Source organism: Mobula hypostoma, chromosome 4, assembly GCF_963921235.1.
Source record: "Mobula hypostoma chromosome 4, sMobHyp1.1, whole genome shotgun sequence".
NCBI lineage: Eukaryota > Metazoa > Chordata > Chondrichthyes > Myliobatiformes > Myliobatidae > Mobula > Mobula hypostoma.
In genome coordinates this window covers 143,218,820-143,290,908 of record NC_086100.1, presented here as the reverse complement: position 1 = coordinate 143,290,908, position 72,089 = coordinate 143,218,820, and positions in this window count along the sequence as shown.

Sequence of the window (72,089 nt, the reverse complement as noted above, 5' to 3'; positions counted from 1 at the left end):
AAAGCCAGTATATCCTTCCTCAAGTATGGAGACCAGAACTGCACACAGTACTCCAGGTGCAGCCTCACCAGTACCCGGTCTAGTTGCAGTATGACCTCCCTACTCTTGAATTCAATCCCTCTAGCAATGAAGACCAACATTTTTTTGCCTTCTTAATAACCTGTGGTACCTGCAAGCCAACTTTTTGCAATTCATGCACACGTACTCCCAAGTCCCTCTGCACAAAAGCATGCTGCAATCTTTCACCATTTAAATAATAATCTGCTCTTCTATTATTCCTTCCAAAGTGCATGATCTCACATTTACCAAAATTGTATTCCATCTGCCAGACCTAGGCCCACTCACTTAACCTATCTATATCCCTCTGAAGGCTCTCCACATCCTCTGTACAACTTGCTTTTCCACTCAGTTTAGTGTCATCAGCAAATTTTGCTACGCAACACTTAGTGCCCTCTTCCAAATCATCAATGTAAATGGTAAACAGCTGCGGGCTTAGCACCGACCCCTGTGGCACCCACTTACCACAGACTGCCAAGAGGAGAACCACCCATTTATACCAATTCTCTGTCTTCTTTTCTTTCTTTTTAAATCTTTTTATTGAGTAAGTATACAAAAAAGGTAAGCCATATAAACATTAATACAATGTTAAAGTACAATAAAATTCCAAAAGATAACAATACCAAAAAGAAAATACTACAAACAATGTAATTTAAGCATAAGAAACCAAGATAACATAATAGTATACTAGATTTTATATATATCAATGGAAAAAAAAGAAAAAAAAACCCCCCAAAAAAAAACCCACCGTGCAACTACCTAAAAGCAAAGCAAAGCAATGGGCTAACTTGAAACCAAACAGAGTTAAACTTAAAATCACGTCCTCAATCCCGACCTCCATTAAAACAGTGAAAAAAAAACAAGAAGGGTAAATATTACATTAAATGAAAATATCGAATAAAAGGTCCCCAAATCTGTTCAAATTTAAATGAAGAATCATAAAGGTTACTTCTAATTTTCTCCAGATTCAAACATAAAATCGTCTGAGAAAACCAAAAAAAGGTAGTTGGAGCATTAAGCTCTTTCCAATGTTGTAAAATACATCTTTTCGCCATTAAAGTAAGAAATGCAATCATTCTACGGGCTGAAGGGGAAAGATTACTAGAAATTTTAGGTAGTCCAAAGATAGCAGTAATAGGGTGAGGAGAGATATCTATATTTAATACCTTAGAAATAATATTGAAAATATCTCTCCAAAAAGTTTCCAAAGTAGGGCAAGACCAAAACATATGAGTTAAAGAGGCTATCTGCCCCGAACATCTATCACAGAAAGGATTAATATGCGAGTAAAAACGCGCTAACTTATCTTTGGACATATGTGCTCTATGAACCACTTTAAATTGAATTAGGGAATGTTTAGCACAAATAGAGGAAGTATTAACTAATTGTAAAATCTGCCCCCAATCATCCACAGAAATGGTAAGCCCCAATTCCTGTTCCCAATCTACCCTAATCTTATCAAATGGAGCTTTCCTAAGTTTCATAATAATATTATAAATCATAGCCGATGCACCTTTCTGACATGGATTAAGGTTAATTATCGAATCTAAAATATATATAGGAGGAAGCATTGGAAAGGAAGAAAGTATAGTACTTAGGAAATTTCTAACTTGTAAATATCTAAAAAAATGTATTCTTGATAAGTTATATTTATTAGATAATTGTTCAAAAGACATAAGGGAACCATCTAAAAATAAATCCAAAAACCGTAAAATACCCTTAGTCTTCCAAGTTTGAAAAGCGCGATCCGTAAAAGAGGGAGGAAAAAATATGTTGCCTAAAATAGGAATCGCTAACCCGAATTGATTAAGATCAAAAAATTTTCTGAATTGAAACCAAATGCGCAAAGCATATTTAACTATCGGGTTAGAGACCTGCTTAAGGCGTTTCGAATCAAAAGGAAGAGAGGAACCTAAAATAGAACCAAGTGTATAACCCTGAACAGATTGTAATTCCAATGCTACCCATTTAGGAATAGATAGTATGTCCCGGTCAAGTAACCAAAATTTCATATGTCGAATATTAATAGCCCAATAATAAAATCTAAAGTTAGGTAATGCTAAACCTCCATCTCTCTTAGCTTTCTGTAAATGTATTTTACCCAGTCTCGGATTCTTATTCTGCCAAATAAATGAAGAAATTTTAGAGTCAACTTTATCAAAAAAAGATTTAGGAACGAAAATTGGTAATGCCTGAAACACATATAAAAATTTTGGCAAAAAAAACATCTTAACTGCATTAATACGACCAATCAAAGTTAAATATAAGGGAAACCATTTAGATGAAAGTTGAGTAATATGGTCTATTAATGGTAAAAAGTTAGTCTTAAATAAATCTTTATGTTTACAAGTAATTTTAATCCCAAGATATGAAAAGTAATTATTAATCAATTTAAATGGAAATTTATAATATAAGGGAAGATGTTTATTAATCGGAAAAAGTTCACTCTTACTAAGATTTAATTTATAACCTGAGAAAAGACCAAATTGTGCTAATAACTCTAAAACAGCAGGAATGGATCTCTCAGGATTAGAAATATATAAAAGTAAATCATCAGCATAGAGTGATAATTTATGGGACTTTAATCCCCGAGTTATCCCAGTAATATTTGAAGATTCTCGAATAGCAATTGCAAGAGGTTCTAATGCAATATCAAATAATAGGGGACTAAGAGGACAGCCTTGTCGAGTACCACGAAAGAGAGGAAAAAAAGGTGAGTTTAAGGAGTTAGTACGAACCGAGGCTACAGGGGAGTGATATAACAGTTTAATCCAGGATATAAATTTCAAGCTAAAATTAAACATTTCAAGCACCTTAAATAAATAAGGCCATTCTACTCTATCAAAAGCTTTCTCGGCATCTAAAGAAATAACACACTCAGGAACATTTTGTGAGGGAGTATAAACGATATTTAACAATGTACGAATATTATAAAAAGAGTAACGACCTTTAATAAAACCCGTTTGGTCTTCCAAAATAATAGAAGGAAGTACTTTTTCTAGTCTATTTGCTAATAACTTAGAAAAAACTTTAGAATCAACATTTAATAAAGATATTGGTCTATAAGATGCACATTGAGCAGGGTCTTTATCCTTCTTTAGTATTAAAGAAATTGATGCTCTATTAAAAGATTCCGGAAGTTTACCAAGTTTCAAAGAAGCCTCAAAAACCTTATAGAGCCAAGGAATCAATAAAGAAGCAAAACATTTATAAAATTCAACGGTAAACCCATCAGGGCCAGGAGCTTTCCCCAGATTCATAGAAAAAATAACATTCTTAATCTCATCCATTGTAATGGAAGTATCTAATAAAGAAGACATATCCTGTGAAATCTGAGGGAAGTCTAACTTATCTAAAAAATCATTCATATATTTAGAATCTCGAGGAGACTCTGATTGATATAAAGAAGAATAAAAATCACAAAAGGTTTGATTAATCCCCACATGATCCAATATCAATCGATCATTTTGGTTATAAATCTGATTGATTTGAGATTTAACATAATTAGATTTCAATTGATTAGCCAGCAGCTTGCCAATTTTATCACTGTGAACATAAAAATCACTTCTTGTTTTCTTTAATTGGTTTACAATCGAGGACGAGAGTAGTAAACTGTGTTCCATTTGAAGTTCAGTTCTTTGTTTGTATAGCTCCTCAGAAGGAGCCATAACATATTTCTTATCAATTTCTTTAATCTTGTCCACAATTGCCATCTCCTCCTGCTTCTGTTTCTTCCTCAAAGCAACGGAATACGAAATAATCTGACCCCGAATATAGGCTTTAAAAGTGTCCCAAAGAGTGTTAACCGAAATATCTTCTGTATGGTTAATTGTAAAAAAAAGCTCAATCTGTTCATTCATAAAATTAACAAAGTCCGAGTCCTGAAGCAACAGCGAATTAAAACGCCATTGTCTATTGTTTGGTATATTGGCCATAATTTTAATAGAAAGCTTAAGTGGAGCATGATCCGAAATGGTTATAGAATCATAATCACATTTAATCACTGAAGGAATGAGACGAGAATCAATGAAAAAATAATCAATTCTTGAATAGGAATGATGAACATGTGAAAAGAAGGAAAAATCTTTTTCCTGAGGATGCAGAAAACGCCAAATGTCCGTCGACCCAGAATCAGAAAGGAAAAAATTAATCAAATTTGCAGATTTATTAGGTAAAGTCCGTAAAGGAGCCGAACGGTCCAAAGCTGGAGATAAACAGGTATTAAGATCTCCGCCCCAAATCAATGAAAACTCGTTCAAATTCGGAAACTGATCAAACAATGATTTATAAAATTCCGGACAATCCATATTAGGAGCATAAACATTAACCAAAACTACTTTTTTATTAAATAGTAAACCACTAACCAGTAAAAATCTACCATTCGGATCAGAGATAATATCCTGTTGTATAAAAGTAACTGAGAAGTCTATAAAAATAGAGACGCCTCGAATCTTAGCATTGGAGTTCGAATGAAATTGTTGTCCCTTCCAGAATTTGAAAAAACGTAGTCTGTCCCCCCTCCGTACATGGGTCTCTTGTAAAAATAAAATTTGTGCTTTAAGTCTCCGGAACACTTTAAAAACTTTTTTCCTTTTAATAGGATGATTAAGACCATTAGTATTCCAGGAGACAAAATTAATAATAGACTCCATAAATCCTAAAGTCAACCCATAACAAGGAGGATTGACAATAGGCGCGACCCACAAACCCGGAGAGGAAACAGAACATACAAAAGATACCGGGGAAAAGGACGCAACCAATACTTCAATAATGTATATAGCCCAAAGAGAAACAAACTAAAACGTGAAGCCCCTCCCACCACCCCCCACCCCAAGACCCCAAGGCGAAATCTAAAGCAGACCCGCCAGAAAGAAGCAAGCGCTAAAACTACCCCCATGACTTCCGGTATACGCTCCCTAAAAAAAAGGTATAAATATGAAAAGGGTCAGCTAATTGTAAAACAGTAAAAAAATAAGTAAAAAAAAGTTAGCTCAATTAAAATACACACAGAACAGAACAAAAGCCGGAAAGTATATATTAAAAAAAAACCACAATAAACCTCAAACTCATGAATAGACACAGCAACAAAAAAAAATAGGATTATTAACATAAAATGATTATAAAAAGCAAAACAGAATAAAATTTAAAAAAAACTACAAAATTTAAGGCCGCACAGGAAATACGTAAGATGACAAAAGGGAAGTAACCACTCAGAATCCCCTGGGAAAAGAAAGAAATGACGCAGTTAAAAAGAAAGTTTAGCAGCCATATTAAGAAATCGAAAGTAAACTTTTCTGCCCAAATAGGGCACAGAAAAGTTAAAACCAACCAATTCACAGCCTCCGATCAACGGAGAAAATTTAAAAAAAGGCAATTAAGATGTTGAAGATGAAAGTTGATCCAGATAACTCTGGGCATCCGATGGAGAATCAAAAAAACGAAGGGCTCCATCTAACATGCGAATCCTTAGACGTGCAGGGTACAGCACGCTCGTCTTAAATCCATCTTATAGAATTCCGACATCACGGATCTGTAACGGACCCGTTGGTCCCAGATTGGTTTACTGAAATCTTCCACGAATCGGAACTTAAGATCCGAAAAATCAATGAAACCTTTAGATCGAGCGAATCGAAACAGTCTCTCCTTGTCTTGAAAGTAATGAAAACGTAAGATAACATGCCTCGGTCTATCTGACCTAGACGAGTATGATGGGATTCTGTGAACACGATCCAGTAGCGGTGGTTGGTCAGGAAATACAGTAGGGAATGCATCTTTTAAAAGTTGGGAGAAATATTTCATAGGGTTGTTAGCTTCCACGGCTTCCCTGACGCCAATCATTCGTAAATTCTGCCGTCGCATTCTAGATTCCAAGTCAGAGTTTTTAAAAGTCAAAAAGTCAAGTTTCTTCTTCATTACATTAATTGTTTCTTCGACTTTCCCCATCTTAAGCTCACTTTGTTGCGCGGATTTTTGAAGATCAGATATAGCCGACTGATGTTCCGCAATACATGTTTGCATCTTATCAATTAAATCGGCAATTTTCTGGAACTTAGTTGAGATTTCCGTATGAATCAGGTCTTTAACAAAGCCCATAATTTCTGTACGAATCATCTCCCTAACAGAGGTTGAAATTTCCCTCTGAATTAACTCCGATATCGCTTTCAAAGTCACCGGTGATTCAGTCGGAGGGAGATCCGTAGCTTTCGGTTTAACCGGAGGTTTACCATCCTTGCCGTCTTTCCCGTTCTTAGACATAGCCGATCTCAGTATCATCCAATTGTCAGAGAATTCAGTTTAATTCAAAGTATTGTAAAAATTGATGCCTTAATAGTTAATTAAAGTATAGCTGACCATAGAGAGAAAAAACTCAGAGGTAATGGAGCGAGTCAAGAACGCGACTTCACTCCATGAGCGCTACCGGAAGTCTCCAATTCTCTGTCTTCAATCAGTTAACCAATCCACTATCCATGCCAATACACTTCCTCCGAATCCATACGTCCATATCTTATGTAGCCCCCCTTGGCCACCCTCAGGGTCGCTCAGCTCACTGTCGTCTAGGGAAACAGCCCTCGATCCCACCAAACTGGGTAATAGTTTGTGTGGATGCTGTGTGAGGTACCCCACCCCGCCCAAATAACAGACAATACACCAGATACAATTAAATGATTTGCAGTTTATAGATATTACTGGAACTATATAATTAAGAGAGAATAAAATATAAAAGGAAAATAAAAGGCGCCACACTTATCAAAGTTCAATCTCTTTGTACACAAAACAGCTGGAGCTCAAGGACCTTCTTCTTCACCCTGCGACCCATTGGACGACCTCGACTGGCCGCCTGGGACCACCAACTGTGGTCAACCAGACGCTCCACATGAGTCCGTCTCCTCGCCGAACACCCTCCTCGGTGTCCGACCCCGTTAGCGGACTCACAGCACCTCGTCCATCCTCTGTCTCACTCTCCCGCCTTCTGCCCCAAAACCCCGCGCATACAGTATCTTCAAATACACCAAAACCATAACAACTATCCCAATTGGTTAATATCATCCTCTTATCACACTCTAAACAAAAACAAGCTGCTAGCGCAAACTTTCTCAGCGTTTAACACAACAAAACCCCATACCCCAGATTAACATAACAAAGAGGCCATTTTAATTAGCCTCCGCAATAACATAAAAGTCAAAACCCCCTTACACTTACTTATAAGTCTCTTGCGCGGCACCTTATCGAATGCCTTCTGGAAATCCAAGTATATGACATCGACCTGTTCCCCTCTATCCACTGCACTCATTATGTCCTCAAAGAACTCCAGCAAGTTTGTCAAACAGAACCTGCCTTTTCTGAATCCATGCTGCATCAGTTAAAGGATGAAAACATTTCTGAATACATTGCAGAACTGCTCAAGCTTTCCTAATACTCTGACTTTAGAGAAGGACTTTCTGATACTTTAAGGGACAGGCTTGTATGTGGTATGCATAGTCAAAGCACTCATAGGAGGCTACAGTGAGAAAGAGACCTAACCTTAGTAAGGGCCTTGATCTTTGCAATATTATTAAAGTCTGCAGCAAATGCAGCAGAACTACAGAAAAAAGAATTTAGAATTTGAAATACACAAAATGTCCCTGAATGGTGCAAAAAGCCAAAGATGTAATCCACATGGCAAAGGATGTTGAGAGCTTAGGAGGACGATGATGCCTAACAGCGATTCCTTTGCTTGCATCTTTGGAAATAGCTCTATTTCTATCTTTGATATCTCTTTTTTTCTCCCTTCTCAAGGTTCTTTTGAAGACCCTGATATGGAGTTACATGCTGACTTCAGTTATTTACAGAAAGGGGACCCACTTTCGGGGCCTCACGAACGGTCACTTTTCGACATGCCAAGGATGCCGCCTGGAAGACTGGTGAGCCTTCAGAGTGCCGGATTTTCATGGCTCTGGAGGTGGGTGGATTCAGTGTCGGTGCAGTGGCCTGATGCATCAGGAGAGACAGAAGATCGTAAGCAGCAAGCTGGCTGCTGGCTGTGTGCCCAGAGACTCGAGTTCTTTGGGCACAGAGCTCGAAAAAAGCAACACAACAGAGTTTTAACACCATAAATCTGTGAGCTGCTCTGTTATGTCTCCCCTCTCGCTGTGAAATGGGTATGCCTCTTTTTCCCTTATTAGGGAGAAAGAGGGAACCTGTGGTATGTTGAATTACCAGGTGAACGAGTAGTCTTTGGGATACTGCAAGTCTATGTCTTTACTGATGCTTTGCTGCACACTTGAGTGCTCGTTGGGGAGTGCCGATGCTTTTTTGCTGGTGGGGAAGAGGGGTCATTGCTTTGGTACTGATTATGTGTGGGATAGAGGAGTTGGGGGGAGGCTTTTTGGTTCTAATACTTAACTGTCATTCATTCCTTAGGGCAGTCTTCTGTTTTTGTGGATGTTTGTGAAGAAGAATTTCAGGATGTATATTGTATACATTTCTCTGACATTAAATGTACTTATTGATCTAATTAAATCCTCCCATGATACAAATGACTGTTGGTTCAAAGGAAAAGTTTGCAGAAAGTCTCAGACAAGGTCACACATAGAGAGTGTGCAAGTCAGGAATAAAAGCACAATGCGAAGAGAAAAAACAGAGTGAAAAGTTTCAAACACAAAACTAAACAAATGCGTGAGGAGACCGAAAGCAAAACAGAATCAGACAACACAGAGTCTGACGAAAGTGTGTTGTCATGCTCAGAACTGCATAGCATTACTGAAGCAGATTACAGAGTCATATGGATTACAACAGATTTGTCTGGTGTAAAACTGAAAATGGAGCTGGATACAGGGTCAGCTTTCTCTATGATGTTAGAGGCTGTCTACAACAGACTGTTTTCTAAGCTACCATTAGAACACACATCAGAGATGCTAAAGATCAGTGAAAAAATGTCTCTCAACAGCACCTGAAAGTGAATATGATATATAGATGCCAAACACAGCAGTTAGAACTTTGTGTTTTATAAAGTGGAGGGCCAGCACTTTTCGGGTGTGAATGGTTGAGAAAACTCCAACTAGACTGGCACTCAATCAAAGCTGTCAGTGTGGCATCAACAGCCCAAATAGTAGCACTAACCAGAGACTGGCACATCCGCTTAATCCTAATGAGAAGGTGTTTGAGAAGGGAAACTCAAAAGCATGAAGGCCAGAATTGAACAGGGTGAAGCAACAGCACCAAGATCCATAAAGCGCATACACATTACATCCTAAAGTGAATGCTGAAATTCAGAGATTGGAGGGGTCTTGCATACTTTCCAAGGCTGAGTGGAATGACTGGGCCATACTCACTGTCGCAGTGATCAAGAAAGGGAAGGCTGGACCTGTTCGCATATGTGGGGACTTCAAAGTGAGCATCATCCTGGTCCTGTGTACTGTGCAGTATTCATCACCAGGAATAGAAGATATTCTTGTATCTTTGGCAGGTGGGGAAAGATTTTCAAAGATGGACTTGTCACAAGCCTACCTGCAAATGGAGGCTGAGGAGTCAAGAAGGAAGTTCTGTACAATCAACATTCACAAGGGTCTGTTCCAGTATAATCGTCTCGTCTTTAGTGTCACATCAGCTCCGGCAATTTATCAAAGAGCAATGCGCTAAGTACTCCAAGATATTCCAGGAACATAATGTTACCTTGGTGACATCAACATGATGGGCAATGATGATGAAGAGTGCTTCCAGAACCTTGGTAAAGTGCTTACCAGGCTGAGCGTGTATGATCTGCATGCAAAGAGAAAAATGTGAGTTTTTCAAGAATGAAGTCTCTTATTACTTAGATTAGATTAGATTCAACTTTACTGTCATTGTGCCGAGTACAGATACAAAGCCAATGAAATGCATTTAGCATCTGACCAAAAATGCAAAGAATAGAGTTATTTACAAAATAACTGCGAATAAGAGAAGTGCTACAGCACACAAATATAAAAGTACTGAGACAGTACAATACAGATGCAATAATGCTTAGCGCTGTGAAGAGAGGTTCAGCAGTGTCACGGCCTCAGGGAAGAAGCTCTTCCTGTGCCTGCTGGTGCAGGAGCGGAGGCTCCTGTAGCGCCTACCGGATGGGAGGAGAGTAAAAAGTCCATGGTTAGGGTGAGATGCATCCCTGATAATGCTTTTTGCCCTGCCCAGCAGTGTTTATGGTAGATACTTATACTGTATACTTTATTGTCGTCAAACAATTGGTACTGGAGCGTACAATCATCATAGCGATATCTGATTCTGTGCTTCACATTCCCTGGATTACAAATATTAAATATTAAAAATATTTAAAATAGGTAAATTAGTAAATATTAAAAATTTAAATTATAAATCAAAATTAGAAAATAGAAAAATGGGAAGTAAGGTAGTGCAAAAAAACTGAGAGGCAGGTCCAGATATTTAGAGGGTATGGCCCAGATCCGGGTCAGGATCCGTTCAACAGTCTTATCACAGTTGGAAAGAAGCTGTTCCCAAATCTGGCCGTACAAGTCTTCAAGCTCCTGAAACTTCTCCCGGAGGGAAGAGGGACGAAAAGTGTGTTGGCTGGGTGGGTCGTGCCCTTGATTATCCTGGGAGCACTGCTTCAACAGCGTGCGGTGTAAAGTGAGTCCAAGGATGGAAGATTGGTTTGTGTGATGTCCTGCGCCATGTTCACGATCTTCTGCAGCTTCTTTCGGTCTTGGACAGGACAACTTCAATACCAGGTTGTGATGCACCCGAGAAGAATGCTTTCTACGGTGCATCTATAAAAATTAGTGAGGGTTTTAGGGGACAGGCCAAATTTCTTTAGTTTTCTCAGGAAGTAAAGGCGCTGGTGGGCCTTCTTGGTAGTGAACTCTGCTTGGTTGGACCAAGCTTGGATCAGGACTACAGAGCGGTGTGGGAGCTGAATTCTGAAGGAAGGCAGTTTTTTAAAACACTTCTTCGAGTGCAAGAAGAACAAGACTGTGCAGGCGCATGACATAACAGGACAGCGCGGAGAGTTTAAAAAGGAGACCACCCTATACAGCGGGCAGTGGAGTGAGCGGTATCAGAGTTTAGGGCATTGGCGTCAACGGGCTTCGGTGGTAAACGGGAAGAGGCGAGAGCAAAGCACCAACTCTTTTTTTCTCCCCCCACCAACCCGTTTCGCTAATCGGCCTGGACAGACAGGAACAGCATGTCTCACACAGCTAACGGTATGAGCTAACGGTTTAAAAAGTTTGTTTGTTTGGCGAGGTAAGTGGGTGAGTAGACTAATTTTTCCTGTTTCAGTCCTGTAGAATTAGATAGCATGCCTGCAGGGTTAGTGCTTTGTTCAGGGTGTCAGATGTGGGAATCCTGGGAGACCTCCAGCCTCCGATGGCCACATCTGCACCAGATGCACCCAGATGCAGCTCCTCAGAGACCGTGTTAGGGATCTGGAGCTGCAGCTTGATGACCTACTGTTTATCAGGGAAAGGGAAGAGGTGACAGACAGGAGGTAGTCATCCCTAGGTTACAGGGGTCAGAAAATTGGGTGACTGTCAGGAGAGAGAAAGGAAATGCCCAGATAGTGGAAAGCACACCTGTGGCTGTCCCCCTCAGCAACAAATATCTTGTTCTATATGCTGTTGAGGGGGATGACCTGACAGGGGACACCCACGGTGACCGGGTGTCTGTCTCTGAGCCTGGCGCTGTTGTGCAGGAGAGAAGGAGGGAGAAGAGGAATGCGGTAGTCATAGGGGATTCCATAGTCAGGGGAATGGACAGGAGATTCTGTGAGCCTGATAGAGATACCTGCATGGTGTGTTGCCTCCCAAATGCCAGGGTAAGGGATGTCTCGGATCGGGTCCAGAATACTCTGAAGGCGGAGGATGAGCAGCCAGTTGTCTTGGTACATGTTGGTACCAATCACATAGATAGGCCAAAGGAGGAGGTCCTGAACAGAGATTTCTGGGAGTAAGGAAGGAAGCTGAGAAGCAGGACCTCCAGCGTAGTAATCTCGGGATTGCTACCTGTGCCACGTGCTAGCAAGGGCAAGAATAGTAGGATCAGGTAGAGGAATGCATGGCTGAGAGACTGGTGCAGGGGGCAGGGCTTCAGATTCTTGGATAATTGGGAACTCTTCTGGGGGAAGTATGACCTGTTCAAAATGGACAGGTTACACCTGAACCCGAAGGGGACCAATATCCTGGCGGGAATGTTTAATAGAGCAGTTAGGGAGGGTTTAAACTAATTTGGCAGGGGGATGGGAACTGGAATGATAGAGCGGAGGAAGGGGAAAACAGAAATAAATCTAAGATAGTGAGCTGTAAAGATGTCAGGAAAGACAGGCAAGTGATGGGGCAAATTTGTAGCCATTGGGATGAGTTGCAGTGCAATAAAGTTGCAGTGAAATCAAAGTAAAAAGTAGCAAATACTGGCCTTAAGGTGTTATACTTAAATGCACGCAGCAAAAGGAATAAGGTGGATGATCTTGTCGTACAGATACAAATTGGCAGGTATGATATTGTGGCCATGACTGAGACGTGGCTGAAGGATGCATGTCTCTGGGAGCTGAACATCCAAGGATACACAGTGTATTGGAAGGATAGGAAGGTAGAGGGGGAGGCATGGCTTTATTGGTAAGAAATGATATTATATCACTAGAAATAGGTGATATAGGATCAGAAGGTGCAGAAACTTTATTGGTTGAGCTAAGAAATTGTAGGGGTAAAAGGACCGTGATGGCAGATATTTACAGGCCTCCCAACAGTTGAAGTGATGCGGACTACAAATTACAACAGGAAATAGAAAAGGCTTGTCAGAAGGGTAGTGTTATGATCATTGTGGGGGATTTTAACATGCCAGTGGATTGGGAAAATCAGGTCGGCCCTGGATCTCGAGAGAGAGAATTTGTAGAATGTCTGCGAGATGGCCTTTTAGAACAGCTTGTTGTTGAGCCCACTAGGGGATCGGCTGTACTGGATTGGGTATTGTGTAATGAACCAGAGGTGATTAGAGATTGAGGTGAAGGAACCCTTAGGAGTCAGTGATCATAACATGTTTGAATTCACGGTGAAATTTGAAAAAGAGAAGCCGAAATCTGATGTGTTGGTATTTCAGTGGAGTAAAGGAAATTACAGTGGCATGAGAGAGGAACTGGCCAAAGTTGACTGGAAAGGGACACTGGCAGGAAAGATGGCAGAGCAGCAGTGGCTGGAGTTTATGCGAGAAGTGAGGAAGGGGCAAGACAGGTATACTCCAAAAAAGAAGAAATTTTCAAATGAAAAAAGGATGCAACCGTGGTTGACAGGAGAAGTCAGAGCCAAAGTTAAAGCAATGGACAGGGCATACAAGGAAGCAAAAATTAGTGGGAAGACAGAGGATTGGGAAGTTTTAAAAAGCTTACAAAAGGAAACTAAGAGGGTCATTAAGAGGGAAAAGATTAACTATGAAAGGAAGCTAGCAAATAATATCAAAGAGGATACTAAAAGCTTCTTCAAGTGTATAAAGAGTAAAAGACAGGTGAGAGTAGATATAGGACCAATAGAAAATGATGCTGGAGAAATTGTAGTGGGAGATAAGGAGTTGGCGGAGGAACTGAACGAGTATTTTGCATCAGTCTTCACTGAGGAAGACATCAGCAGTATACCGGACACTCAAGTGGCAGGGAAGAGAAGTGTGCGCAGTCACAATTACGACAGAGAAAGAACTCAGGAAGCTGAATAGTCTAAAGATAGATAAATCTCCCGGACCAGATGGAATGCACCCTCGTGTTCTGAAGGAAGTAGCTGTGGAGATTGCGGAGGCATTAGCGATGATCTTTCAAAAGTCGATAGATTCTGGCATGGTTCAGGACAACTGGAAGATTGCAAGTGTCACTCCACTATTTAAGAAGGAGGCAAGGAAGCAAAAAGGAAATTATAGACCTGTTAGCTTGACAATGGTGGTTGGGAGTTGTTGGAGTCGATTGTCAAGGATGAGGTTACAGAGTACCTGGAGGCAAATGACAAGATAGGCAGAACTCAGCATGGATTTCTTAAAGGAAAATCCTGCATGACAAATCTATTACAATTTTTTGAGGAAATTACAAGTAGGCTAGACAAGGGAGATGTAGTAGATGTTGTATATTTGGATTTTCAGAAGGCCTTTGACAGGGTGCCACATATGAGGCTGCTTAACAAGATAAGAGCCCATGGAATTACGGGAATGTTACATATGTGGATAGAGCATTGGCTGATTGACAGGAAACATGGTGCGGGAATAAAAGGATCCTATTCTGGATAGCTGCCGGTTACCAGTGGATTTCCACAGGGGTCCGTGTTGGGGCCGCTTCTTTTTACATTGTACATCAACGATATGGATTATGGAATAGATGGCTTTGTAGCTAAGTTTGCTGACGATACGAAGATAGGTGGAGGGGCTGGTAGTGCTGAGGAAATGGAGAGTCTGCAGAGAGACTTGGATAGATTGGAAGAACAAGCAAAGAAGTGGCAAATGAAATACAATGTTGGAAAGTGTAAAGTTATGCACTTTGGCCGAAGTAATAAACAGGGAGACTATTATTTAAATGGGGAAAGAATTCAAAGTTCTGAGATGCAATGGGACTTGGGAGTCCTTGTACAGGATACCCTCAAGGTTAACTTCCAGCTTGAGTCGGTGGTGAAGAAGGCTAATGCAATGTTGGCATTCATCTCTAGAGGAATAGAGTACAGGAGCAGGGATGTGATGTTGAGGCTCTATGAGGCACTGGTGAGGCCTCATTTGGAGTACTGTGGGCAATTTTGGTCTCCTTATTTAAGAAAGGATGTGCTGACGTTGGAGAGGGTACAGAGAAGATTCACTAGAATGATTCCAGTAATGAGAGGGTTAACATATGAGGAACGTTTGTCCGCTTTTGGACTGTATTCCTTGGAGTTTAGAAGATTGAGGGGAGACCTCATAGAAACATTTCGAATGTTGAAAGGCATGGACAGAGTGGATGTGGCAAAGTTGTTTCCCATGATGGGGAGTCTAGTACGAGAGGGCATGACTTAAGGATTGAAGGGCGCCCATTCAGACCAGAAATGCGAAGACATTTTTTTAGTCAGAGGGTGGTGAATTTATGGAATTTGTTGCCCCGGGCAGCAGTGGAGGCCAAGTCGTTGGGTGTATTTAAGGCAGAGATTGATAGGTATCTGAGTAGCCAGGGCATCAAAGGTTATGGTGAGAATGCTGGGGACTAAATGGGAGAATGGATCAGCTCATGATAAAATGGCAGAGCAGATTCGATGGGCCGAATGGCCAACTTCTGCTCCTTTGTCTTATGGTCTTATGGTCTTGTGGTCTTAAGTCAGGTCATTTGTGATATTGACCTCGAGGAACTTAAAACTTTTGACCTGTTCCACTTGCGCACCACCGATGTAAATTGGATCGTGCGGTCCGCTGCTCCTTCTGAAGTCAACAACCAATTCCTTCGTCTTGTTGACATTGAGGGATAGGTTATTGTCTTCGCACTATGCCACCAGGTTCTTAATTTCCTCTCTGTACTCAAACTCATCATTACCCGAGATACCACCTACAATTGTTGTGTCATCAGCAAACTTATATATTGAGTTTGATGCAAACTTGGCTGTACAATCATGGGTGTACAGTGAGTACAGCAGGGGGCTGAGTACACAGCCTTGTGGGGCACCGGTGCTCAGAGTGATTGTAGAGGAGAGCTTGTCCCCTATTTTTACAGCCTGGGTCCTGTCTGGGAGGAAGTTGAAGATCCAGCTGCAGATCTGAGTGCTAAGGCCCAGGTTCTGGAGCTTAAGAATCAGTTTATTTGGAATGATGGTATTAAAGGCAGAGCTGTAGTCAATGAAAAGGAGCCTTACATATGCGCCTTTATTCTCCAGGTGTTCTAAGGAGGAATGTAGGGCCAGAGAGATGGCATCTGCCATTGACCTGTTGTTCCGGTAGGCGAATTGCAAAGCGTCAAGGTTGACCGGTAGGCCGAGGTTGATGTGTGCCATAACCAATCTCTTGAAGCACTTCATAGCAATTGATGTCCGAGCCACAGGTCGATAGTCATTCAGGCATGCCACCTTGCTCTTCTTCAGCACTGGGATTATCGTTGCCTTCTTAAAACACGAGGGGATCCTAGACTGAAGCAAGGAGCAGTTGAAGATGTCAGCAAACACTCCAGCTAGCTCGCTTGCACAGGCCTGGAGAACCCGTCCTGGGACGCCATCTGGGCCCGTCGCCTTCCTTGGATTTATCTTCAGGAAGGCCCTTCTAACGTCCTCCTCGGTGACAGTGAATCTCGATGCCACTAGGTCCGGTTCATCCGGAGGGAGCGGAACGCTCCTCTTTGTTTGAATCTTGCGTAGAATACGTTAAGTTCATCAGGAAGAGAAACGCCACAGTTATTGATATTCACAGTTTTTTCTTTGTGCCCAGTGATCTCATTTAGACCCTGCCATAGTCTACTGGCATCCCTTTGGTTAGCCTGGGCTTCCAACTTGGCTCGATATTGCCTCTTGGCGCCCTTAATGGCTTTCCAGAGTTCACGTCTGGAATCTGTGTAGTGACTGGTATCCTCAGACCTAAAAGCTGCAGCTCTAGTCTTTAAAAGGGACTTGACCTCATAATTCATCCAAGGTTTCCAGTTAGGGAATACTCGGATCGTCTTGCAAGACACACAGTCCTCTGTGCATTTCCAAATAATGCCCATGACAGCTGAGGCATACTCATCGAGGTTAGCTGCCAAGTCCTTGAATACTAACCAGTCCACCGATTCAAAGCAGTCACGGAGGACCTCATCCATTTCCTCCGTCCAACGCGACATTACTTTTGACACCGTGACTTCCCGCTTCAGCTTCTGTTTGTAAGCCGGGAGGAGGAGTACGGCCTGATGGTCTGATTTTCTGAAGTGAGGTCATGGGACGGAACGGTAGGCATCTTTGACCGCTGTGTAGCAGTGGTCAAGTATAGTCGGGCCTCTAGTGGGGCAGGAGACATGTTGGTATAACTTTGGCAGCACCTTTCTGAGGTTGGTCTGGTTATAGTCCCCGGCTGTAATGAGCAAAGCCTCCGGATACCTGGTCTCAAGTTCACTGATGTTGGCACACAGTATGTTCAGAGCACACTCCACGTCCGCCTGCGGGGGCGGGGGGAATGTAGACCGCTGTCAGTGTGACCGAGGTGAATTCCCGTGGCAGATAGTAGGGACGACACTTCACCGACAAGTGTTCCAGGTCCGGGCTGCAGGAGCTTGTCAGTGCCACTGTGTCCGAGCACCACACAGTGCTGATCAGTAGGCAGACACCATCTCCCCTCGTCTTGCCCGAAAACGCTGTGCAGTCCATCCGATGCATCGAAAATCCCTCCAGTTGGATGAAACAGAATACACAGCAGTTCTGCATCTCCCAGCAGTAGGTGAGTCTCCATTTAAGATCATCCACCTTGTTCTCTATGGCTTGCACATTAGCTAGTAGGATGGTGGGCATAGGGACCCTGAAGCCCCTCAGCTTCAACCTGACCAGCAGCCCAGCTCTTTTCCCACGCTTCCTCGGTAAGTAGTGCATCTTTCCAGGTCTCCATCGATGCAGTGTGTTGTTGTCAGCTCTTTGAGGTTGGTGGACGAGTCCCGCGGGAATCGATCAGCCGGTCACGTCGTTGTGCACTCCGGGTCGGGCCGAGTAACGGGGGAGGCTCCGCTGCCACTTCCAGCTGCTGGGGGCCCGGGCTGTTGATTAGGTCGGGCCCCGAAGCCGAAACTTAATCCCAGATGGTCGGGCTCCTTGCTGAAACAAGTCCATATACCAAGCCACGGTCGCGGAGGCCTCTGCTTTAGCCGAGCCTCAGGCTTGATTTCCGAGGTCAGCGGCGGAGGCCTCACTTCCAGCATCTGTAGATGGCCACCAACAGGGCTTTACGGTGGTCGCTCCGGGGAAACGTCTGGGGCACCTTGAGGTCTCCGCTGTCACTTCTCTGTGGTCGTCTGCTCCGGAGAGGTGCTAGTCGGAATGGGCCGTGTCTCCAAGCGCTCCGGCTCAGTAGCAGACCACGGGTGTCCGGGAACGTGGTGGGCCTCAGTGGTCGGGTCCAGGTGCGGTCCGGAGTTTAAGAAGCAATTCTGGTGCGGTGGTCTCCAGCTGGGTCAGTAGCTTCACCAGGGTGTTGTTAATCTTTATCTTTCTAAATTGGAGGTTTAGAAGGGTTACTCGGGTATAGGATAGCGGAGAGGGCAGTTTGCTCAGGAGAGCACACGCAAAGTCGCCAGTTACCGGCGCCATGTTTAACGGAAAAATTATTCTCAATGGTGGGCAACTGGGTGCCGATAATCCGCTGGGCAGTTTTAACCACATGCTGGAGTGCTTCATGGTCCGATACAGGACAATTGCCATACCACACTGACATGCAGTTGGTGAGTATGCTCTTAGTGGTACAGTAGTAAAAGTCCGTCAGTATCCTGGGACAGAAGTGAGCTTTCTTGATGCTCTGCAGGAAATAAAGGTGCTGTTGTGCCTTTTTGATCAGGATGGAGGAGTTCAGGGACCAGATGAGATCCTCGGAAATGTGGACACCAAGGAATTTGAAGCTTGATACACGCTCCACTACAGTTCTGTTGGTGTAGATGGGGACGTGAGTGTGACTCCTGGCATGCCTGAAGTCCACAATGATCTCTTTGGTCTTCTGGGTGTTAAGGGCCAGATTGTTGTTGGCACTCCATGCAGCCAGGTGCTGGACCTCGTCCCTGTAGGCCGTCTCGGACATGTCATTGACAAATATGGCTTACATCAGTCACAAGAGAAGACTGAAGTAGCCTGCAGGCACCCAAACAGGAAAATGTGTCACAACCTAGGTCATTCCTGGGCCTGGTGAACTATGAAGATTTGTTTGTTACAAACGTTGCGACAGTACTGCAGCCATTGAACGCAGTGTTACAGACAGGAGCAAAGTGGGAATTGTCATAAAGATGTGAAAGAGTATTCAAGGGAACGAAGGGACTAATAACCTCACGTGAACCGCTCACCCATTATGACCCACTTCTGCCCATCTGACTGGCATGAACTGTGTCGCCGTTTTGTCACACACTTATAAAAGTTGAATCTGAACACCCGATTGCATTTGCTTCAAGATCACTAACGTTTTCAGAATGCAACTACGCACAGATCAACCCAGAAACCTTTGGTCTAGTATGGGGAATAAAGAAGTTACATCAGTACCTCTAAGGACTAAAGTTTACTCTAGTGACAGATCACCAGCCCCTTGTGTGCATTTTCAATCCCAAGAAGGGAATCCCAGTGATGACTACTATACAGTTACAATGTTGGGCACTGTTCCTAGGAGCCCAGTCTTATGACATAGAGTTCAAGGTTACCAAACAACATAATAACATTGCTGGCTTTCTATGTCTTCCACTGCTGGCAAATGAAGAAGAAAATTCTTTATACTGTGACCCAGCAGAAGTGTTCCACACTGCATTAGTTGAAGAGTTGCCGGTATCAAATTCTGAAATATAAAGAGAAACAAGGAATGACTCAACATTGTCAAAAGTCTATGATATCACCATGCAAGGATGGCCAGCTCATGGTAATCCTATGTTTCCAGAGTTCTCAGTGTGACGAGACCAACTGTTTGTATGTTAAAGAACACTGACGTGCCGATCTCGTGTTGTAGCTTCCAATAAGCTGCACACCAGAGTTTTACAGAATCTGTACGACTGACACCTGGGGACAGTCAAGATGAAGAATCTATGTGTGATGGCTGGGAATAGATAGACAGGTTGAAGATTTGATGCCAAAAAGTTCAAAATGCACCCCTGCTGGCACCGGTGCACCAGTGTGAGTGGCTGTATCACCATGGCAAAGAGTGCATATTCACTTTGCAAGGCCATTTGTGTTCTCCATGTTTCTGATTGCTGCGGATGCTCATTCAAAGTGCTGGAGGTCATACAATAATGTCAACAACCTCAGAAAAGACTGTTTCCACTTTGAGGACTATCTTCTCCGGAACCAATTGTGAGTGACAATGAACCACAATACATGTCAGAAGAGTTCAGACTATTCATAAAGAAAAATGGGATCAATATTTCAAATCAGCTCCTCACCACCAGCAATGAATGGGTTAACAGAAAGGCTTATCCAAACCTTCAAGAAGTGCATTAAAACTATGGACAAAAAGGACATTTCTCTACAGCACAAGGTGGACAATTTCCTTTTCGTGTATCAGAACCCTGTTCATGCAATGACAAATCAAACACCTGCAATGCTGTTCATGAGCAGGAATCTGAGATCTCACATAGATCTCCTAAAACCAGATCTATGGAGGGAAGTGCAGAATAAACAGTTCAGCCAGTTGCCAAGTGAATCAGAAAGGAGGTTCGGGGTTGGATAGGAAATCCTAATATGTGATTACTGAGAAGGCAAGTGGACACGCAGTAGGTTAGCTACAAGAATGGTATCATTGATGTACACAGTGAATGTTGGAGATTATATATGAAGATTTCATGTGGACCAATACTGGATGCTCAACTGAAGAACACACCTGAGTTGACTGGATCCAACAAGAAAGGTATGTCATAGCCACTAGACCTGCCTCTCAATGATAACCATGTCACTAACAGCAACACGACACCTCAACAGAAAAAAACTGTATTTGACAAAACGCCGGTCGCCACTTCACAGGTCCAAAGGTGTTAACCTGAAAGAAACAGGGTGCCACCTGAAAGACTGAATCTTTAGAATAGTGAAGTTAGTTGTGGCCTGTTATTGTGAACACACTTTTATTTGAATATAATTTGTTAAAGGGAAGTTGAACTTTTTGTTACATATACAGTTTTATGGTACATTAATCTAAAAGGGGAAGAATTGTAACATATGGACCTATTTCTTTTAGACAAATGACTCCGTTCAGTATAACTCATGGACTGACAACTCACCTATGTGCATTGATCTGTTGTCTACGCATGCACATTGAACTGTGTTCTCTCTCTCACCCCGCCCCCGCTCCAATGTGAACACACCAGTTAAAGCTGTCCCATATGAGTGCTTTTATTTTAATTGTTATGCAGTTGCATAGACATAACAGCAATAATGATGCTATTGATTATGGAAGGCGACATCTGGCAGGAAAGCTTGAGAGGAGCAGCTTAGATTTTCATCAACATTTGAGAAGGTACATTAAATGTTCGCTGTGTGGAAGACTCACACCAGCTTACATTGAGGCTGCAATGGTCATGTATTCCAGTATGCATAGCATTCAGAGTGCTCTGTGTGTTAGGAGTACAATCAATGTGACATATTCTCTTTTCAAATATACACTGTTGTGAAGGATGGGTGGGGAAGGAATCAGTGTTAAAAATATTGAAGAGGAAATAAATCAGTGTAGTGGAGAGAAAAGAAGTGGAAGACAAAGATAGGCAGATGATAATGTGCTGTTTAAGTGTTTATGTTTGGATGAGCATATGGGTTGAGGTAGACAAGATGGTAAGGTGATAACTGGGATTGGGGCAGGAGATGTCATAAGGAATGATTAAAGAAGAGATGATGGGAAGATTGTCATATTGTTGTGAGTGTTATATGGGAGGTAATGTTTGGGACAAAAATAGGAAACAAGATTGTAGGATACAGTGAGAAAATTTAAGTTAGAAAACCATATTCTGAGGGAGAAAATTGTGAAGCTGCCATAGGATAGGACAATTGGAAGGAAAATCAGTGATACTTTGGAAAGATTGGGATGGGTTACAGAGGAGATTTGTTTGAAAGTTGAGATTGGGGAAGGAAAAGGATACCTATGAAGCCATAGTAGCCATGGAATGAAATGGAATGTATACAGTCATGGGTGGTATGGGAGATAATAGCATTTAGGGATAACTTCTGAAGATGTTAGTAATTGCAACTTAAAAAATCTTACCACCAGGAAGAAAACCCTAACCTATGTAAAATTTTAATATCAGTCACACAACACTGACCTTGGTATGTTCAGGTCTTTGCATAATATAGACCAGCTTGCTCTTAAAGCATCACTCACAAACTGTAAAGACAGGGATAAAATTTCCCAAAGTACAAAACATACATGAAACTTATCTGATTGATTATAATTCATTAATAGCAGTGTGAATGGAGTTCTTCGATAATTTTTTTATGCAGCAGTTTATTGGAGAAATGAATAGTTGAGACAAAGATTATTGCACATATTAAATGGAAAAGTGTATAGGTAATTGAATCAAATAAAGATAATATCTCAGGAGAGAAGGCAATGCATAAGATTTCTTCTAAATTGCCCCAGCAACTGCCTGAATGATGTCCTCTGTGCAGTAAATCCATATGTTCTCTGGTTGCATGTTTCTTAGTAGTGAAAACACATTAGAGATGTTACAAAGGAAAACCGAAACCAGGAAATGAAATTTTAATTATATTTCAGGACTATTGTAGCTATTAATGCAAAAAGGTTGAAATAGTCATTAAATCTTCTCGCTTTCACTGCAGGGTCCTAAATAAGATTTAAATGAGATTTTCTGTAAATTAGTTGCAAGTGCAAATTGTCTCAAGGCAATAGCTTGCCCTTGCTGTTCATTCATTGCCACAAGGTGTACAACGCTGTAATGTTCTATGCCAATTGGTGCTAGGATTTGTGTTAGAAATAGAAATGGCACCCCAATTTTTGAACAGATATCTTCAAGTCAGTAAGGACTATGTCTTTGTTTTATTTCACCAAATGTGAAGAAATTAACACCATTAGAGTATTAAACACCACTTTGTTTATGAAGACAGACATAAGAATGTGGACATCCCCACTAAGCATTGGATGCCTAGGACCTCTTCTGCTTCCCACCCAGATCCATTCAGGGGCTTTCTCTCTTTTTCTATCCAACTTGTACTCCTACACTCTGGCAAACTTCCTTCTTCTCTCTTAGGATGCAGGATTCTTCTCTCATGCAGGATCTTTATTGAAAATGTTAACTTTGGGCACTTTATCAGACATACTCTTCTACCTAATATTGAGTGCATGTTTGTGGTTTTCTGCTGCTGTTGTTCATTCTCTTCAAGGTCTGATGTGCTGTGTAGTCAGAGATGCTTTTCTGCATACCACTGTTGTAATGAATGCTTATTTGAATTACTGTCACCTTCCTGTCACCTTAAACCAGTTTGACCATTCTCCTCTGTCCCCTCTCATTAACAAGTCATTTTCACTCACAGATCTGCTGCTCATTGGATTTTTTTTTTGTTTTTCACACTATTCTTTGAAAATTCTGGAGACTGTTGTGTGGGAAACTCCCATAAGATCAGCAAATTCTGCGATGCTTAATCCACTCCTTCTGACACCAACAATCATTTTACAATCAAATTCACTTAGATCACCTTTCTTCCCATTCCAATGTTTGGTCTGAACAACATCTGAAGCTCTTGACCATCTCTACATGGTTTTATACATTGAGTTGTTGCTACATGATTGGCTAATTAGTTATTTGCATTAACAAGCAGGTGTACAGATGTATCTAATTACCCTACAAATGCTGATTGACACTGAGTCTTCACAGCATTTTGTGCTTTTTTTCTGTTCCAGATTCCTACATCTGTAGTCTCTTTCATCTTGTTATTGATCTTATTTTATTAAGCCAAAGTATAACAAATGCATGTCTTCAAAAGCTTTGAGGTTAATTATAATGGTAAGAATTTTTTTTGCACTCTATTTTCGTCATAGACTTGTATTAGTCTTGGAAAGTCAGGCTTATGTTCTGGCTGAACTTCCACTAATCACTGCCAAAACACTACAATAGCAACAGAAATTTGAGAAATGATATGGTAGCTAAATGCCGTAGGCCCAAAATATATGCTGACTAAAAGGATGAATCTTGTATGGATCATCCAGGAGTGAGTACATTTGGGACCAAACTTAGCTCTACCAAAGTTCTAATTTCAAGAGTGATTTTAAATCGGATGTGAACACAAGTAAGGTTTTTGGCCATGGTCAAAAACTATAAAAGCTTTTGGTTCAACACTACAGAGCAGCGTGGGAGCTGAATTCTGAAGTTTTTTTTTAAAACTTCTTCGAGTGCAAGAAGGATGAGACTGCACAGGCGTGTGACGTAACAGGACAGCACAGAGAGTTTAAAAAGAAGACGACCCTATACAGCGGGCAGCCGTCAAAGCGGGCAGTGGAGTGAGCGGTAGCAGAGTGTAGGGCTTTGGCTTCAATGGGCTTTGGTAGTAAACGGGAAGAGGCGAGAGCAAAGCACCAACTTTTTTTTTCCTCCCCCCCCCCCCCCTTTCGCGAATCAGCCCGGAGAGACAGGAACAGCAGAGCTCTTACAGCTAATGGTACAAGCTAATGGTTTAAACAGTTCTTCTGTTTGGCGAGCTAAGTGGATGAGTAGACTTATTTTTCCTGTTTCATTCCTGTAGAATTAAATAGCATGCCTGCAGGGTTAGCGCTTTGTTCAGGGTGTCAGATGTGGGAATCCTGGGAGACCTCCAGACTCCTTGATGGCCACATCTGCGCCAGGTGCACCGAGATGCAGCTCCTCAGAGACCGTGTTAGGGATCTGGAGCTACAGCTTGATAACCTACTGCTTATCAGAGAAAGTAAAGAGGTGACAGACAGGAGCTACAGGGAGGTAGTCATGCCTAGGCTACAGGGGTCAGAAAACTGGGTCACTGTCGAGAGAGGGAAGGGAAATACCCAGATAGTGGAGAGCACTCCTGTGGCTGTCCCCCTCAGCAACAAATATCTTGTTCTAGATGCTGTTGAGGGGCATGACCTGACAAGGATGCCCACGGTGACTGGGTCTCTGGCACTGAACCTGGCGCTGTTGTGCAGGAGGGAAGGAGGGAGATGAGGCATGCAGTAGTCATAGGGGATTCCATAGTCAGGGGAACAGACAGGAGATTCTGTGAGCCTGATAGAGATACCTGCATGGTGTGTTGCCTCCCAGGTGCCAGGGTACGGGATGTCTCAGATCAGGTCCAGAATATTCTGAAGGGGGAGGGTGAGCAGCCAGTTGTCTTGGTACATGTTGGTACCAATGACATAGATAGGACAAAGGAGGATGTCCTGAAGAGAAATTTCTGGGAGTTAGGAAGGAAGCTGAGAAGCAGGACCTCCAGGGTAGTAATCTCAGGATTGCTACCTGTGCCACGTGCTAGCGAGGGCAAGAATAATAGGATCAGGTAGATGAATGCATGGCTGAGAGACTGGTGCAGGGGGCAGGGCTTCAGATTCTTGGATAATTGGGAACTCCTCTGGGGGAAATATGACCTGTTCAAAATGGACAGGTTACACCTGAACCCGAAGGGGACCAATATCCTGGCGGGAATGTTTAATAGAGCAGTTAGGGAGGGTTTAAACTAATTTGGCAGGGGGATGGGAACTGGAATGATAGAGTGGAGGAAGGGGAAAACAGAAATTAATCTAAGATAGTGAGCAGTAAAGATGTCAGGAAAGACAAGCAGGTGATGGGGCAAATTTGCAGCCATTGGGATGAGTTGCAGTGCAAAGCAAAATGTACCAAATACTGGTCTTAAGGTGTTATACTTAAATGCACGCAGCATAAGGAATAAGGTGGATGATCTTGTTGTACAGCTACAGATTGGCAGGTATGATATTGTGGCCATCACTGAGACGTGGCTAAAGGATGCATGCCTCTGGGAGCTGAACGTCCAAGGATACACGGTGTATGTCTGCAAGATGGCTTTTTAGAACAGCTTGTTGTTGAGCCTGTAATATTCATGTGACTCGGACACCGCTGTAGATTGAACAACCTCGTTTATTCATCAGACTTCCATTTTCAAAACCCCTTTTCCACGTCCTGACGTCATATGCACTCACGCTACGAATACTCACACAATACATTACATCCCCCTTCTCAAGATTTTTTTTTACAACACAATGCCTCTAGGTATGCCCTTCTTACAGCGCAACAACTATGATACAAACTAAAAAAAATCTTACCTTCCTGTACTGTATTCTGCATTGTATTTTACAATACTAACAGCAGTGTATTTTCTTTTACTAACATAGACTAATAAACCTTTCATTAGTCTCTGAATCTAGCTGGAAGTTTGACTTGTCTCCCAGACTGTGTGTGATACAACTGTGACTGTGCTTGTCCTTCATCCGTGTCAGTCTCTCGAGTGACCTCTGTGTCCCTGCGGTCTGCATCACTCTTGGTGTCGTTTGTTTCCATGTCTGTATATGTGGAAATGTCCTGTGCATCTGTACATGGAAACTCCCTCTCGCCTGTCTTCAGCAGATGCTTCCTGTTCCTCCTGTAGACTCTTCCATCCGGCGTGTGATCTATGAAGGATCTTGGTTGCTGGTGTCTGTTCACAACCACAGCTGGTTGCCAAGTGTCTCCTCTCTGTATTCTGACATTTTCACCCGTATGCAGAGCTGGCAACTGTCTTGTACGTCTGTCATAGTAGCTCTTTGCTTTATTTGCTTGTACTTTTGCTTGTCATGTACTTGAGCATTACCTTCAGAAGTCAGTAGAGTTGTGGATGTTGGCAGTTTGGATTTCAGACGACGTCCCATCAACAGGAGCGCAGGAGAGAACCCCACACCCTCAATCGGTGTGTTGCGGTATTCAAGCAGAGCAATGTAAGGGTCACCATTTCTGCTATGTGCCCTCTTGAGCATGTTCTTGACAGTTTGTACAGTTCTCTGCTTGTCCATTAGACTGAGCGTGCCCTGGACTGGAAGTAACATGTTGAAATTCCCAGCTTTCTGAGAACCCTCTGAACCCACCATTGGCATATTGTGGACCATTGTCAATAACAACAATATCTGGAATACCATGTCTTGTGAATGTCGACTTCATTGCGGTAATAACACCTCGACTGGACGTGTCACTTAACTTAGTGATCTCTGGATATTTTGAATAGTAGTCCACACAAAGCAGATATTCTGCACCTTTGTAGTGAAAGCGATCTGGGCCAATCTTCTCCCATGGTCTTCCTGGTAGTGGGTGGGGAAGCAGAGGCTCTTGGATTGCTGTTTTTGTTTTCATTACAGACATTACACTGAGACACAATGTCTTCTATCTGAGTTGACATGCCTGGCCAATAGAGAATGTCCCTTGCTCTTTCTTTACATTTCACTATCCCCAGGTGTGACTCATGAACTCTGTTGAGCATTTCCTGTCTCATTTGGTTTGGTACGATGAGTTTTGCCGTTTTGAACATTAGTCCTGATGCATAGCTGATTTCCTCTTTAAATGTCCAGTATTTCTGCATTTCCTTTGGAGCATCTTTTCTTTCTGCTGGCCATCCATTCATTGTAATGTCTCTTAGCGTTTGCATTTCAGGATCATCTGCAGTCGTTTTCCTGAACGTGTTCAACTTCTCCTCAGAGATGGGTAGCTGAGGTGTAACCCAGTTAACCTCCAGCTCTCTTCCTAGCAACTCTTCCTTTTGCTCTTTGAGGTAAGCACGGCTCAAAGCATCAGTGATGTGCAGTTCTTTTCCTGGCTCATAGGTGGCTGTGAGAGCGTACCTCTGTAGCCTGAGAAGCATCCTTTGCAGCCTCATAGGAGCTTGGTGGAGTGGCTTTTTGAAGATGCTCTCAAGTGGTTTGTGATCAATCTCAACCTGGATTTCTTTGCCATATACATATTGGTGGAACTTCTCACACCCATAACCTATGGCGAGTAATTCCTTCTCAATTTGAGCATATCGGCGTTGGCAGTCCGTAAGTGCTCGTGATCCATACTCCACAGGCCTCCCATCCTGCAGTATAACAGCTCCTATTCCCTCTGAACTGGCATCCACAGACATTGTCACCGGTTTATTGACATCATAGAACTTGAGTACTGGTGCATTGGTAACCAACTGCTTCAATGTGTCAAAACTTTTCTTTTGTTTTTCTTCCTAATGCCATTTAGTGTTGCTCTCTAGTAGCTTTCGGAGTGGAGCGCTGACCTCTGATAAGTTGGGAATGAATTTGGCAAGATACTGTATCATGCCCATGAACCTCAATAGTTCTTGCTTGTCTTTGTATGGTGGTAGCTGTACCACAGCTCTGACCTTTTCATCATCTGGTTTTAGCCCATCAACACTGAGCACATGACCTATGTATTTGATCTCTGTAGTTCTGATCTTACATTTACTTTTGTTCAGTTTTACATTGTACTCACGTGCTCTCTCCAGGAGCTTCCTCAGTCTCTGATCATGTTCCTCAATTGTGTCACCTCATATCAGCAAATCATCAACGATGTTGACCACCCCGTCCAGGTCTTCAATCATTTGTGCCACGGATCTCTGGAATACCTCTGATGCAGAAGAAATCCCAAAGGGTGGACGCAGGAAATGATATCTCCCTATGGGCGTGTTGAAAGTGCATAATTTGGAACTTTCTTCATCCAGCTTGATCTGCCTGAAGCCTTGATGTGCATCTAATACGGAAAAGTATTTTGCATTAGGCATACGGGAGAGGCAGTGGATAGTGCTCTCTTTTGATGGCTTGGTTGAGATCTTGTGGGTCGATGCAAATCCTCGTCTTTTTTTCTGTGACCACTGTCACTATACTATTCACCCAGTCGGTCTTGTTATGACTCCCATCTGTTCCATTCTGTGTAGCTCTTCCACTACTCGATCCATGAGAGCTACTGGAATCTTTCTCGGGGCATGCACGACTGGTGTAATAGTTGGATCAATCTGGATATGGTGTTTCCCTGGTAAACATCCTAATCCAGAAAACAAGTCATCAAAGTCTTTGAGAATGTCATTTTCTTTTTCAACACCATAGATTCGCTTCACCAGGCCTAACTTTGTGCATGTTGCTTTGCCCAGTATTGCTGAAACATGTTGTTGTACTTTTTCAAACTCGATCTTGTATTTTTGACCTTTGTATACACAGGTGAGTGCTTTTTTGTCCAGTGGCGCCGTCTTGTGGCTGAAATATGCAACAAGCTTGCAGGTGCATTTTTCCAGTCTTCCTCTGATGTCCAGTGAGTTGAATGTTTCTGCCGACATTACATTGCACTTTGCCCCAGTGTCAAGCTTAAATGTCACTTTCCTCCTGTATATTATCAGATCTTGGGTCCAATCATCTTCATCCTCCATCTCTGCATAGTCAATATTCTTGATGCATACCTCCTGTTCCACTTCAACTGTGCCAATGAATGTGTCACTGTTGCCCTCACTCTGTTCCACAGCATGCATTTTCCTTGCGTGCTCCTTCGATTTGCACACCTTTGCAAAGTGATTTCTTTTCTGGCATAACTTGCATGTCTGACCAACGGCTGGACATTTTCTGTATCCATGTTTATAACCACATCTGTTGCAATTAACTTCCTTTTGATCATCCTGTGGAGCTGGCTTTGTCCTACTCTTGTCAGTTTTCACGGTTTTTATTTTGTGCACTTCAATCTCTTCATTGAGCACTTTAACCAGACTTGACGTGATCTCGCTGGCACGGCAAACGTCAATCGCCTTTTCTAATGTAAGTTCTGCCTCTCTCAATAGCCTGCCTCTCACTTGATCATCTCGTAAGGCGCATACAATCCTGTCACATATTAAAGAATCATGCAGTTGTCCGAACTCACAGTCTTTTGCCTTGCTCTTCAAAACTGTTACGTAGGCATCTATGGTCTCCATTGGTCCTTGAACCCTTGTGAAAAACGTGTCGGATGTACGGAAGGTTTTTTCTCGGTTCGCAGTAATCTTGAAACTTTTTTTCAACGCTTGAATTTTATCTCGCTCATCATCTTGGAAGACAAACGTGTTGCAAACTTTTGTTGCCTCTTCTCCCGCCACATGCAGAAACGTAGCACATTGCATTTTCTCTGTCTTTTCAGCTATGCCGCTAGCGGTGCAAAACAGCTCAGACTTCTGGGTCCATATTTTCCAGTTCTCAGCAAGATTACCTTGTAGGCTTAAACTTGACGCTGGCTGTAACTGTGACATCTTTTACCTGTCTTCTCTTCCTTTTTATTTTTCACGTTTTCTTCTGACACCATGTAATATTGATGTGACTCAGACACCGCTATAGATTGAACAACCTCGTTTATTCACCAGACTTCTATTCTTAAAACCCCTTTTCCACGTCCTGACATCATACGCACTCTGACGCTACGAATACTCACACAATACATTACAGAGCCCACTAGGGGATCGGCTGTACTGGATTGGGTATTGTGAAATGAACCGGTGGTGATTAGAGAGATTGAGGTGAAGGAACCCTTAGGAGGCAGTGATCATAACATGATTGAATTCACTGTGAAATTTGAAAAAAGAGAAGCCGAAATCTGATGTGTCGGTATTTCAGTGGAGTAAAGGAAATTATAGTGGCATGAGAGAAGAACTGGCCAAAGTTGACTGGAAAGGGACACTGGCGGGAAGGATGGCAGAGCAGCAGTGGCTGGAGTTTATGCGAGAAGTGAGGAAGGTGCAAGACAGGTATATTCCAAAAAAGAAGAAATTTTCGAATGGAAAAAGGATGCAACCGTGGTTGACAAGAGAAGTCAACGCCAAAGTTAAAGCAATGGACAGGGCATACAAGGAAGCAAAAATTAGTGGGAAGACAGAGGATTGGGAAGTTTTTAAAAGCTTACAAAAAAAAACTAAGGTCATTAAGAGGGAAAAGATTAACTATGAAAGGAAGCTAGCAAATAATATCAAAGAGGATACTAAAAGCTTTTTCAAGTATATAAAGAGTAAAAGACAGGTAAGAGTAGATATAGGACCAATAGAAAATGATGCAGGAGAAATTGTAATGGGAGATAAGGAGTTGGCGGAGGAACTGAATGAGTATTTTGCATCAGTCTTCACTGAGGAAGACATCAGCAGTATACCGGACACTCAAGGGTGGCAGGGAAGAGAAGTGTGTGCAGTCGCAATTACGACAGAGAAAGTACTCAGGAAGCTGAATAGTCTAAAGGTAGATAAATCTCCCGGACCAGATGGAATGCACCCTTGTGTTCTGAAGGAAGTAGCTGTGGAGATTGCGGAGGCATTAGCGATGATCTTTAAGAAGTGGATAGATTCTGGCATGGATCCGGAGGACTGGAAGATTGCAAATAGTCGCTCCGCTATTTAAGAAGGGGGCAAGGAAGCAAAAAGGAAATTATAGACCTGTTAGCTTAACATCGGTGGTTGGGAGTTGTTGGAGTCGATTGTCAAGGATGAGGTTACAGAGTACCTGGAGGCATATGACAAGATAGGCAGAAGTCAGCATGGATTTCTTAAAGGAAAATCCTGCCTGACAAACCTATTACAATTTTTTGAGGAAATTACAAGTAGGCTAGACAAGGGAGATGCAGTAGATGTTGTACATTTGGATTTTCCGAAGGCCTTTGACAAGGTGCTACACATGAGGCTGCTTAACAAGATAAGAGCCCATGGAATTACGGAAAAGTTACATAAGTGGATAGAGCATTGGCTGATTGGCAGGAAACAGAGACTGGGAATAAAGGGATCCTATTCTGGTTGGCTGCCGGTTACCAGTGGGGTTCCACACGGGTCCGTGTTGGGGCCGCTCCTTTTTACATTGTACATCAATGATTTGGATTATGGAATAGGTCGCTTTGTGGCTAAGTTTGCTGACGATACGAAGATAGGTGGAGGGGCCAGTAGTGCTGAGGAAACAGAGAGTCTGCAGAGAGACTTGGATAGATTGGAAGAATGGGCAAAGAAGTGGCAAATGAAATACAATGTTGGAAAGTGTATGGTTATGCACTTTGGCAGAAGAAATAAACGGCAGACTATTATTTAAATGGGGAAAGATTTCAAAGTTCTGAGATGCAACGGGACATGGGAGTCCTCGTACAGGATACCCCTAAGTTTAACCTCCAGGTTGAGTCGGTAGTGAAGAAGGCGAATGCAATGTTGGCATTCATTTCGAGAGGAATAGAATATAGGAGCAGGGATGTGATGTTGAGGCTCTACAAGGCACTGGTGAGACCTCACTTGGAGTACTGTGGACAGTTTTGGTCTCCTTATTCAAGAAAGGATGTGCTGACGTTGGAGAGGGTACAGAGAAGATTCACTAGAATGATTCCGGGAATGAGAGGGTTAACATATAGAGGAACGTTTGTCCGCTCTTGGACTGTATTCCTTGGAGTTTAGAAGAATGAGGGGAGACCTTATAGAAACATTTCGAATGTCGAAAGGCATGGACAGAGTGGATGTGGCAAAGTTGTTTCCCATGATGGGGGAGTCTAGTACGAGAGGGCATGACTTAAGGATTGAAGGGCACCCATTCAGAACAGAAATGCGAAGAAATTTTTTTAGTCTGAGAGTGGTGAATCTATGGAATTTGTTGCCCCGGGCAGCAGTGGAGGCCAAGTCACTGGGTGTATTTAAGGCAGAGATTGACAGGTATCTGAGTAGCCAGGGCATCAAAGGTTATGGTGAGAAGGCAGAGGAGCAGGACTCATCAGCTCATGATAAAATGGCGGAGCAGACTCGATGGGCCGAATGGCCGACTTCTGCTCCTTTGTCTCTTTGTCTTATGGTCTTATAATAGAATTACATAGAACATAGAAGAGTACAGCACAGGATCAGGCCATTCAGCACACAAGGTTGAGGTGAACCAGCTGAAAAGCAAATCAAAAGCATCCAAACACAAATCTCTCCATCTTCCCCTTACATATGTCTATCCAAACATCTCTTAAATACCTCTAATGTATTTGCCACTACCACCATACCAGACAGCGCATTCAAGACATCCATGACTCTGAGTAAAAATTTTCCCCTTGTACCTACTCGCTTTCACTTTTAATGCATGCCCTCTGGTATTAGACATTTCAACCCTGGGAAGCAGATACTCTCTGTTCACGGTATCTATGCCTCTCGTAATCTTGTAAACCTCTATCAGACCTCTCCTCAGCCTCCGAAACCCCAGAAAAAAACAACCCAAGTTTATCCAATCTCTCGTGATAGCACATGCCCTCAAAATCAGGCAGCATCCTGGTAAACCTGTTCTATACCTTCTCCAAAGCCTCAACATCCTTCCTATAGTGAAGCAACCAAAACGCCATGCAATTTTCTAGCTGGGGCCTAACCAGAGTTTTATAACTTTGCAACATAACCATCTGACTTTTGAACTCATTGCTTTGACTAATAAAAGCAAGGTTTCCATAAGCCTTCTTACTGACCTGTGTAGCCACTTTCAACGAGCTATGAACGTGGATTCCAAGATCTCTCTGCTCAGCAACACTGTTAAGAATGTTGTCCTTAACAGTGTACTATCTCCTTGCATTTGCTCTACCAAAGTGTAACATCTCACATTTATCTGGGTCAAACACCATCTACAATTTCTCAGCCCATATCTGCAACTGGTCTATATTGTGCTATATTTTTTTACCAGTCTTCTACACTATTGACAACTCCAACAATCTTCATGTCATCCACAAGTGTACTAACCGACCCATCTACATTTTCATCCAGGTAATTTATATACATTACAAACAGAAGTCCCAGAACAGATTCCTACAGAACTCCACTAATTACAGACCTCCCTTCCTTCAATATCATCTGTCTTCTATGCCCAAGCCAATTCACCACAGATCCCATGCACCTTAATCTTATGAATAATCCTCCTATCACAAAAAACTGTGGGTCAATTGTTTAGGAAAAATAACAAGATGGCTTGAGTTGCAAAAAACAAGAAAAACACTGGAAAAAAATAATATATATATAGATATAAAACCACCCTCAGACTAAACAAAGGAAAAAAAACCCAAAGCCTAGGTAACCTGAGGCTTATAACTGCTGAGCCCCTCCCCCTAGACCAACCAAAAGCTAATTAACTCAATTATCCAATTAAAGATGGTATCCTCCACCATCAGCACACCTTGTGCAGGTTGCTGCTGCCTCTATATGAGACAGCTCTAGGCAGCAGCTCTGTTTCAGACCCAGTGATTATTACAGCTGGGGATGAGTGCTTTACGGTGTGTTATGTGCCATCTGTAATCAGTGATGAGCCTTCGTCACATTACCACCCTCCTCTCCTGCAGCGGCAATGTTTGGCAGTCTTGACAGGAAGTCCGCAGTGACGTTTTTCTTGCCTGCTTTGTGCCGCACACAGAACCTGATAGGTTGAAGTTCCAGGTACCACCTAGTCACCCTGGCATTCCAGTCCTTCGTTGTCTGGATCCAGGTCAGGGCTCTGTGGTCCGTCTGGAGGTCAAACTCCCTCCGAAGAAGATAATACCTGAGGCTGTCCAATGCCCACTCGATTGTGGAGTACCGGGTTTCACGGGGCAGAAGTTTCCTGCTGAGATATAACACAGGACGTTCCTCACCTGGCTCTCCCAGAGCCAGTACTGCCCCGATGCCTACACCTGAGCCATCCACCTACACCAGGAAGCGGCGTTCAAAGTCAGGACTCTGCAACACAGGGGAAGAGCATAATTTCTCCTTCAGGCCCTGGAAAGCACTTTCACACTCCTCACTCCATCCCACAGGATTACAGGCCAACTTGCAGGTGAGTTTGGTCAATGGGGCTGCCAGGGTTGAAAAGTGAGGGATGAACCGTCGGTACCAGCCCACTAGGCCAAGAAAAGACCAGACCTGGGTCTTGGTATGGGGCCTTGGGCTGTACAGAATGGCCTCAACTTTATCCACCTGAGGCCAGACTTCATCTCTCCCCAACTGATACCCCAGGTACTGGGTTTCCTGCCTGGCCCACTCACATTTCTGCAGGTTGAGTGCAAGTCCTGCCGCATTGATTGCACCTAGGACTCAACGAAGGTGCTCCAGATGTTCCTCCCAGGTCAGGCTAAAAATGACCACATCATCCAGATAGGCGGCACTGCAGTCCTCACAACCTTGCAGAACTCTGTCCATAAGCCTCTGGAATGTGGCTGGGGCACCATGTAAGCCAAAGGGCATCACCGTGAACTGAAAGAGGCCTAGAGGGGTCCTGAACGCAGTGAGGGGCCAGGACTGGCTCTCCAGGGAGACCTGCCAATACCCCTTGCAGAGGTCCAAGGTGGTGATGTAGTTGGCTTTCCCAATCCTCTCCAGCAGGTCCTCAATCCGGGGCATTGGGTAGGCATCGAAAAATGAGATGGCATTCAGTTTCCTGAAGTCAATGCAAATGCGAAGAGTTCCATCCTTCTTCGGCACAATGACAATAGGGCTACTCCACTCACTTTCAGATGGTTTGATGACTCCCAGTTCCAATATTAAGTGGACCTCCTCCTTCAACGCCTTCACCAGATGTTCTGGTACTCAGTAGCATGCCTGCCGTATTGGACTCTGACTTGGTTTGACTCGGATGGCATGCTGCAACTCATCTGTATGGCCTGGTTTCTGTGTGACTTGCAATTCAACTGGCTTCTTACCATCCAGGTGAGAGAGAGATCTAACTTGGCAGGTTATTTCCAGACCTCCACTACACCTTCAGGGTCATCTTCCTCAATCACCTGGCGTGCCAGTAGTGAGGTGATGGAAGGATGGCTGCTTCTTTCCTCCCAAGCTTTCAAAAGGTTCACATGGTAAGTTTGTTTTTGTTTCCCCTTCTCCGGATGCAGGATCTCATATGTTGTAGGTCCCATCCTCCTTAAAACCTCAAAAGGTCCCTGCCACTTGGCCAGCAGCTTGCTGGATGAGGAGGGCAGGAGCAACAAGACCTTTTGACCTGGTTTGAACTCATGTTGGCGTGCCTGCTGGTCATACCACCGCTTCTGAGTCTTCTGGGCCTCCAGGAGTTTGAGCCTGGCCTCCTCCTCACTCCAACCGGTCCCTCATCTGGAGGGCATATTGTACAACACCTTGCCCCTCTACAGGATTAGTTGCCACCTTCTCCTCCCAGTTCCGTTTCAGCAGATCCAGGGGCCCCTGGCCAACCATAGAGCAGCTCGAAAGGGGAGAATCTGGTAGATGCCTGAGGCACTTCCCTGTGGGCAAAGAGCAGAAAGGGTAACCACTTATCCCAATCCTTCCCTGTATCAGATAGAAACTTTCTGAGCATCCTCTTGAGGTAAACCTCTCCACAAGGCCATCTGTCTCTGGGTGATAAGGAGATGTCCTGATAGCAGTTATGCCCAACTCCTTATGCAGCTGGCTCATCAGACGAGATGTAAAGTTGGTTCCCTGGTTGGTCAGGATTTCCTCCGGAATGCCTACACAAGAAAAGAGCTGGACAAGAGCACTGATCAGTTTTGCAGTGGTTACTGACCGGAGAGGAAAAGCTTCAGGGAATCATGTGGCATAATCACATACAACAAGAATGCACTGATATCCTGCTGAGCTTTTTTACAGGGGCCCCACAATGTCCATTGCAATCCGGTTAAATGGGGTGGTAATCACTGGCATGGATTGGAGGGTTGCTCGGTCTGATTTACGGACAGCACTGGTTTTTTGACACTCTGGGCACATTTTGCAATATGTCTGCACATCAGTGGACATTGAAGGCCAAAAGAACCGAGAGGCCAGCCTGAGACATGTCTTATGGTGACCCAAGTGTCCTGTCCAGGGAATGGTAGGTGCAAGGTGTAGTATAAGTGACCTGCAACTACTTGGCACCACTAACCTCCTGTTGCCTGGCTCCTCTCCCTGATAACGGATGCCGTTGTGAAGGACATACACTGAACCATCTACCTGGGCGGTGTAATTAGCAGAGGTTAAGACCTTGGTTAACAGAGACTTTAACAAAGGATCAGACTGTTGTAACATGATGTTTTCTGGCACTTCCCATGTAACATCTGACACAGCATATTCAGGCATTTCACATGATGATGGTGTACCAGCATGTTTCTGTAACCGCCGTTGCCGTCGTGCCTTTCTGGGTTCTTTGGTTCCAGCATTGCACAGACTACCACACAAGTCTGGCAACGGCTGTATTCCAGACTGAGCTTGGGTTTTTGCCTGGGACCATGTCATGACAAAACAAGAGACATGCATTTTCGGTTCCGACACAGGTTCATGAGCATTACAGAGACTTTTACCCCTGCTTAGGAGATCATATAGAACAGGCAAATCCCACCCCAAAAACATCTCCACTGGTAAATTCTCCACCACCCCCACTGTCATCAGATACTTTTGTCCATCTACCTCCACTAAGTTCTACCTGTGGCTCCGGCTTATAGTCACCGTGTACACATAGAACCACTGTTTGCTGGCTGTAGTCAATAGCATAGGGCACACAACTTTTTCTTATGAATGACATGGGACTACCAGAATCAAGGAGAGCAGTAAGGGGTTTACCATTAACTTTTACTAGAACAGATCTAGACTCTCCCCACCCCCCCTCCTGACAGTCACTCTGCTCACCTTGTCTAGGCACATAACACGGTCCAGTCAGTTTTGGTCTCTTCAGGGGGCAAACAGATGCTTTATGTCCCTACTGCTGACAATGATAGCATACCAAAGTCTTAGTAAATGACTGAGCAGTGTGTTCCTTGTCATTTGCCTCCCAATTACCTTCAAGGTTCTTCGTAAAGCTGTCCCTGGGGCAGTTGTAGTCCCTGGAATCCACCCATGTTGGTCGTGACGGAGCCCCCTTTCTGGCGTTCAGGTACTGCATGGCCAACTTCGCTGCCGTCAGTCCATCCTCCGGTTCATGTTCTCTCACCCACATCCTGATGTCTGGAGGAAGCACCTGCAGCAGTTGCTCCAGGATGATGGTCTCTCCCAGCTGATCCTTACTCCTCTGCCCTGGCCGCATCCAGTGATGATAGAGGCCCTTCAGCCAGTAATATGTCTCTGTCGGTGTTCCCCCAGATGGTGTTGAGGTGGCCCGGAACCATTAACGGTAGGTCTCTGAAGAGATGTCAAATTTGGCCAACAGCGCCTCCCTCAGGTCCGTATAACAGTTGGATTTGTCTTCATCCATGGCCGTGTAGGCCTCCAGGGCTTTCCCAGTCAGCAGGGGAATTAGTCGACAGGGCCACTGCCATGTTTTTGCCATGCGTTCAAAATGTAGAAGATAATTTTCAATGTCCTCACCTTGTTGATACACTGGTATCTTGGGTTCCTTACACTGGACTGCTGGAGGGTGAACAGAAGGATTATCCAGTCTGCCAGGGGAAGACACCAACGATTGCCTGAAGTCGGAGGTGTCAGGTGGGCCTCCCCTTCTGGTCGCTGCAGTTGGAAGTTCCAGTCTAAGGCTCCCACTTTCTGCTGTGATGGACTGCCCTGCTGGGGATGGCTGTAGGACAGGCTGTCGGGAGGCCTCCAGTGAGATCCGCAGGCCCTGGAGCTCTTCTTGGAGAGTATCACCTCTCTTCTGCTGGGCGGCTAAAAGCTCCCAAAAGAGATTTATCACCTCTAGGGTTGAGGGACCCCCTTCCGGTGATGGCCCAGGCTGCAGCTGGCGGGTTTAGGATCTTGCCCCTTGTGCCTCTTCCTCTGACGTCACCTCTGTCTCCCACTCATTCTTATTCTTCATCTAAAGTTGCTGGTTTTGAGACCGTAGCCCAGTTCATTTTTTAAAAACACACTTAGTTTTGCAACTGGCCATCCCACCACTGCCACCATATGTCACAAAAAACTGTGGATCAATTGTTTAAGAAAAATAACAAGATCGCTTCAGTCACAAAACTAGATTGAGGTGCTTTTATTTACCTCAAAACAAGAAAAACACTGGAAAAAAAGAACATCTCTTTTATATATATATATATATATATATATATATATATATAAAACCCAAAAGCCTCTCTCTGTATCTTGTTTTACAGCAGTTGGCATCTAGCTTAATGGTGCATTACCATCACCAACCCAAAAGCCTTGGTAACCTGATGCTTATAACTGCTAAGCCCCTCCCCCTAGACCAACCAAAAGCTAATTAACTCAATTATCCAATTAAAGATGGTAACCTCCACCATCAGCACACCTTCTGCAGCTTGCTGCTGCCTCTATATGAGACAGCTCTATGCAGCAGCTCTGTTTCAGACCCAGTGACTATTACAGCTGGGGATGAGTATTTTACCGAGTGTGCTATGTGCCGTCTGTAATCAGCGATGGGCCTTCGTCACACCTCGCATGACTAATTTTGTCAAACTCCTTACTAAAATTCATATAGACAACATCCGCTACTCTACCTACATCAATCTCTCAATGTAATAATTTACATTAATTTCATACACATGAGAAAATCTGCAGATGCTGGGAATCCAAGCAAAATGCTGAAGGAATTCAGCAGGCCAGGCAGCATCTATGGAATAGAGTACAGTCAAAGTTTTGGACTAAGAACTTTCATCAGGACTGGAGAAAAAAAGATAAGTCAGAGTAAGAAGGTTGGGGAAAGGGAGGAAGAAATACAAGGTAGTAAGTGATCGGTGAAACCGGGGAGGTGGGGGGAGTGGTGAAGTAAATAGTTGGGAAGTAATTGGTGAAAGAGCTAAAGGGCAGGAGAAGGGGAAATCTAATAGGGGAGGACAGAAGGCCATGGAAGAAGGAAAATGGGATGAGTACCAAAGGGTGATGATGGGCAAATAAGGAGAGAGAGAAAGAGAGAAATGGGAATAGGGAATGGTGATCGGGGGGGGGGGGGGGGATGGTTAATCACCAGAAATTTGAGAACTTGATGTTCATGCCATCAGGATGAAGGCTACCCAGATGGAATATAAGATGTTGCTCCTGCACTAGGAGTATGGCTTCATCATGGCAGTAGTGGAGGCCATGGATTGACATTTCAGAATGGGACTGGGAAGTCGAATTAAAATGGGAGACCATTCAGAGATCCTGGATTTTCTGGCAGACGGAGCATAGAAGCTTGATGAAGCAGTCTCCCAATCTACCTCCAGTCACACTGATATACAGGAGGCCAGCACCAGATAGAGTAGACGACCCCAACAGACTCACAGGTGAAGTGTTGCCTCACCGGGAAGAACTGTACATAAATTTATTTATTTTTCCTCATGAGGGTTAATTATGTCCTGGTTTTAAGGCATATACACACGTTAACAGCCAGGAGAAAGGGAACGGAGTGCAAAGGAAATTATGTTTAAAAATGCCTTTCAGGAAAAGACATGCTATTCTTTGATTCCCCATTTCACCATCTGATAATTCCATCTCCACAATTTGGAATGACATAAGTGGTATTACTTGTGATTCCCAGTTCATCCACTTCTGCAGGTGAAGAAAGATGCAAAGTTTTTAGGGTCTGGATTTTAGCAGTTTAGAAAAATCCTTTGTGTATGAGCATCAATAACAAGGCAAGGAGAGTTTGGTTGCCTTGATACACAAATGGACCATATCTTTAAACCACCATAGTTAATGGTAACCCCAGGTTAATGGTAAGGGTGCATGTCATAAAGATGGTTGCAATCCTCTGATCTAGATGGTAGAAGTAATGGTTTTCAATGGGGCAGTTTAAAAAGTATCTTGGCAACTCATGTAGATGGTTCATACTATGGCTACACTGCATCAATAGTGGAGAGAATGCTCTTTAAGATAATAGCTGAGTTATTGAACACTGTTCCTTCCTGGATGGTATTGAGCACGCTGAGCCTTTTTGTCGCAATCATGCAGGCAAAAGAATAATTTAAAAGCACAGACCTGACATGAACCTTTTTATATGCATTGAAACATTTTCTTTTCTTAAAATTGCTATATAATTGCAGGTTGCTACCATTAAGTGGTGGAGAGGATATGAGGAAGTCAGAAGGTTACTGGCTTGCTGAAGGACACCTATTTTTTGCCTGCATTAGAACCAGTGATATATTTGTTATTAATACAATTGCTTTGGTCAATGTTAGCAGTTGTGTTTGTTCTATAATGTTAATTGTGAAGGAATTAGCAATCAAATTATCAGTTAATGTTAATGGTAAATGTTACTTTTTCTTTCTTAAGAATAGAGATAGCCTGCACCTACTTGGCACTTGCTATCTTCTTAGACTTAATAGATAACCCGTGGAGCTAATTAATTAGGTGCCGCCCAGAAGCCTGTCTTCATTAGAAGAACTGAAGTGGAGAGGGTCAATAACTTCAAATTCTTCGGCATTAGGGATCGACGTTTCTCTCTCTGAAAAGTGTCAGAGCATCTGTCCTGGGACCAGCACATAACTGTCATTACAAAGAAAGCAAGGTGGCGCCTATACTTCATTAGAAGTTTGTGTAGATTCAACATGTCACCTCGATCCTGACAGCCCTGTCTTTTCAGCCTGTCTGGGCTAGCGTTTAAATTGACCAAACAAGGGAACAGCTAAAGGCTCCAGCGCCCTGGAAAGAGGAATAAACCCTCGTGTAGAGCAAGTGAAATCGCAATCGCCCCTGATCTGGGCTGACATTTACATGCCCGGCGGCACCTAATTAGTTAGCTTGTTTATTTTGACTTTTTTCCTGAAGATGTGCTGGGTGCACTCCGGCTACCACTGCACCGCTGCATGCTTCATGGCCCGGTATCAGTCCACAGCCCGGAGGCTGGGGACCACTGGCTTAAGTAATGTACAATGAAAATGATGAAACAGCTTTGTGAAAGGGTTAAGGTTGTAAACTGACCAGAGAATCTCCCAACTTGCAGATTAAACAATCAATAATACCTGCTGATAAAAGCATTGACATTGACCATAAGACAAAGGAGCAGAAGTCAGCCATTCGGCCCATCGAGTCTGCTCCGCCATTTTATCATGAGCTGATCCATTCTCCCATTTAGACCCACTCCCCGTTTCTCCCAGTTAGACCCACTCCCGCCTTCTCACCATAACTTTTGATGCCCTGGCTACTCAGATACCTATCAATCTCTGCCTTAAATACACCCAATGACTAGGCCGCCACTGCTGCCCGGGGCAACAAATTCCATAGATTCACCACCCTCAGACTAAAAATATTTCTTTGCATTTCTGTTCTGAATGGGCGCCCTTCAATCCTTAAGTCAAGCCCTCTTGTACTAGACTCCCCCATCATGGGAAACAACTTTGCCACACCCACTCTGTCCATGCCTTTCAACATTCGAAATGTTTCTGTGAGATCTCCCCTCAATCTTCTAAACTCCAAGGAATACAGGCCAAGAGCGAACAAACGTTCCTCATATGTTAACCCTCTCATTCCCGGAATCATTCTAGTGAATCTTCTCTGTACCCTCTCCAATGTCAGCACATCCTTTCTCAAATAAGGAGACCAAAACTGCCCACAGTACTCCAAGTGAGGTCTCATCAGCGCCTTATAGAGCCTCAACATCACATCCCTGCTCCTATACTCCATTCCTCTAGAAATGAATAATGCCAACATTGCATTAGCCTTCTTCACCACCGACTCAACCTGGAGGTTAACCTTAAGGGTATCCTGTACGAGGACTCCCAAGTCCCGTTGCATCTCAGAACTTTGAATTCTTTCCCCATTTAAATAATAGTCTGCCGTTTATTTCTTCTGCCAAAGTGCATAACCATACACTTTCCAACATTGTATTTCATTTGCCACTTCTTTGCCCATTCTTCCAATCTATCCAAGTCTCTCTGCAGACTCTCCGTTTCCTCAACACTACCGGCCCCTCCACCTATCTTTGTATCATCAGCAAACTTAGCCACAGAGCCATCTATTCCATAATCCAAATCGTTGATGTACAATGTATAAAGGAGCGGCCCCAACACTGACCCCTGTGGAACACCACTGGTAACCGGCAGCCAACCAGCATAGGATCCCTTTATTCCCACTCTCTGTTTCCTGCCAATCAGCCAACGCTCTATCCACATATGTAACTTTCCTGTAATTCCATGGGCTCTTATCTTGTTAAGCAGCCTCATGTGTGGCACCTTGTCAAAGGCCTTCTGAAAATCCAAATATACAACATCTATTGCATCTCCCTTGTCTAGCCTACTGGTAATTTCCTCAAAAAGTTGTAATAGTTTTGTTGGACAGGATTTTCCTTTAAGGAATCCATGCTGAGTTCTGCCTATCTTGTCATATGCCTCCAGGTACTCTGTAACCTCATCCTTGACAATCGACTCCAACAATTTCCCAACCACGGATGTCAAGCTAACAGGTCTATAATTTCCTTTTTGCTTCCTTGCCCCCTTCTTAAATAGCGGAGTGACATTTGCAATCTTCCAGACCTCTGGAACCATGCCAGAAACTATCGACTTTTGAAAGATCTTCGCCAATGCCTCCGCAATCTCCACAGCTACTTCCTTCAGAACACGAGGGTGCATTCCATCTGGTCCGGGAGATTTATCTACCTTTAGACTATTCAGCTTCCTGAGTACTTTCTCTATCGTAATTGTGACTGCGCACACTTCTCTTCCCTGCCTCCCTTGAGTATCTGGTATACTGCTGATGTCTTCCTCAGTGAAGACTGATGCAAAATACTCGTTCAGTTCTTCTGCCATCTCCTTGTCTCCCATTACAATTTCTCCAACATCATTTTCTATCGCTCCTATATCTACTCTCACCTGTCTTTTACTCTTTATATACTTGAAAAAGCTTTTAGTATCCTCTTTGATATTATTTGCTAGCTTCCTTTCATAGTTAATCTTTTCCCTCTTAATGACCTTCTTAGTTTCCTTTCGTAAGTTTTTAAAATCTTCCCAATCCTCTGTCTTCCCACTAATTTTTGCTTCCCTGTATGCCCTCTCCTTTGCTTTAACTTTGGTTTTGACTTCTCTTGTCAATCACGGTTGCATCCTTTTTCCATTCGAAAATTTCTTCTTTTATTGGAATATACCTGTCTTGCACTTTCCTCACTTCTCGCATAAACTCCAGCCACTGCTGCTCTGCCTTCCTTCCCGCCAGTGTCCCTTTCCAGTCAACTTTGGCCAATTCCTCTCTCATGCCACTGTAAACAACAGGAATTCTGCAGATGCTGGAAATTCAAGCAACATACATCAAAGTTGCTGGTGAACGCAGCAGGCCAGGCAGCATCTATAGGAAGAAGCGCAGTCGACGTTTCAGGCCGAGACCCTTCGACATGCCACTGTAATTTCCTTTACTCCACTGAAATGCCAACACATCAGATTTCGGCTTCTCTTTTTCAAATTTCACAGTGAACTCAATCATGTTATGGTCACTGCCTCCTAACGGTTCCGTCACCTCAATCTCTCTAATCACCTCCGGTTCATTACACAATACCCAATCCAGTACAGCTGATCCCCTAGTGGGCTCAACAACATGCTGTTACAAAAAGCCATCTCGCAGACATCCTACAGAGAGGCTTTGAGGAAAGAGAAGCAGAATAAACGGTGTGAAGACAGTAAGGTAGAAGGGCTGAAATGTGTGTACCTCAATGCAAGAAGCATCAGGAACAAAGGTGATGAACTGAGAGCTTGGATACATACATGGAATTATGATGTAGTGGCCATTACAGAGACTTGGCTGGCACCAGGGCAGGAATAGATTCTCAATATTCCTGGATTTCAGTGCTTTAAAAGGGATAGAAAGAGTGGAAAAAGGGGAGGAGTGGTGGCATTACTGGTCAGGGATACTATTACAGCTACAGAAAGGGTGGGTAATGTAGCAGGATCCTCTTTTGAGTCAATATGGGTGGAAGTCAGGAACAGGAAGGGAGCAGTTACTCTACTGGGGGTATTCTATAGGCCCCCTGGTAGCAGCAGAGATACAGAGGAGCAGATTGGGAGGCAGATTTTGGAAAGGTGCAAAAATAACAGGGTTGTTATCATGGGTGACTTTAACTTCCCTAATATTGATTAGCACCTGATTAGTTCCAAGGGTTTAGATGGGGCAGAGTTTGTTAAGTGTGTCCAGGATGGATTCCTGTCACAGTATGTGGACAGGCCGACCAGGGGGAATGCCATACTAGATCTAGTACTAGGTAATGAACCGGGTCAGGTCACAGATCTCTCAGTGGGTGAGCATCTGGGGGACAGTGACCACCGCTCCCTGGCCTTTATAATTATCATAGAAAAGGATAGAATCAAAGAGGACAGGAAAATTTTTAATTGGGGAAAGGCAAATTATGAGGCTATAAGGCTAGAACTGGCGGGTGTGAATTGGGATGATTTTTTTGCAGGGAAATGTACTATGGACATGTGGTCGATGTTTAGAGATCTCTTGCGGGATGTAAGGGATAAATTTGTCCCGGTGAGGAAGATAAAGAATGGTAGAGTGAAGGAACCATGGGTGACAAGTGAGGTGGAAAATCTAGTCAGGTGGAAGAAGGCAGCATACATGAGGTTTAGGAAGCAAGGATCAGATGGGTCTATTGAGGAATATAGGGAAGCAAGAAAGGAGCTTAAGAAGGGGCTGAGAAGAGCAAGAAGGGGGCATGAGAAGGCCTTGGCGAGTAGGGTAAAGGAAAACCCCAAGGCATTCTTCAATTACGTGAAGAAAAAAAGTATGACAGGAGTGAAGGTAGGACCGATTAGAGATAAAGGTGGGAAGATGTGCCTGGAGGCTGTGGAAGTGAGCGAGGTCCTCAATGAATACTTCTCTTCAGTATTCACCAATGAGAGGGAACTTGATGATGGTGAGGACAATATGAGTGAGGTTGATGTTCTGGAGCACGTTGATATTAAGGGAGAGGAGGTGTTGGAGTTGTTAAAATACATTAAGACAGATAAGTCCCCGGGGCCTGACGGAATATTCCCCAGGCTGGTCCATGAGACAAGAGAAGAGATTGCTGAGCCTCTGGCTAGGATCTTTATGTCTTAGTTGTCCACGGGAATGGTACCGGAGGATTGGAGGGAGGCGAATGTTGTTCCCTTGTTCAAAAAGGGTAGTAGGGATAGTCCGGGTAATTATAGACCAGTGAGCCTTACGTCTGTGGTGGGAAAGCTGTTGGAAAAGATTCTTAGAGATAGGATCTATAGGTATTTAGAGAAGCATGGTCTGATCAGGGACAGTCAGCATGGCTTTGTGAAGGGCAGATCGTGTCTATCAAGCCTGATAGAGTTCTTTGAGGAGGTGACCAGGCATATAGATGAGGGTAGTGCAGTGGATGTGATCTATATGGATTTTAGTAAGGCATTTGACAAGGTTCCACACGGTAGGCTTATTCAGAAAGTTAGAAGGCATGGGATCCAGGGAAGTTTGGCGAGGTGGATTCAGAATTGGCTTGCCTACAGAAGGCAGAGGGTGGTGGTGGAGGGAGTACATTCAGATTGGAGGACTGTGACTAGTGGTGTGTCACAAGGATCTGTTCTGGGACCTCTACTTTTCGTGATTTTTATTAACGACCTGGATGTGGTGGTAGAAGGGAGGGTTGGCAAGTTTGCAGACGACACTAAGGTTGGTGGTGTTGTAGATAGTGTAGAGGATTGTCAAAGGTTGCAGAAAGACATTGATAGGATGCAAAAGTGGGCTGAGAAGTAGCAGATGGAGTTCAACCCGGAGAAGTGTGAGGTGGTACACTTTGGAAGGACAAACTCCAAGGCAGAGTACAAAGTAAATGGCAGGATACTTGGTAGTGTGGAGGAGCAGAGGAATATGGGGGTACATGTCCACAGATCCCTGAAAGTTGCCTCACAGGTGGATAGGATAGTTGAGAAAGCTTATGGGGTGTTAGCTTTCATAAGTCGAGGGACAGAGTTTAAGAGTCATGATGTAATGATGCAGCTCTATAAAACTCTGGTTAGGCCACACTTGGAGTACTGTGTCCAGTTCTGGTCACCTCACTATAGGAAGGATGTGGAAGCATTGGAAAGGGTACAGAGGAGATTTACCAGGATGCTGCCTGGTTTAGAAAGTATGCATTATGATCAGAGATTAAGGGAGCTAGGGCTTTACTCTTTGGAGAGAAGGAGGATGAGAGGAGACATGATAGAGGTGTACAAGATAATAAGAGGAATAGATAGAGTGGATAGCCAGCGCCTCTTCCCCAGGGCACCACTGCTCAATGCAGGAGGACATGGCTGTAAAGTAAGGGGTGGGAAGTTCAAGGGGGATATTGGAAGGTTTTTTACTCAGAGAGTGGTTGGTGCGTGGAATGCACTGCCTGAGTCAGTGGTGGAGGCAGATACGCTAGTGAAGTTTACAAGACTACTAGACAGGTATATGGAGGTATCTATGGTGGGGGCTTATATGGGAGGCAGGGTTTGAGGGTCGGCACAACATTGTGGGCCAAAGGGCCTGTACTGTGCTGTACTGTGCTCTATGTTCTATGTTCAAATTCTCTCTCTTGAGATCCAGTGCCGACCTGATTTTCCCAATCCTCTCACACGTTAAAATCCCCCACAATTATCATAACATTGCCCTTCTGACAAGCCTTTTCTATTTCCTGTTGTAATTTGTAGTCCACATCACTGCAGATGTTTGGAGACCTATAAATATCTGCCATCACGGTCCTTTTACCCCTGCGATTTCTTAGCTCAACCCATAAAGATTCTGCACCTTCCGATCCTATATCACCTCTATCTAATGATTTAATATCATTTCTTACCAATAAAGCCATGCCTCCCCCTCTGCCTACCTTCCTATCCTTTCAATACACCGTGTATCCTTGGACGTTCAGCTCCTGGAGACATGCATCCTTTAACCACGTCTCAGTCATGGCCACAATATCATACCTGCCAATCTGTAGCTGTACGACATTGGTTGAGTTATAACTGTGAGCTCAAACAAGTTGTCAAAAATCAACTTATTTGTATCTACAAATGCATCTTTGGTGAGCTGAGGAGTAATATTAGATGATCATTAAGGCAATTGAGAAGGAACAATATAGGTTGCAATACAAAGGAGGAAGTTTATTGGTCATGTGTCAAGTAACTTGCATAAATGATCACAAATACATCCTAAATCGTAACATGCTTGTGGATTGGACAGTCACGGCATAATTCTATAATTTTTCTACTACAGTTGGATGTGCTGCACAAGCTGAGTAAGTTGTTGTTTTCCCTTTTTCATAAATGTGAGCTGGTGAAGCTGTCTTAACTTAGAGTGATCTGATTACAGCGAATAAAATGTGATGATCCAATCTTAAATGTCACAGATTAGCTGTAGATCTCTTGCAGAACTCAATAGTTAAGCCTCCATGGAGCAGAACACTGCTTAAGCTATAGCCCTAACTATATAGGAATAAAAGTAAATAGTAAATGATGGCTGAACTATACCTCCTTCATTTAACTGTCTTTTCTACTTATCCCTTAGTATGGTTGGATAAGAAAAATCTATCAGTCTTGTTCCTGAAAACAACAATTATCCATTGCTACAGACAGAGGCTAGATATCCTCAGTAAAAATTTGCTTCCTGTTCTATTGACCCCAGACACCAGTACGTTCAGTCTGGCAACTTCTCTTCCACAATGTTGCTCAGCACAGGTGCACCACAAAGTTGTGTGCTTAGCTCCCTACTCTACTTGTTTTATACTTATTGATGTGAGGCTAAGCACAGCCCCAATGCCATGCTTAAGTTTTCTGACAACACCATTTTCATTGGCTGAATCAAAGGTGGTGACAATAGACAATACGTGAAGGAGTAGGCCATTCGGCCCTTCGAGCCAGCACCGCCATTCACTGTGATCATGGCTGATCATCCACAATCAGTACCCCATTCCTGCCTTCTCCCCATATCTCTTGACTCCGCTGTCTTTAAGGGTTCTATCTAACTCTTTCTTGAAAGCATCCAGAGAATTGGCCTCCACTGCTCTCTGAGGCAGAGCATTCCACAGATCCACAACTCTCTGGGTGAAAAACTTTTTCCTCAACTCAACATGTAGGAGGGAACTTGAAAATCTGGTTGAGTGGTGCCACAACTATCAACGTCACCATGGGTGTAAGAGTTCTTTTTCTCGTATGGCATTTATAACTTTTCCTCAAAATCTTAAAGTTCTGTTCTTTAACATGAATTGTGCAAATTTTATTTGCAAACTGGTGTTGGTAATTTATATAGTAAGTAACAGGTTGTAACAGGACAGATGAGACCTGCTTCACTGTAACTTAAAGGAAGTGACTATGACTAGATACTTGGTAAAATGAATATTCAAGACATATCGTTCTATCAATGGGTTTACTTTAAGATTTCTGGTTACCCCTCACTTCAATATCTTCAGACTTCACACTATGCATCCTGGTCTAATTAGAAGCTCAATCCCCCTTTGCCTCTTATCAGGCTGTTTTAAGCAGTAAATAATTCTTAGCTCTACCATCTTGCACTTCCATTCTGTCCACACATAATATCCTAGATGGGATCTATGAACTCTGAACAATTTCTGATTGGATTCTTCCTCTAGCATTACCTCAGACTGAGCGATCAATGCATACATTGCCCTGCACCATAGCCACAGACATACCAGCAAATATTGTCAATTTAAACATACCTTTTTAAGATGTGTAACAATTTCTAAGCCTTAGTTGCTTGTATAAATGAATCATTGGCCTCCATGTTATTCTTACAGTTTGTTTTCGATTTTCCCCTTTTTTATGGGTGCATTTAAATAGACCTTCATTGTTATTTTTTGCCTTACATTTTCACTTACCCTGTAAATCAGTAACTTACGCCTAGATAATTTAGAGCTTCTAAAGTTTCTGTGGAAATTAATATTAAGAGTACTGTAACTTATGTGCCTTTTTAATTTTAAATGTCGACATAAATACTTCAATGGACTACTTTTTAGCAGTGTCATGGCAAGGGTTATTATCTTTTGTGCTGTTAACAGAGAAAAATAGAAATTAGATTCCAAAAATATCTCCCAAAATACACCTTATTAATTATGGATTTCTAAATATTTAAAATAAATTGAATTAAAACAGCACACAAGTGACAATGTTCTAAATCTTACTCTTTGAAGAATCGTATTGCATTTTACATTTTTCTTGTACAGAGGAAGCTTCCATTTTAATATCAAGCTTCTTCTAAACTTATGGCCAAAGAGCTTCATGAGATACTGGTGGCTTGGTGATTCATAGGCTTCTAGAAAAGATTAAGCTAAGTGTAGTGATGGCAATGCAAGATGAAGAATGGATGAGCACAAAGTAGTTTCAATCAACAGAGACAAAGAGTATGAAAAGTGGGAAGTGTGCCAATAATAATTAAGGATAGGCAGATAGCACTAATTTGACATTCCGAGATAGAAGTGCAAGCATGGAATGGGAAAGAATAGGAAGTCATAGAACACTACAGAATAGAAATAAATTAGGCCCTTCAATCCATCTAGTCTGTGGCAAACTATTATGCTGCCTAGTCCCAACAACCTGCACCTGGAACAGTACTCCATACCCCTCCTTACTCACATACCTATCCAAATTTCTCTTAAACGTTGAAATCAAACCCACATCCATCACTTCTGCTTGCAGCTCATTCCAAGAGTGCACAAACATTTGCCTCACGGCTCAAGTGACCTGGATTTAGTTTTGACCTCCTTCTGTTCTGAGTGTGCAAGTTTTCACTGTAATAGTGTGGATTTCCCCTGAGTGTTCTAATTTCTTTCTCAATGTTTGACAGCTCTGGTCCTCTACTCACTGGAATTCAGAAGAATGAAGGGTGGCCTCATTGAAATCCTGCAAATTTTGAAAGGCCCCAATAGAGTGGATGTGGAGATTTACCGGAAGACCACAGTCTGTGCGGATTGGTGATAACATATCTTCTTCGCTGAAGATCAACACTGGCGCACCTCAGGGGTGTGTGCTTAGCCCACTGTTCTACTCTCTGTATACACATGATTGTGTGGCTAGGCATAGCTGAAATACCATTTACAAATTTGCTGATGATACAACCATTGTTGGTAGAATCTCAGGTGGTGACGAGAGGGCGTACAGGAATGAGATATGCCAACTAGTGGAATGGTGCCGCAGTAACAACCTGGCACTTAACATCAGTAAGACAAAAGAGCTGATTGTGGACTTCAGGAAGGGTAAGATGAAGGACCACATACCAATCCTCATAGAGGGATCGGAAGTGGAGAGAGTGAGCAACTTCAAATTCCTGGGTGTCAAGATCGCTGAGGTTCTAACCTGGTCCCAACATATTGATGTAGTCATAAAGAAGGCAAGATAGCGGCTATACTATATTAGGATTTTGAAGTGATTTGGCATGTCAAAAAATACACTCGAAAACATCTACAGTTGTACCGTAGAGAGCATTCTGACAGGCTGCATCACTGTCTGGTATGTAGGAGCTTCTGCACAGGACCAAAAGAAGCTGCAGAAGGTTGTAAATCTAGTCAGCTACATCTTGGGCACTAGCCTACAAAGTACCCAGGACATCTTTAGGGAGCAGCATCTCAGAAAGGCAGCATCCATTATTAAGGACCTCCAGACCCAGGGCATGCACTTTTCTCACTGTTACCATCAGATAAGGAGATACAAAAGTCTGAAGGCACAGACTCAGTGATTCAGGAACATCTTCTTCCTCTCTGCCATCCGATTCCTAAATAGACTTTGAAGCTTTGGACACTACCTCACTTTTTTTAATCTACAGTATTTCTGATTTTGCACATTTTTTAAACAATCTATTCAATATATGTAATCGATTTACTTGTTTATTTATTATGTTTTATTTTATTTACTTTTTCTCTCTCTCTGCTAGATTATGTATTGCATTGAACTGCTGCTGCTAATTTAAAAATGTTACATCACATACCGGTGATAATAAATCTGATTCTGATATTTCTGATGGTGAGGAACTCTAAGACCAGAGGACACAGCCTAAGAACAAAGAGTAGGAGGAATTTCTTTAGCTATAGCGTGGTAAATATATGGAATTCATTGCCACAGGCAGTTGTGGAGGCCAAGTCATTGAGTATATTTAAGACAGATGTCTACCATAAGCTTACAGACTCTCACAGCTACCTTGACTATTCCTCTTTCCACCCTGTCTATTGCAAAGATGCCATCCCCTTCTCGCAATTCCACTGTCTCTGCCACATCTGCTCTCAGGTTGAGGCTTTTCACTCCAGGATGAAGGAGGTGTCTTCCTTTTTTAAAGAAAGGGGCTTCCCTTCCTCCACCATCAACTCTGCTCTCAAACGCATCTCCCCCATTTCACGCATATTTGCTCTCACTCCATCCTCCCGCCACCCCACTAGGAATAGGGTTCCCCTTGTCCTAACCTACCACCCCACCAGCCTCTGGGTCCAACATATAATTCTCTGTAACTTCCGCCACCTCCAATGGGATCCCACCACTAAGTACATCTTTCCCTCCCCCCCCCTTTCCACAGGGATCGCTCCCTACATGACTCCCTTGTTCATTCGTTCCCCCCACCATCCCTTCTCACCGATCTCCCTCCCGGCACTTATCCTTGTAAGCGGAAGAAGTGCCACACTTCCTCACACTTCCTCCCTCACCATCATTCAGGGCCCCAGACAGTCCTTCCAGGCGACACTTCACCTGTGAGTCGGCTGCGGTGATATACTGTGTCATGAGCTCCTGGTGCGGCCTTCTATATATTGGCGAGACCCGACGCAGGCTGGGAGACCGTTTCACTGAACATCTACGCTTTGCCACCAGAGAAAGCAAGATCTCCCAGTGGCCACACATTTTAATTCCACGTCCCATTCCCATTCTGATATGTCTATCAACGGCCTCCTCTACTGTCAAGATGAAGCCACACTCAGGTTGGAGGAACAGCACCTTATATTCCGTCTGGGTAGCCTCCAACTGGATGGCATGAATATTGACTTCTCTAACTTCCATTAATGCCCCTCCTCCCCTTCACACCCCATCCCTGATTAGGTTATTTAATATTTTTTTAATATATTTTTTATTTTTCCCCCATTTTTCTCTCTTTTTTCTCCCTCCGTTCTTCTCACTATAACTCCTTGCCTGCTCTCCACCCTCCGGACTCCCCTCCCCCCTTCTCTTTCTCCCCAGGCTTCCCGTCCCATGATCCTCTCCCTTCTCCAGCCTGGTATCACTTTTGCCAATCAACTTCCCAGCTCTTAGATCCACCCCTCCCCTCCTGTCTTCTCCTATCATTTCAGATATCCCCCTCCCTCTCCCACTTTCAAATCTCTTACTATCTCTTCTTTCAGTTAGTCCTGACGAAGGGTCTCAGCTCGAAATGTCGACTGTACCTCTTCATACAGATGCTGCCTGGCCTGCTGCGTTCACCAGCATTTTTTATGTGTGTGTCACTTAAGACAGAGGTTGATAGATTCTTGATTAGTCAGGGCATGAAGGGATATGGGGAGAAGACAAGGGACAGGGGCTGAGAGGGAAAGTGGATCAGCCATGATGAAATGGCAGAACACTCTCAATGGGCTTAATGGCCTAATTCTGCTCCTGTATCTTATGGTCTTACGGTTTTATTTCAAAGGCAAGCTGATTCGTAGGTGAATTGATAGGTGGGTGGTTGTAGAACAAAGGTGGAGTACATGGAGCATGGAAGAGAGAATAGACAGCAAACAAATGAATAGAGGAATTGGGATACTCTGACTGCTGGTAAAGAAAGTGCCTAGAACAGCCTGTGTCGTGAAGAAATATGAATATTCTTAGTATATTTGCAATAACCAACATGATTTTCCAGAGAACTTATTAATAGTATGATTTGAGTGCTTGGGGTGGAACTGGCATAATTCATGATTGTTGCCAAAGTTTCAAATTGACAGAAGATGTATCAACACAGGCAATGTTTTACTAACTCTGTGGAAGTCACGGAACCTAACATTTTGATGGATACATAACATAAACATTAGGCCTCCTGAACGTAATTTTTTAAAAATTGCAGATGCTGGAGCAGAATTGCTGGAAATATTCAGCAGGTCAGTCAGCATCTATGGAGAGAGGCAATAATCCTTTATCAGATCTTGAAATTGATGACATGTTATTTCTGCATTGCAGAAATGATGGAAGAGGGATGGACAGGGCCAGGGAATATTTCTAGTGTGTGAAGCCAGGGTTCCTGATTTGGTTCCAGATTAATGAGGGCAAGAGAAATGGCGAAGTAGCATTTCACTTTTGCTTTTAGTCTACTTCATTACATTTTGATGGTCATCATCTGTAACCTTCTGAGGTGGAGTTTGGGTGACCTCTTTCCTGAGGAGCTCAACTGAGAGGTAGGGCAAACCTTGAACTTAAAGTAAAACACAAACTAAGACTCCATTTTAGACTCCTATCTCTTTATTGCAATGACTTTAATGTTTTGGAGCTACAAAACACAACAGCTCTTGATATTAAATTTAATAATTCTGTGTGCCTTGTTTTCGCTGTCGCAGTGAGGACCAGCCAGTTCTTCTCTGCGATTAACTGTTTGTATTCATCCCTGCCCCACCCTTTCTGCAACTTTTGACTGACTTGTTTTCTCACCTTCCCAGTCTGATCTGAATTTTTTTCTTCTTATATGCCACTTAACTAGTAGATATTCTGTCTAGATTTTCAGATTAACAGCATATACATTTTCCTGCTTTAAAAGTCTTCAGCTGCTCCATAGACACCAATTAAATGTTAGTTTGTTTCTAATTTTTAACAATGCGTTCTATGTCTCTGAGCAACAAACATTGGAAGTGATGTGGTTTGACTTGAAACATTGATAATTCTTTCCCTCCCACCACCACCTCCACAGATGCTCCTTGACCCACTGAGTTTATCGTGCAGATTTTTTGTTGTTCTAGATTTCGGTATTTACAGTCCCTTGTGTTTCCTATCTGAAGTAATGTTTCCTGCGACCACTCTCCCCCCACCCTCGCCTTCACCCAACGCCTTGGATTTCACAGTCCCAGTGATCATTTTCCACACTGTTCAGTGTCACCAGCTTTCCCCCTAGCACTGTTGCTATGATGATTCAGGCCAATAACTGATGTGAATGAGGCAGATGGCCAAGATTCAAACCTGAAGAATGGATTAAGTATTGTGGCAGTTACATCAGATAGTAAAAGCAAATGACCGAATGCTTATTTGAGGCTCAAGGCAAGATTAAAGACCAGCCTTGAACCTCCCCATTTAGGCATTACACATTCTAACAAAATTCTAGCCCAGCACTATTTGTACAGGAGAAGATAGGTAAAAATCATCGGTAATGTTTCCCTACACAGCTTCAGGAACTGCAGATGAACAATCATTTTGTTTTTCAAAAGTAGGAATTTATGCAATGCCCTCACTCAATGACCAAATTATTTTTACAATGCTTTAGTTGGAAACAAGACTTGTAGCTATTGATTTTCTTTGGTAAGTGTACAAGTAAAGCATTATGAGGAAAAATCTGTTGCCAGGGCTAAATTGTCAGTCAGCATATGCTTTCAAATGGCCATTGACTCTAATTAGAGTGCAGACGGTCATCAGACAGCTATTATTTTACAACCAGTGGTATGGATCTGATTAAGTTATCAAGGTGATTCATTCCACTGCTTAAGGAGCTGTTTCTGCCTCTACTCTGCTACTTGGAATAAGTAGAAAATGAGTCTATGGATCATATTTTGTTTACCAGTTGATATGTTGTGTTCATATAATTTATACCATAGCACTTGTAGATCGACAGATCCTTTCAGAGAAGAACTGCTTTTATTTTTAATATTTGATTGTATTTAGAATGTTGGTCTGCCATCTGATATATGCAGTAGATATGTTAATTTGCATATCTGGTGTGGTATGGCACATACATTAGCTTCATACAATTATACATCCCAGTAAAAGGCTATTCAGTCTTTTGAATCCATGCTGACCCTCAACACTAATCACATTTAATTTTACCCTTGAACTTCAGCCCCTCCTCAAATCCTGCCACTCATCTATTCACTGGGGGAAATTTACAGCAGCTATTTAACTGCCAACCTGCATGTGCTCGGATGTATAAGGAAACTGGAGCTTCCATAGGAAACCAATGGGATCACAGCTAAACTCTGCATATGCAGCACCCAGTGTCGGGATTAAATCTGGTCATTGGAGCTGTAAGGCATTAACTGTACCAGCTATACAACCGTTGCCCTTTCTGGTAAATTTGTGGAAGGAAAGTTAATATGAAAAGAGTCCACTTTCAAGAAGCATACTGTTTGGAAAAATATAGCTGATTAAGGTCTAAAGGCAAAATCAAAATGCTGCCGACTCTGAAATTCTGAAATAAGAACAGGAAATTCTGGAGATATTCTGAAGTTCAGGCAGAAGCTGAGGAGAGTGAAACAAAGATAACATTTTATGTAATAAACTTTTATCAGAAATGAATTTTAACTCTGTTTATCTCTCCACAGGTGCTCCCTGATCTCCTGAGTATTTTCATATAACTTTATATTTAAGACCTAAAAGTAATATCTTTGTCCTCACAAGATATTGTTTCGATTCAGTGGAGAATGATTTTTGATCAAATATCTTTTCATTGTTGAAAATTGAAAGAAAATTGCAAATGTTAGAAGTTTGACATAACACCAGAAATTCTGGAAAAAAAACTCAGGTTAGACAGCATCAATGGAAAGACAGACAGCTAATATTTTGCAGACACAAAATGCTGGAGGAACTCAGTAAGCCAGGCAACAGATATGGAAAAGAGTAACCAGTCTCAATGTTTTAGACTGACACCCTTCATCAGGATTGGAAAAAAAAATAAGAAGTCAGGTTAAGAAGGTGGGGGGAGGAGAGGATGAAAGTACAAGGTAGTAGGTTATAGATGAAACAGGGAGAGGGGGGAGTGTGAAGTAAAAAGCTAGAATGTTGATTGGTGGAAAAGATAAAGGGTTGGAAAAGGCGGGAATCGAATAGGAGAGGACGGAAGGCCACGGAAGATATGAAATCGGGAGGAGCACCAGAGGGAGGTGATGGGCAGGTTAGGATATAATGTGAGAGGGGGCAACTACCAGAAGTTGGAGAAATCCCTGTTTCACCTATCTCCTACTACATTGTACTTCTTGTACTTCTTCCTCCCTTCCCCCTACCTTCTTACTCTGACTTCTCATCTTTTTTTTCCCAATCCTAATGAAGGGTCTCAGCCCAAAATATCAACTTTTTACTCTTTTCCATAAATGCTACTTGCCCTGCTGAGTTCCTCCAGCATTTTGTGTGTGTCGTTTGGATCTCTGGCATCTGCAGATTTTTGCTTGTTTGTGATTAAGCTAATATTTCACTTTTGGGACCCTTCATCAAAGCTTATATGAACAAGTTGGGTTAGGTGCATAAAGATGCGATAGGGACTGGATATATTTTGTGGCAGCTTTTGCTAATATAAATGATACCCCTTGTGCATCTATTACTCTCTTTCTAAGTTAGCTATTATTACCTGCATTTCTACAAGAAAATATACATGCTGTACATTTGGACCTATTGTTACCATAGATTTTATCCAGAAAATAAACATATTCAAAGGCAGCCTAGTAGTTAAGGCTTTACAAACTATGAGAATGACATTGCTCAATACATATGCTAACTATCTACCAATTTGTGTATAGTTTGTATTTGTGTTTAGTGTGCTGGTTCAGGCGGTGTAGAGTGCCACTTTCTATTCATTCCCTTCAAGTGGGAATGTTCTTGAGCTGAGATGTAGATGTTGGCACTCCAGAAATTTCAGATGATATCTATTTGAGCCATCTACCCTTGGCATTTAATAACATTATTATCAACAAGGCAAAGCTACTATCATCCTAAGGATGAAATTTGACCAGAATTTCAGATGGACAAATTACATATGCATACTCCTACTTTCCACACTCTGTAAACACAAATCAGGGTTAGATGAAACATGGTGTTGGCATTTCAGCAACAGTTGAGAAACTCAACACTGTGTTATGATGATTATGGAGAAGGATAGGAGTGGTCCTTATGTTGAGATGATCAATTGGAGAAAGGCCAGTTTTGGCAGCACCAGAAAGGCTCTGGCAGGTGTGGACTCGGATAGGTTGTTCACTGGCAAAGGGATTCCTGATAAGTGGGAGTCCTTCAAAAATGAAATATTGAAGGTACAGAGTCTGCATGGTCCTGTTAGAATAAAAGGCAAAGCCAGCAGGCTTAGGGAACCTTGGTTTTCAAGGAGTTGTGAGACATTGGTTAAGAAGAAGAAGGAAGAGCAGAGCAAATAGAGGCAGCAAGGAACAGACGAGGTTCTTGAGGAGTATAAGAAATGCAAGTGAACACTTAAAAAGGAAATCAGGAGGACTAGAAGAAGATATGAGGTTGCTGTGGCAGACAAGGTGAAGGAGAATTCCAAGGGCTTCTACAGATATATTAAACACAAAAATAAAGCAAGGGACAAAATTGGTCCACTTGAACATCAATGCAGGGAGATGAAAGAGATGAAGGAGAACTTAAATAGATATTTTGCTTCATACGTGACGAGACCTGGGTGGTGGGCAGGTAGGTCAGTAGTGTTACGGCCTAGTGGAAGAAGCTGTTTTCCTTCTTAACAGTTCTTGTCTTATGCCAATGGTAGTGGGTCAAAGAGATTGCTAGACATATGAGGGGGGATCACTGAGAATGCCCTGCATATGCAGTGCTCATGGTAAATCTGCTGCAGAAGATCATGAACACGGCGCAGCACATCACACAAACCAATCTTCCCTCCATGGACTCACTTTACACCGCACGCTGTCGGAGCAGTGCTGCCAGGATAATCAAGGACACGGCCCACTCAGCCAACAGACTTTTCGTCCTTCTTCCCTCCAGGAGAAGGCTCAGGAGCTTGAAGACTCGTACAGCCAGATTTGGAAACAGCTTCTTTCCAACTGTGATAAGACTGCTGAATGGATCCTGACCCGGATCTGGGCCATACCCTCCAAATATCTGGACCTGTCTCTCGGTTTTTTTGCACTACCTTACTTCCCATTTTTCTATTTTCTATTTATGATTTATAATTTAGATTTTTAATATTTACTAATTTTAACTATTTTTAATATCTTTAATATTTAATATTTGTAATCCAGGGAGTGTGAAGCGCAGAATCAAATATCGCTGTGATAATTGTACGTTCTAGTACCAATTGTTTGGCGACAATAAAGTATAAAGTATATCTCGGATTGGTGGGAGAGAGACCCGGATAATCTTTTCAGCATTCCTTGCAATACGTTGTAAAGACTTGCAGTCAGATGTCTTGCAATCCTCATATCAGTCAGTGATGCAGCCGGGTCAAGGCACACTCGAAAAAGAGTGCTCCTGTAAAAGTTGATTAAAAAGTGGTGGTGAGCTGGGGTGGGGGGGGGGTGCGAAAAAGACTCACTCACCTCAATCTCCTCAGGAAATGGAGATGCTGCTGTGCATTCTTGATAAAAGAGGTGGTGTTGCAAGGGCGTAGGAGGTAAATTATTGGAAGGTATTCTAAGGAAGATGATATACCTGGATAAGTATTTGGATGGACAAGGTCTGAGTAGGTAAGTTGACAAGAAAGTCAGCTTGGCTTTGTCTCCATGCCTGTCAGACTTGATTGGTCCTATCCTGTCATGTCTTATCCTCTTGCATTTCACATACTTGTAGAATGCCTTGGGGTTTTCTTTAATCCTGTCCACCAAGGCCTTCTCATGCCCGTTCTGGCTCTGCTAATTTCATTCTTAAACTCCTTCCTGCTAGCATTATAATCTTCTAGCTCTCTATCATTACCAAGCTTTTTGAACCTTTTGCAAGCTCTTCTTTTCTTCTTGACCAGACTTACACAGCCATTGTACACCATGGTTCCTGTACCGTACCATCCTTTCCCTGTCTCATTTGAACGTACCTATACAGAACTCCACGCAAGTATCCCCTGAACATTTGCCACATTCCTTCCACACATTTCCCTGAAAACATGTTTCCAATTTATGCTTCCAAGTTCCTGCCTGATTAAATCATATTTCCACTTATTCAAATTAAACATTTTCCTAACTTATCTGTTCCTATCCCTCTCCAATGCTACGGTAAGGGAGATGGAGTTGTGATCACTATCTCCAAAATGCTCTCCCACTGAGTGATCTGAGATCTAACCAGGTTCATTTCCCAATACCAGATCAGGTACAGACCCTCCTCTTGTAGACTTATCTATATATTGTGTCAAGAGACCTTCTTGAACACACCTAACAAACTCCACCCCTTCTAAACCCCTCACTGCAGGAACATGCCTATCGATATTTGGGATATTAAAATCTCCCACCACAACAACCTTGTTATTATTACACCTTTCCGGAATCTGTCTCCCTATCTGCTCCTCAATGTCCCTGTTACTATTCGGTGGTCTATAAGAGAACACCTAGTGGAGTTATTGAACCTTTCCTGTTTCTAACTTCCACCCACAGAGACTCCGTAGACAATCCCTCCATGTCTCCCTCCTATTCTACGGCCGTGGCACTATCAACAGTGCCATGCTCCCAGCTCCTTTGCCTCCCTCCCTGTCCATTCTGAAACATCTAGGGCCTCGCACTCGAAGTAGCCATTCCGGCCCCTGTGCCATCCAAGTCTCTATAATGGCCACAACATCATAGCTCCAAGTGCTGCTCCATGCTCTAAGCTCATCTCCTTTGTTCATGATACTCCTCACATTAAAATAGACATATCTCAAACCATTGGTCTGAGTGTGTCCGCTTTCTATCACCTGCCTATCCTCCCTTTCTCACTGTCTCCAAACTTTCTCTAATTGTGAGCCAACCTCCCTTTCCTCTGTCACTTCAGTTCATTTCCCACCCCCCAGCAAGTCTAGTTTAAACTCTCCCCAACAGCCTTAGCAAACATATCTGCCGGGATATTGGTCCCCCCGGGATTCAAGTGCAACCTGTCTTTTTTGTACAGGTCACTTCTGCCCCAAAAGAGGTCCCAGTGATCCAGAAATCAGAATCCACACCCCTTGCTCCAATCCCTCAGCCACACGTTTGTTCTCCACCTCTCTATATTCCTATACTCACTGTCGCGTGGCACAGGCAGTAATCCCGAGATGACTAACTTAGTGGTCCTGCTTCTCAACTTTCTTCCCAACTCCCTGTAGTCTGCTTTCAGGACTTCCTCCCTTTTCCTGCCTATGTCGTTGGTACTAATATGTACCATGACCTCTGGCGGTTCTCCTTCCCACTTCAGGATATCGTGGATGTGATCAGAAACATCCCGGACCCTGGCACCTGGGAGGCAAACTACCATCTATGCTTCTTTCCTGCATCCATAGAATCACCTCTCTGACCCCCTAACTATGCAGTCCCCTATCACTGCTGTCATCCTTTTCCTTTCCCTACCCTTCTGAGCCACAGGGCTAGACTCTGTGCCAGAGGCGCAACCATTGTTGCTTCCCCCAGGTAGGCCATCTCCTCCAACAGTACTCAAACAGGAGTACTTATTGTCAAGGGGTACAGCCACAGGGTACTCTCTAGCATCCGACTCCTGCTCTTCCCTCTCCTGACTATAACCCACTTATCTGGCTGCCCAGGCCCCAGTGTGACCACCTGCCTATAGCTTCTCTCTATCACCTCCTTACTTTCCCTGACCAGATGAAGATCATTGAGCTGCATCTCCAGTTCCCTAACATGGTCCCTAAGGAGCTGCAGCTCAACACATCTGGCGCACATATGGCTTGTCGGGGAAGCTGAGAGTCTCCTGGACCTCCCACATCTGACACCGAGCACAGAAAACTGGCCTCACATACATACTTCCTGTCTATATTCTACTCAGGCAACCTACCTCACCTTGACCTGTTATCACCGAAGCCCCATTGAGCCGAAGCCTTCCTACTCTGTCTCCCTCTACTCCACTGCCCACTCTGAAAGGCTGTCTCATTTTAAACTCTTCTTGCTGTCCTCACTGGCTAACGTCCACACACTTGCGCAGTTGTGCCCTGATCAAACCGCTGAAGAAATAACTTTTCACACGCTCTTGTTCTTTTCAATGAATTTAAGTTTTCTTGTCCCAATCGTCTCATTTTCATTATGATTGTCCAGTCCCTAAGCACCTTCATCCCCCATCCAGAGGGTCATTCCTTCACCTCCTTCACCCCCTTCATCCCCTATCCTGAGGGCCATTCCTTCACCCCCTTCATCCCCCATCCAGAGGGCTGTTCCTTCACCCCCCATCCAGAGGGCTGTTCCTCAACCCCCTTCACCCCCTTCACCCCCCATCCAAAGGGCTGTTCCTTCACCTCCTTCATCCCCCATCCAGAGGGCTGTTCCTTCACCCCCTATCCAGGGGGCTGTTCCTGCACCCATGCTGAGCTTGTCAGCTTCATCAACTTTGCCTCCAACTTCCATCCTGCTCTCAAGTTTACTTGGTCCATTTCCAACACCTCTCTCCCCTTTCTCGATCTCTCTGTCTTTACCTCTGGAGACGGTCTATCTACTGATATCTTTTATAAACCCATTGACTCTCACAGCTCACTGGATTATATTTCTTCTCTCCCTATCACTTGTTAAAATACCATCCACGTTTCTCAGTTCTTCTGCCTCAAACTTTACCGCACTCAGGATGAAGCCTTTTATTCCAGAACAACTGAGGTATCCTCCTTTTTCAAAGAAAGAGGCTTCTCTTCCTCCACACTCACTCTCACCCGCATCCCTTCCATTTTGCACACATCTGCCCTTACTCCATCAACCTGCTGCCACACCAGGGATAGCGTTCCTTGTGTTCACTTACTACTGAACTTCTTTCGCCATCTCCAACAGGATCTCACCACCAAGCATGTCTTTCCCTCCTCCACCCCACTATCCATTTTCTGCTGGGATCGCTCCCTACATGAATCCCTTGTCCACTCCTTTGTCTCCACTGATCTCCCTCCTGGTACTTATCCTTGCAAGTAGGACAAGTGCCACACCTGCCCCTACACCTCCTCCATCACTATCCAAATAGTTCTTTCAGGTGAGGTGACACTTCATCTACTGTATCTGGTGTTCCCAGTGTGCCCTCCTGTATATTGATGAGACCCAACGTAGATTGGGAGACTACTTGGCCAAGACTATTTTACTCTGCTGAGTTCTTCCAGCATTTTGTGTATGTTACTCTGGTTTTGAGTTTGGTAGGTTGTGTCTGAACAATTTTACAGAATTTTCATTGGAGGTTACCAAGAATGTTGATGAAGTAAAGGCAGTAGACATTGTCAACATGAACATTAGCAAGGTCTTTAACAAAGACCCACGTGGGAGGGTCAATCAGAAGCTTCCTTTTTTTACCATTCAGGACGAAGCAGTAAATTGAATTCAATATTATCTTATTGAGAGAAGTCAGAGATTGGAAGTAGATCATTGCTTCTGATTGGAGGAGGCCTGAGATTAGTGGTGAGCCACAATGATTATTGCTGGGTCTGTTATTGTTTGTCATCAACACTAATGATTTGGATGATAATGCGATAACAGGATCAGCATATGTACAGATGAATCCAAGATTTGGGCTATAGTGGACAGTGAGGAAGGCTAGCAAAGACATCTGGACCAATTGGAAAAATGGGCTGAAAATGGCAGATGGATTTTAATGCAGGCACTTTTGAGATGATTCACTTTGGGAGGACAAATCAGTGTAGGAATTACACAAGGGAAGGTAGAGTACCGAGGATTGCAGTAGAACAGGGGGATCTGCAAATACAGACCCTTAATTCCTTGAAAGTGATGTGACAGGTAGGTAGCATCATAAAGAGAGCCTTTTGCACATTGGCTTTCATACATCGAAGTACTGAATAGAGGAGTTGGAATGTAATGTTGAAGTTGTGTAAGACATTATCAAGACCTAATTTAGAATATTGTGTGCAGTTCTGGCTACCTGCATACAAGAAAAACGTCAATAAGATTGAAAGAGTACAAAGAAAAATTACAAGGCTGTTGGAGGGACTTGAGGACCTGAGTTATAGGGAAAGGTTAAACAGGATGGGACTTAATTCCCTGGAAGATAGGAAAATGAGGGGAGATTTGATAGAGGTCTAGAAATCTATGAAGGTTATAGATTGAGTAAATATAACCACACATTTTCCATTGAGGTTGGGTGAGACTAGAGCTAGAGGTCATAGTTTAAGGGTGAAAGGTGAACCATTTAAAGGGAACTTTTTCACTCATGGAGTTGTAGGAATGTGGAACATGCTATCAACAGAAGTGGTGGATGTGGCTTTGATTGCAACATTTAAGAGAATTTCAGAATATTATATGGATGAGAGGGATATAGAGGGTAGTGATCCGGATGCAGGGTGACAGGACTAGGCAGAATAACAACTTGGCATGGACCAAGTTGATTGAACGGCCTTTATCTGTGCTGTAGTGTATTAGAACTTTATTACTATGACTGTAGAAGCACCTTCACTATGGTTGTTCAAGAAGGCCAATGTCTTCTCAAGAGCGATTACTAAAGGGAATAAATTCTGGCTTCACCAGCAATGCTACATTCTGGAAAATAAGTTTAAAAAGAAAGTGTTTCCTAGCTATAGTAAGAATCAATAACTTAGCATCGCTATGAGTATTGATGCAGCTGCAGAATACTCCAAAATGGAAGCGGACACTGAAGGCTAAATATCTCGTCAAATGCCATTGGGAAGATGCACTTTAAAATTTAAAACAGGTTTTGTTAAAACATTTGTACAAATGGAATAAGTGGTCCTTTGTGATGGTAGAAGCGAAGTCTATCGATTTTAGGGGCTGAACAGAACAATCCTGTTGAGAAAGGGTGGTTTAAAGAGCTAAAGATAGATTGGAAAAACACATTCAGTGTAAATATATCATTAGCATGTTTGAACTGGCTTTTACAACAATGTGAGTAAGTTTAAAATTACATATAAGGGCATTCATGAACAGGGCTCGTATATATGTAAAATGGGATCAAACTATTGTAACCTTGATCTCCAACATGGATATTAGGAAATTGTTAGAAATATGTGTTATGACCTAGGACAAATGGCTGGAATTGCTTTGCACCTTAGTGCAATGATGTATATTAGGTGCATCGCAAATCAACCTTAGAAAACCTAGTGAAAATAGTAAAAAGAAAAATGCCAATATTTACAAAATGATATCTACAAGAAAATGCAATAACAGCTCTGTATTTATTCTTCTCCAGTATGAACTCCTGGCAGCCCCTATCTCTCTCTTGAACTGAGGGCAATGAGCTCATTTTATTGGGCATTAGGACATACCATTTTTTAACTACCAACAAAGTTAACTTAGACTACACATGAATTGGAATATGATACACCCTGCAATGTAGTTACAATCATATTAAAAAGAAAACAGAAGTATCTACCTTAACTAGAGTATACAAACAACATTTTTAAATTATGAGGACACTCAGTCCTTGTTTATTGTCATTTAGAAATGCATGCATTAAAAATGATACAATGTTCCTCCAGAATGATATCAAGAAAACACAGGACAAACCAAGACTAAAACTTACAAAACCACATAATTATAACATATATTTACAACAGTGCATTGCAATACCATAATTTGATAAAGAGCAGACCATGGGCACGGTAAAAAAAAAGTCTTGAAGTCCCAATAGCCTCATCATCTCATGCAGGCAGCAGAAGGGAGAAACTCTCCCTGCCATGAACCCCCAAGTGCTGCAAACTTGCCGATGCAGCACCATTGGAATCACCCAACTGCAGTGGACTCTGAGTCGTCCAAAAACTTCGAGCCTCCAACACAGCTTCTCCAAGCACCATCCTCTGCCGAGAGGTTTGACTCCACCCTGGCTGCCGAGCAACAAGCAAAGCAGAGAACTCGGGGCCTTTCCCTCTGGAGATTCTGGACCACACAGTAGCAGCAGCAGTGAAGCAGGCATTTCAGAAGTTTCACCAGATGTTCCTCCTTGCTCTCACATCCATCTCCATCAAATCAGGATTGTGCACGGCACCCTACTTGACAAATAACAGACATCACCACCAGAGTAGCTGCTGCGAGCTGCACGTGCCGCCATCTTCACCTCCCTGCTCCTCCCTGTTCATTTACACATTTACACATTCACATTACTAAATAAATGGAATATTCCGCCATGTATGGTGGGAAATACACTATAAAGCCAACCCGAGCGCATTAGCTGGGTCTAGTACCCAGTGGATTCCACAGGACCACTGGGAAATAATAACAAGAACACCAGAATGTTCAACACTTACAGTTAAGTAGAAATAAAGAATGAAATTAAACTAAACTTTGGTGCCTGACTCTGAATATATGTGGCAATCCCAGAGGGTGGGTGGGGACAGTCGGTTAATTATTACACATTGACGTGTGTACTTTCACTGCACCAACAGCAAAATGACAAGGCAATGTTCATGTGTGAGTGAATGTGTGTGTGTGAGGAGTGAGTTTACCAAGTGTTCTCCCTCACAGAAGTTCAGGTTGAAGATGGGTGAAGAAGACTTTTAAATTGGTTATTCATTAAGGTGTCAAGACAGTTATCTCTAAGACAGACACAGCTATCCAGCTATGCAGAGATTAAATTTGCAACAAAGAACAACAGATCTCATGGTGAAAATATCTACTGCATCTCCAAAGGCATAGAGTAAAGCAAAACTTCACACAATCTCAAACCTTTCTAATGCACATGCTCAGTCTAATTTTGATAAAAGATAGGCAATTAAAACCCACAGGACATTCTATACATATGAAGACCAGCACCAAAGATGAACCAAGTCATTTTAAACAAGATGCTGCAGCATTATTTGTAAAAACGGGATGACATTCTAATTGCAATATCCACAAAGTAAATTCCAAAACCAAAAGTTGTTTAGAAAATTGTATTGGCATAACGCCAAACTTACAATAAAGGTGACTTCATTCAGAAGGATGTAATTACTTTAGGTCTGAGAGTAGATGAAAATGGGTTGCAGCCAATAAAAAAGAATATCAAGGCTATAACTGAAGCCAGAAGACTTGAAAAAAATTGTCCTCAAGTTGTTTTTAGGTATGATCCAATAATATAGCTGATTCCATTTCTATGTTGCTATAGCATTGGTGCCACCTTACCACCAATGAAAGCACGATGAACCATGAACAGGAGTGAACACTAAAGCTGTTTATGTTAATACAATGAAATCCATACTAGTGGGTCATTTGATATATTATGACTGTGTGTTGAAACTAAGATGATGCTTCCAATTGTGATATTGGGGCAGGGATTGGTTATGTTAATTGCGAATGCAAATAAGAGGCCTAATATATGCAAATTGAACAAATAGCCCAAGAGGGAAATAAAAGAAACATTGTTGATTATATTTAAAGAGTCATACCGCTTGGATATGGCCCAAGTGGGAAAGAGAGGGAGGTAGGGTGATTGGAGACAGAGGGGAGCTGAGCTAGGAAACATTGAACACTGGTGGATCTGCATTGATAATGGTCTGCGCAAGTTATACAAGACCCTGTTGATAGTCTTTTCCACTATGAATGTCCCATGTAGCGTGGGCACAACTTCCAGCTCTCAACAGTCAGGGGAAGATCCCTGGATGCCAGCCTAACTTTCTCTCTTGGCTTCAGAGGCCTCAACTCAGTGGAGACAGTCAGCCTGCAGGGCATGTTGTTTCTGGCTCGTCTCTACATACGTTTTCAGTGTTAGATCAACTGTTCGGCAGCAGGAACTCCCACATCAATATCCTGGTCAGGGGGACATGCCAGTGGAGGATGACTGGAGATTAATGTAGGCAATTTCTGCCCAAACCAGCTGGGAGCTCCAGGACGTGGGATCGAAAGAGGCAAGGTGTGCAGGGTTGTCTCCAACACTTGATTCATTCTCTCAGTCTGGTCACTAGATTGGAGGTGAAAGCCTTCCAAAAATGGAATGTGAACTGTGGTCCTGAAACAAATACTAAGCATTGATCATGTGGATAGTCAGAGGCTTTTTTCCCAGGGCTGAAATGGCTAACACCAGAGGGCACAGTTCTTAGGTGCTTGGAAGCAAGTACAGAGGAGATGTCAGGGGTAAGTTGTTTATGCAGAAATTGGTGAGTGCATGGAATGGGCTGCCGGTGACAGTTGTGGAGGTGGATACAATAGGGTCTTTTAAGAGACCGCTGGATAGGTACATAGACCTTAGAAAAATAGAGGGCTATGGATAACCCGAGGTAATTTCTAAAGTAAGTACATGTTCGGCAGAGCATTGTGGGCTGAATGGCCTGTATTGTGCTGTAGGTTTTCTATGTTTCTATGTACCAATGGAAGCCATGCAGCCTGAACACATGTCACCCAAAAAGAGGAATACTCAATTCTTGTACAGATACTGGGATGGTTCTGGTCTGGAATCGGGAGTTGGGACATTAATGGCTGAAGTTGTTGGAGCAGAAGAAAAGGAGGATCTGTGAGATCCTGGCAATGAGACTGACATGGCCAAGGGCTGCTGAACCGCACTTATGAGAGCTCTGATGACTATCCGCTGACACCGGCTGTTGTCTATAAGATTATGTACTGTGGCTCTGAAAGCAGAGAGGGATGCAACCTAATTTTTACTGTCTATGCTGAGCTGCTGAACAGTTGCTGTGAGGGAGGACACCTGTTCCTTCAGCTCAGACTGGGCTTGTCGAACTGAGGCATTGCTTCAGTCACTTCTCCCACCATGATTTGACCCCCTGTAACTTCTCCCCTACCTGGCTAATGAATCTCAGGGCGAAGGTCAGCTGGTCTTTCTCTGTTGGATCCATTTTTATGGTCGAGACTTGCTGTCAAAATATTTAGACATGGCCCAAGTGCAGAGAGAGAGAGAGAGAGAGAGAAAGAGAGAGAGAGAGGGGGGGAGCACGTGCAATACTGAAGTGCACCAACACTTCACTAACTTTTATGAGAACTGCTGCTGAATTTAAAGGGAAAGAGAAAACAATAAATACTAGGGTAACAGGACCATTAACTAAAACCCTCAAAACTGAAAGCTAATGCCGACACTGCATTGGGAAGCAATAACAAATGTTAAATGAATACGGCTTTTTAACAGCATAAGTCAAAACGGTAATTTTTGGATGAGGTTAAGCAGACAGCACAAATGTTGCTGTGCTTTTGGTCAAGTCTCAGCAAGACTAAAATGAAAAGAAGGGAGTTAAATACCACCATAGTATAACACTAATTAGTTAGAATGTGCATATTCGCAAGCTCAGTTGTTGAGCCTGTTGCACAGCCAGCATGCGTGGGCGTCTAGACCCTGCAGCAGAGTCCATGTTTGTGACAAGAAGTACCTGATACCTGTCCTTCATCTAAAATTTACCATGTCCATCATAGCTAGATAATAGAAGTAGAAAAAGAATCATCTTGCCGCTATAATAACCGTAAGTTTTGAACTTTAAATTATCTAGTAAATTCCATGAGTTGACCATGTTTAAGGCCACAACAAAGGTAGAGAACTGCTGTTTTATTATACAGGTAGAGATCAAGGCATTGGATGCAGCTGGAGTTACAAGGTGTGAATGCATACTGATACACATTTGCTTGAAGAAATTAAGTCATTTCAATGCAGATATTATTTCTTATCTATCAACTAGTACTGGTAAAATAATGATACAGTACAGTGATCCTCAAAGAATAACAGAGAGGATTCTGGAAGAGTGCCATGTCCAATATTTGGGTACAGTAATTATGAAGGCACTTGGCATAGGATTGTCTATTGACTGGGCATTAATAATGACACAAAAGATCGAAGCAGTAAAAGTATGATATGCATGGACTTGTTGACTACAGTCTCCTAAATTATCATGCCAGGTGTGCATTTGGATGTCAAGACTATCCAAACAAATTTATATGGACTTCTGTGAAAAAAGACTGGATTTTTTTTCTTTCTTTTCAAATTTTTTTATTATTATTATCCAAAATTAACACGAGTACATCGAAGTAAGAAACACTTACAATGTCTCAAGAAAAAGAACATTATTTTAAAGATCGAAAAAATTTTGGTGATTAAAAAAAAACCCTACTAAGACTGGATATTTTTATGCAAGCTAACGACCATCTGAAGTAGTTACATGTCAAACATGTGGTACCATACACCATTATAAACCATTAATTTGAGGAATAAGGATTTATCTTTGCCATGCATGGTCTGCATGAAGATGTGTCAACTATTATTCCACATTTCAGACACTTGCAATTCAAACTATTTATGATTAAAATGAAGCACTGCTTCACTTCTGCTTATATTCTAGCTGATAACCCTTCTAAAGGAGCCATTGAAGAAACAGGTATTGGAGGGTTGATCAAAATAAACTAGATAAGATTGGCTTGTAGTTTTCTTTCTATTATTTTGAAACACATCTTACTACCCAACTGGATATACTCCAGCATCAACATTAATAAATAGGAGACTCTGGATTAGGTTGGGTCCTATCCAATCCAATCTTGAGAAGAAAGTGAAGAGTCTGCAATAAAAAGAGTGAAAACATTACAACTCAAATTGATAGCATTTAAGTACTAGCTCTTCTAGGCAAGTCAAAGATGTGATTGAAGGGACAGTGGAAGCTAGCAGGAGCTGAAATTGTCTAATTCCTGTATCTAGTCAACCAGAAAGAATACCGCAACTAGTCAACTACAGGAAGTCCTGCAACTACATAATTTCCAGAGCTGAATAACACTTCAACAAAACCTCCAGATTTACAAGCTGAATGAAAGTGTCAGTGACAATACTAAAAATAGTACAGAAAATGCAAATCACTTAAATGTTCGATTTATATAAAATGAATTTCAGTTGTATTGAAGGGAAATAATTTGGCATATATAAGCTTTAAATGATATGTATTATTTTAAGGTTGTTACTTTTTTAAAGGATGCAACAATATTTATGAAAAGTTCCAGAATTTCAGACTATGAGCTTCATACGTTTGCTGTGTATTTGCTTGCAAATTCTGTAAGTGACTTTTACTCCATTTTAAGAGATCACAGAGAATATAGACTCTAGAATAGTATTCTGTATTTCTTTTCACCTGGCCCTATTGAGACAAAAAGAAGTGATATGTATAAGTAAGATTTCATGTAAGCTGATTAAATATGTCATATGAAAATCAGAAAGCAGAAGTACTGTAAGATAACCTGTAAAGAGGACAGAATTCCATGGATAGAACCCAACAGATTTGTGTTCAGCTGAAAGTCAGATGATTTTCATAGCTGCCAGGAGATATAACCTGTCAGCTTCCCAATGGAGTGAACAGAGAAAAAAATCACTTTGTGGCATTCATCCGTGTGCTTGTTCATCACATGGGCAATAGCTGTGAAGTTCAACAGTAAAAAAAGGAATCATTCATGACCAACCATATTGTCCACGATCACTAGCGGATAAACCTTTATACTCAGCAATTATTTCCATTGACCTTTCATAGATTCCTTCCTCATTCTGAGATGGTTTGACATTATTAGCTTGTAATCGAACTAACTACATAACATCAAACCTGTCACATTCGATGGTGTATATGCAGTTTGACATGCCTACAATTCTTCAGTATAGGCACCAATCAATTAAATACTTCCTGTATCATTCTTACAGTCTATTCACATGAGTAACAATATCCACTGAAAGTATGACCTTATTTTTCAGAGTTTCATGGCTCCAAGTTGGAATGCAATTAGTAAATAAGAAAGGTCTTTAGCTTCTTAATCAAAAATGTCAGTTAAATTGGTGGGCTAATAGTGTACTTTAAAAAAGATGAACAATGGTATAATATGTAGATTCCAGGCATCCCCAGCACATTTCTTGATATGTAAAACAGTCTTTCAAATGGATGTCAGAGGATACAGAAATCATCTGAATTGCCCAAATTCAGAAATAGGATACAGTGCCAAGTAAATTTGCTGCACTTCTAAGTACTACCACGATTCCATGTAAGCATAATCTCCCACTTATATACAGAGCACCATATTATGCTAGTGTGATCATTGAACTGCATCTTCCATTTGTTCAAATTGCCCTCATATGGTTATGTTTAAATATTTTGCATTGCAAACTTGTGTGCTGACATGTCACAATGAGGGAACTCAGCCATCTGGGGCCTGAATGGACTAGAAAAGCAACCGTCTCATGAAGCAATCAGAAGAATGCTTATTAAATTAACAATTCAAGCTTTCTTCTGAGAATGGAGCTTAAATCAAAGCTGTTGAATTTCTTGCTAAATCAGGCACAAAAAGGAAAAGGGAGAACAAACATGATTGAATTAAAGGAGAGAAGAAAAAACAGCTAGCAAAGCAAAACCATTTGAATGAGTGCAGCAATCTAAGCTTTAAAAATCTTAAATAACAATAAAATGAAGAAGGAATGAGCCTTTACAGCTTTAATAATTCCTTTTCAGTGACAGAGTGGTGAACTTGCAGTTGATATTTAGCACATCGTTATGAGTCATTTTTTTTCTTTAAAAGACAAACAACATTTTTAATGAGTTTAGAACAGTCACAGACACAACAGCTTCATGACATTCACTGCAGTTAAACAGTGAGACAGAAAGATAATGTTTTTCCAAAGTTAATACAAAAAGGTCGAAATATTGGTAGCAAGATCCGATCACATCTACCCCTGCCTCAATGAACAGTGCCACCCCCTGCCGTTATTTTGGCAAAAGTATTTTGGGTATTTTCTTTTGTATGACAGGGACAAGCCATGCCATTGAAGAAGAGGATGAAAGTAGAAG